The sequence below is a fragment of the Ascaphus truei genome, chromosome 9, assembly GCF_040206685.1.
Source record: "Ascaphus truei isolate aAscTru1 chromosome 9, aAscTru1.hap1, whole genome shotgun sequence".
NCBI classification, from domain to species: Eukaryota; Metazoa; Chordata; class Amphibia; order Anura; family Ascaphidae; genus Ascaphus; species Ascaphus truei.
The window spans coordinates 19,511,658-19,564,933 of record NC_134491.1 but is presented as its reverse complement, the minus strand read 5'-3'; the positions used below and the strand labels follow the sequence as shown (position 1 = coordinate 19,564,933).

General features: G+C 44.7%; 1 protein-coding gene and 1 long non-coding RNA gene across 3 annotated transcripts; one reads left to right on the top strand and one right to left on the bottom strand.

The window, feature by feature from the left end:
* Positions 1-992: 992 nt before the first annotated feature.
* Positions 993-32,544, bottom strand: KATNBL1 (katanin regulatory subunit B1 like 1). The gene is made up of 10 exons (XM_075613567.1): positions 32,310-32,544; positions 14,270-14,388; positions 12,292-12,335; positions 9,978-10,254; positions 7,299-7,417; positions 6,233-6,283; positions 6,058-6,147; positions 5,187-5,276; positions 4,197-4,290; positions 993-2,940 (listed from the first exon to the last, which is right to left on the bottom strand). Exons 2-10 carry the CDS (start codon positions 14,372-14,374, stop codon positions 2,908-2,910), a joined length of 903 nt encoding a protein of 300 aa, XP_075469682.1. The 5' UTR covers positions 14,375-14,388; positions 32,310-32,544; the 3' UTR covers positions 993-2,907.
* LOC142502489 (uncharacterized) lies at positions 32,480-35,263 on the top strand. Of its 2 annotated transcripts, none has more exons than XR_012803775.1 (2): positions 32,480-33,267; positions 34,903-35,263. It is a non-coding gene; the product is annotated as an uncharacterized LOC142502489 (long non-coding RNA). The 2 variants fall into 2 exon arrangements; XR_012803776.1 differs by having other exon boundaries at positions 34,886-35,263.
* Positions 35,264-53,276: the final 18,013 nt, after the last annotated feature.

Sequence of the window (53,276 nt, the reverse complement as noted above, 5' to 3'; positions counted from 1 at the left end):
ATGATAATTCTAGAAAAGCCAGCATGTGGTACCCCTAAGGTATTATTATAATAATATTAATAATAATAGCATGTTCTTGTATAGCGCTGCTAGTTTTATGTAGCGCTTTACAGAGACATTTTGCAGGCACAGGTCCCTGCCCCGTGGAGCTTACAATCTATGTTTTTGGTGCCTGAGGCACAGGGAGATAAAGTGACTTGCCCAAGATCACAAGGAGCCAACACCAGGAATTGAACCAGGCTCCCCTGCTTCACACTCAGTGTCAGTCAGTGTCGTTACTCACTGAGCCGCTCTTCTCCCATAAGGTATCTATTAATTAAGATGTAAAACCAATCTGACCTTGATAAAGCGCCTCGGTGTGAAACGCGTAGGTGTGGGCTACCCGCCTGTGTTATATATGACGATCCATTAAATTCATTTTTTTATATCTTGGGAACGCATCTCTCTATAGCCTTTTTTTCAAGCCTATGCATGGCTAGTGCTCTGCTTCCCCCCCTATTTGTATTTATTAAAAAAGCAGGACGTTTCAGTAAAGTACATACGAATAGGGTGTATAGGTTTAGGATAGAGACTGCTGATCATTAAAAATGAATTCTCTGCAGACGTTACATACAGGGGTTCTCATCTCTAGTACTCAAGCCTGACCCCCCCCCCCGGTCAGGTTTTTAGGATATCCCAGCTTCAGCACAGGTAGTACAGTCTTTGACTGAACCACCTGTGATAAAGCTGGGTTATCCTAAAAACCTGACCTGTTGGTGCTCTTGAGGACTAGATGAGAACCCCTGATCTAGACCAGTAGTTCCCAACCTTTTTCACACTGGGGCGGCCCCCCCCCCCCCCACCCACAAAGCTGGAAAATATTTTTTTTGCGAACCCCTAATTAATAAATCTTATTGCCGACTCAGACTATTGCTAACAATTGCCCCCCCCCCCAAACCCCCCAACCTCCTCCCCCCCCCAACCCAACCTCCCCCCCCCCAAACCAACCCCCCCCCACGATTAGTACAGAAAAATAAAACCAGCAATATAAGTGTTTTATTACTAAAATGACCGTTGCATGTTGCGGCACCTTCAGGTGCGTTTGTGTTCCATAAAGACACTAAAATGCACCTATTTTCATTTGCCCCATGCTGAAGGGTCTGCCATTTACATGGGAGTCGTGTGATTGGGGTCAGAGTATTATGCAGGACCGACCTCACCCCCGGGACCAAACTGCTGCTTCTTTCCCACAATATATTACTTTCTTTTAGCCACTTCAACCACTATAGAGTACTGCAACAATTTACTGCACCAACTAATTACGTGCATCGAAGTATCTATACCTATACATACCAACTTCATTTCATGTTTAAGGCATGGTACCCTTTTTTAATACACGACAAAAAATATGAACATACCATAAGGGAATAGAAAGGTCAGCGAGATATTTTTGTGCAACGTTGCTGTCTTTCTAACCCAGTGACCTCCAACGGCCGGCCCGTCACAAGGGGCCCACTTGGTAGAGGAAGGATAGGATCAGAGTCAGGCCATGCCCAACAGATGCTTCCTATTTTGAGAAGATAAGGACACGGGGAAACGGCTCTGTGCAGGAGATCCCCCCGTGCAGAACTGCTGCATCCCCAGCTTGGAAATCTGCGATTATTGAAGGCGTTCAGCCGGCTGGGAGTTCTCTCTTTGGTGTGAGAATCGGGTAAAGGGATAACTGTGAAAGGTTCAGTAGTTTACAGATTCAGCTGAGTATTGTAACTTGTTGTTCCCTCGTTGGTGCAGTTGTGGGCAATTTAATGCGTTTCTCGCATGATAAAATCACACCTGAACTGCCCACCACAAAGCATTTTTTGCGTTAAAATTAATTATTTTTTTTACACTAGCTGAGAGGAAGACAGGCTAAGCTTTATACATAACCGATGGGTTCGTAAAACATATCAAAGGGTTTCGTGCTCCCCCCCCAAAAAAAATCTTCAATCGTGTATCCAATGCAGTCTAGTGCATACCTGACCCCATGTGGGGACTGCGCACTTAGGAAGGCCCCACACTGCACCTTAACGTGGATGGTTTCGCAGTCAATTACGACAGGAGCTTCCAAAGTCACTCCCCACAATGCTTTGCATTCACAGCAGCAACCACTGCTATATCCCCGATGCTGTCTGCCCACACGGAGGTGCAGCTTGGGGCCTTAAGTGTCTCCCTCCACCGCCCACGAGCTTGGGACACTATACTGCTTTGGATTGTTCATTTAGTGTTAGAAATAGTTTGATAAGTCGGCAATAAGATTTCCTTTTTTTAACAAGGGGTTTGTGGAACAAATATTTTCTAGCAGGGAGCGCACAACGTGACAAAGGTCGGGAGCCGCTGATCTAGAGCAGAAAAGTAGAGAACACTGCAGCAGTGCACACGTTCCCCTTCTACTGCAAAGAAAAATCTTTATTATGCTTCAAATAATATAACAATCAGAAAATAGCTGCAATATCCAGTGTCCCACATTAAAATATACCAGAGCATTTGGAAGTGCATTTTGCTCAGATGTCCGTTTCCAGCGTAGTACAGAACCCAGTGATAATGTGTGAAACCCAAGTAGCCCTGGCACAGGTTTCAGCTGCCCTCGGAGGAATGGGAGACACGGGTGTGGCGTTCAGATTGCACAAGTCCTAGGTCAACTTTACCCCTGAACCAGGTCAAGTAGCTACTTGAAGGTAACACTACTTCAATATGAAGCAGGAAGTCATCACTTCATTTGTGGCTGTGTGATGGATCTGTGAGAGGGACCAGCATTCCTCTTCCATAGGTTAGTGGTTTTTACTAGAAGTCTCTTGTGGTGACCTGGCCATCCCAAGCTTTAGAAGTGTCCTTTGTCAGATTTGTCCAGTTATCTGGTAAGTTTCAAACATAAGTCCTGTGAAGCATTGGTCAATGGAGCTGTGATAAATAGCCATCCAAATCCTAGAATGCAAACAAACAGATTTAAGTGACCAACATTATATACTATTTATATATTCAGTTTTATTTTTTATACTTTTCTTGTTCTACACAATTTTTGGAGGCATGATGCTAATTTACAACAACATCTAAATTGTTAATCTGTCTATGAACTTGCAAATTAACTCCAGGTCGAGATTAGAGGCTGGTCTTATTCTATCAGAACACGACTTTTAACAGATCAACAAAATGGGAATATAAAACCAGGACTGAATCAATGGAAGAGATGGCCTGCAGTTAGTCGGCAGGTATGCACGTCTGATGTAGACAGAATCCAACTGATTTTATTCTTTAATAGCGACATATGAAGGCATTGCTGAACTTGTCGGAAACAGTGGAAGGATTAAGTGTTGTGGAACCAATGAGAAAGCAGAAAATATTGATGATCGTTGAAGATTTGGATGACAGAGCTCGGTTCTCAGCAGAAACACAACAGGGAAATTAATGAGTGACTAAATATGCCTGGTCTGGAGAGACCACATTAAGTATAGATCAGTGGGTTTCAAAAACTGTGGACCACTAGTGGTCCAGGAACTAAAGTGGTAAAGCTTTGAAGGACCGATTTTTAGGCAGAGCTCTAGTATTTCTTAACAAATACCACAATCCCTGATAAAGTCAGTTCTATGACGAAACGCGTTGGGTTTCAGCCAGTTGCCAAACTGAGGTCCCCTTTGAATCTGGAACATGAACAGAGAATACAAACCGCGTGTCTGGGGCGTTTGCTACGGCAGAGGCTAATTTCAGTTGAGAACGGGGCTCCATGAAGCACATTTGGAGCCGATTGCAGCAAAAATGTGAGATCTTGATTTTTAATGCGATTTAAGATCGCACGTTTCAGAGTGCAATACTTTTTTACTCCTCGTATTATAGTATTAAAACAATATTTTACCAGGGAGCATGCGCTTTCTTTTTAAATACTGTATGCACCTATACCATTATATCAATATATAGATTCAGAGCCGAGTAAGTATGGTAGGGCGTCAAGCGATTATAAATATTAAAGTTCTGTTGAAGGGTTGTTTCACTGAAATGACAATTCAACAGCAATTAAGTGCTTTAGAAAAAATTGAGCGCTTTCCAAAGTGTGAGACAGATGATACATTGTAGTGAATTAACCACCAACTGCAGAACCAATCCCTTTATAGAAAGAATTAAAGCACATTATAAAGAATTAAATCACATTATAAAGAGAACTGTAGACTCTGTAAGGGGCTATTTACCTTTGCTATGTTGCCAGTATAACCTGGAACGGATGTAAGGTGGCTTTCTTGCTGCCAGATTACACTCAGTTGGCGTTTCAGAATTAGGACATTTCTAAAGGGGTAAAAAAAAAAAAGAAGTATATCAAAAATGAACTTAAGAGATTCACACAATACTCTTCCAAACTGTGCATATCGGAATTTGTACAGCAGCTGAAAGATAAAACCCATATGTTCTTAACCCAAACCCAATGGAGGTAGACTCACCTTGTTAGTGGAATGAGTTGAGAATTTGAATGAGTAGTTCAGTCGTATAACTAATCAATATCATATACAAGAGCAACCTGACTGAGGGTTAGCTGAACATCTAAAGAAAGCACATTTAATGATGCACACCTGGGCTACTAAAACTTAACATTTAATAAATAATACTAATAAATAATAACGGCAAATGCTGAGTGACAATAAGTGGCACTGATTAATAAAAATGACAGGAGGTGCGGCTGACACCAGTAATGTCTGCTGGGAGAGAGATTGAGAAATCCCTTTGTATACGGGGTTTAGTAATTGATGTCTACCAATTGGACCATGAACAGGTTTGGTAGAAATAAAGATTACATCGGACCAATTCATGGTCCAATTGGTAGACATCAATTACTAAGCCCCGTATACAAAGGGATTTCTCAATCTCTCCCAGCAGACATTACTGGTGTCAGCCGCACCTCCTGTCATTTTCTTAATCAGTGTCACTTATTGTCACTCAGCACGTGTAATTATTATTTATTAGTATTATTTATTAAATGTTACATTTTAATAGCCCAAGTGTGCACCACCTCAGTCAGTTGCTCCTCTATATGATATAAATCCAGAAATTAGGCACAATCTAATTCTCTCGCTCATAACAAAATCAAAAGGCAGGAATACAATATGGGGACAATGAATAACCCCTTGAGTGCCTGAGAGGCCAGCAAAGCACTGTCCCATCTGTGTGATGGGAAATGTGGCACTTACTCATCCTCCGGATTCTCAGAGTTCACAGATAACTGCGTCCACCACCTCTTCACAATGGCCTGAAGCCAGTTTAGACCCACGATCACATACCTGTGAGATAGATGGAGAACACATGGAGCTTTAGGTCATTTCCCCTACACTACGCCAGATATATTAGGCTAGTTATAAGTGCAGTGCCTCTAGGACCAACGTGAAAGAGGCAGCCATTTCTTCCTCACAGTACTGTACAATTGGGTGTCTGCTTTAACCTCTAGTTTTTTCCTGGGTATAGTTTTTTTTTTAATGCCTAAAAAGGAGCCGAAAAACTAAATTATGGCTGCTAAGTCCCTCACTTATTGACATCAGCAGACCTTAAAGAACCTTATGAGAAGATGAAGACTTTCTGATAACACTATTTGAGGTCCAAATGGAAAACAGCTCAGTGCTGCCAAGTTGAAAAAATGAGAAAAATAGCTGGGGTTGCCGTGTGGTTCTGGGCTTTTTGAAATACAAAAAAATAATAATTAAAAAAAAAAAAAAAACACATTACAAAAAACAAACCAAGGCAAATAACAGAATACGCTGATGTATGTTTACTTAAAAAAAAGGTCCAATTGGACCTGGAGAAGTTATCATTTAAGGATCACTGATGGAATAATAGTGCACAAGCGCGCCACCCCCCCCAACAGTGCACTGCAAACGACAGTGCACTGCACCCTCCATCCGCCCCCCCATCCCCCGACAGTGCACTTGAAGATACTTGTGATGTTTTGAAAGCCCTGAACACTAGTATTTAATCTATAAAGAACAGTCCAACATGCGTATGTATGTAATGAAGTAATTGCGGGTAACAAATTCTTGTGCAGTAGGGCAAAAATGAAATGTTACTCACTCTTCAAATTTACTTTTAAGTAGAGATTTAACCAGCGGTAACAGATCAACACAGCACCCAATGGATACAGAGGCTTTGTCTTCTTGTAGACTGGAAGGGAAATAAAGGCGGTGAGCAGCAGCATGAAATAAGACCAGATCAAACTGAGCAGGCTAAAATAAAAATCAGCTGTTACCTGTTTGTAAGAACTGGGAGACAATCTACTACAACCCCTAGGTCTTGTATCCTGCAAACAGAGAACAAACCACGAGTAAATAGACATCGGAGAAAGTCACCGGTCATTTATTGGCAAAATAGGGGGGGGGGGCCGTGTTGGTCGTTTCTTCCATGTAGTAACATAGGAGGGAGGGGGAGGAGGGGCTATGATACCTTGTATTGGACCAACAAATAGTTATGTTACAAGCTTTCCAACCTCTCAGGCTGAGTTACCCAAAAAACCCAGAGAGGTTTGAAAGCTTTTACTTAACTACGTGTTGGTTCAATAACAGGCATTATATCCCCTACTCCCTCTCTTGTTACCACAATCATTTATTGGCTTACAAAAAAAACTTAAACAAGGACTTGTTTTAGATGTACACAGGCATACCCCGCATTAACGTACGCAATGGGACCGGAGCATGTATGTAAAGTGAAAATGTACTTAAAGTGAAGCACTACCTTTTTCCCACTTATCGATGCATGTACTGTACTGCAATCATCATATACGTGCATAACTGATGTAAATAACGCATTTATAACAGGCTCTATAGTCTCCCTGCTTGCGCACAGCTTCGGTACAGGTAGGGAGCTGGTATTGCTGTTCAGGACGTGCTGACAGGCGCATGCGTGAGCTGCCGTTTGCCTATTGGGCGATATGTACTTAATCGCGAGTGTACTTAAAGTGAGTGTCCTTAAACCGGGGTATGCCTGTAATTTCTTTCAAGGTCGACCATAAAAACGGCAAGAAAAACGTTGGAGGAAAAAAAAAAAAAAAAAAAGTGAAAATTAGGAAAGGGCAAACAATAAAAACCAACGAGTTATTTGATTTCTGTTTGCTGGGGCGGTTGCTGCCTTACCACCTTCAAAACACTTGAGGGGTCGGCAAGGCTGGCATTCAGCAGTGAAAGGGTTCAAGCAGACAAATCAAACGAATGGGATTTATCAGAACTTGTTGAAAACAAATGCATAGAGAGAACGAAACATGCATGGTTTGCCCAGGGGGTAGATTAAAAAGCACATGTCTCTTTACACGCAGTGCATACCTGACGAGATATGCTACAAGCTCATTTACGCTGTGCTTCCGCCAAAAGGTGAGCGCTACATTTAGCCGAAGATTCCTGCTGAACAGGACTTGAGTCATGGTCTCATGATCCTTTGACACCTGAAAGAGAAGCAAAAATCAGTAGAGATGGGGTTCTAAACTCCAGTCCTCAAGACCCCCACAACAGGTCAGGTTTTCAGAATATTCCTGCTTCAGCACAAAAGGCTCAATAGGTGCCTCAGTAGCAACAAAGCGAGAAAGCAGCGCACTGCCCAGGGAGCCAGGTGATAAAAATGTGCAAAATGTATTTAGTAATAAACATCACACAAATGAGGTGTAGGGCCTATATCTGTTATATACCAACCCACCACCCAAGGTTAGGCAGTGCAGGGTTCAATACCCTGGGTCAGGGTGCAAGAAGTTATGCCTTGACTGACACCCAAGTATTAAAGGGGCTGGCAAGACAAGGAAGACGTGTGTAGTGATGTGCGATCAACAATGGGGTACGGCTTTGAGCAGACTGCTGGCGAGACGGCTACACCACCATCGTGATCATCCTACACGCGCATCTTCCCCTGCTGTACTAAACAGAGAAGGATGTCAGTAACAGCAGAGGCAGCAGTGAGGTGGTCTTTACAGATCATGGAGAGGTATCTGTAATAGTCATTCAAGTTTGGGAAAAAGGGGGTTTGCCTGTACTGCTTTTTTGGGATGGGAATCCGTTTGGTCATTGGGGTTAAAGCTGCAGTCCACGCAATATCCTACATGTCTGTTTTAAATAAATCAGTTCTGTACTATAAGAAAAACACAACTTGTTCTATTTTTTAAATGCCACAACTCTGCATGACATTTTTAATGTATAATAATGTAATAAGCATTTTTTGTTTCTATAGCAACCATTTACAAAGTCACATCCCCTTCCTCTTCTGAAACAGGCTCTTGCACACCCCTTTTTTGCACAATGCAAGTGAGTTTGAAGCTTGCCCAAAGCTTCACTGCCTGTAGGTTTGGGAAAATGCTAATTTGGGACACTCCACCCCCTTGTCGTGCTAAAGTTGTACAATCTTAATACAGATAGACTCTCTCTAGCTGTGCACCAATTGTATCTAGTGACTGCCTGGTCACATGGTCTTCCCCACAGAACTTTGCATCTTTGGTCCCCTTCTGCTGCACAGACAGACATTTAGTGAACCCCCGAGCCGAATCTTCAGTGATCGATCAGCAACTTAGCTAATTACTTATTGTGTGGATTGTATTGATGCACATATTAAAGCTGCAGTTCAGTCTTTTTTTTTTTTTTTTACTTCAATAGTTTCATGTGTGCAATCTCTAATTACCTAAAGAACTGTATAGCTGCCGGTCAATTCGTTCTCCATGTATTGATAGGCGAAATTTGGTGACATAATTAGAGCTGGCATATGTTTTTATTTGCTTCTGTCAGTCAGTGGAAGCTCATGAATATTCATGAGCACTCCTGCACTGACAAGTGCTAGAGGGAGGGCAGGGCTGACAAAGGGGTGTGCCAGGGCTTGTGACAGGACATGAAGGGGCAGTGCCTTAGCAAATGGCTGTTACAATAGAATACAAGAAAATTGGTCTTTAAAAGTTGTTTTTTTTAAAACAGAAAATGCTAAAAGTATTTTTTCTTACTACAGAACTGATTTATTAAAAAGAACATGCAGGATATTGACTGAACTGCAGCTTTAAAGGGGAACAAATAAAAAATAAACGGCAGCATGGACTGCTGTTTTAAGTCCTGTATTGGACATTGGGGGGGGGTTTATATTGTTATGGGGCTTATGAGTTGTAGGGGAAGGGGGTCTCAAAATAGAATACAACAATATTCCTTAAACCTTTGATTGCCAAAAGAACCATGAGATTGCCATTAGAGAGATCACATGGACCTGGATACCTCCCCTTCGCCCCACTCACTGAGAAACGTGCATGATGGCACCGAAACAGTTATAATAAAAGTTTTCTATTGCAAGCGGGTAATGCTACCTCCCCGCTGCCCTAAAACGGAGGAGCCCTTGTTCTCCGTTTTGGTTGCTGCCATTATCAGAGAGCAATGGGTACAATCTGTACCACAAACGGCAGAACATTGCATGTCATAATGACCCCAAGGGAGCCTCAATGACAATGGGGGTTAAAGAAACGTACACATTTATGCCTAAGTGGGACTGCCGTGTTAAACCATAATAGAATTACAAACATGGGGTAGAATAATCCGGGATATTACATTAATTTATCCTTTGCTGCCCCTCTGACTCCTGTACCTGGCTCAAAAAGGTTCCTGGATATCACTGTAATGCGCTCCTCTACATCACAGACACGCCCTTCTACCCCCCATATAAGAGGGATTGGGGAACGCTCCCATCTCAAACCTAAAAGGTCCAATCCCACAGACACCAACAAAGCAACCTTTCATAAAGACTTTAATAGCCAAATTGGCTTTCACCTCACTGTTTACAAACCAACTTTAAAAATGGCGGGGGTCAGAATTGGGTAAAAAGCCACCAACCAGATGTAACTTCTTAAACAGGTCACTGCCTTTAGAATACTTTGGTCCTAGGAGGGACTGCGCCTTTAACATTCTGAAACACGAACCTGGAATCCCATTCCGGGGTCTGCAAGTAATAAACGGAGCTTTGTTTTGCATACACTGCCCGGGAAGACTCACCTCGGCGAAGAAGCCGCTATACTTTGAGGACGGTCCCTCTGTTTGAGAAGAGCCGGCGTCAGTGGAGTTTAGCGTCAAGCTGCGTCGCTCGCTCTGGAGCTTCTCGTGCAGGTTCCCTGCGGCCAACTCGTTTTCTTTATTTGCCATGTCACAGGCCCGGACTTTCGAGAGCTGCCACTTCCGGTATAAATGACTCAGTGTGTGGTGCCGAGCTTTCCTCTTGCAATATACCACCTTGAGCTTTTGATTGATTTGTGAAAACTGCCCAACCAGTGTCCTGTAGTGAATAGGAAATGTATCAAAACTGATCAGGCTCCAGAAAGGCACGGAGCGCACAAGGCATGGAGCGCACCAGGCATGGAGCGCACCAGGCACGGAGCGCACCAGGCACGGAGCGCACAAAGCATGGAGCGCACAGGCACGGAGCGCACAAACCACCCCCCCCCCCCCCCCCCCAGTAACAGAAGAAGCACACTGGGGTATACAGAAAGTGCCAAAGGAAAAAAGGAGTATTATCGGTTAAAGAAAATGGCGCCTACGTCAAAGTTATGCTGAAGTATTTGTAGTGTAGCATTTTATTGCCTAGTCCCATTTAGTGAAGAGCAGCACAACGTTTCGGGCGGCAACTGCACCCTTCGTCAGGAGTATTACAGGCAGCAAACCATAGCGACTTCAAGGTGCCATCTCACATGGCATTTCTAAGGGGCCTGCTGGATGGGGAAGGGTTTGTTATTGGACTTCTTCACTCATATCCTACCCTCTGTATCAGAGAGCAAATAAATATCATTTAAGGAGAGGGGGGTTTGCCAGTGCAAACTCTTGAATATAGACTAAAAGGGAGCAGCCAGATGGAGAAAATAAATAAAATCAACCCTATTGCAACTCTAAGCTAACGGTGTCTAACTTAAAACAAAAGAAGTGCATCAACCACCCAATGTCACGGCCATTAAAACACACTGATCCTGGGAAGGATTGCCCCACTAAATACCCTACACCAGGGGTGACGACCAACCAGTCCTCAAGGGCCACCAACAGGTCAGGTTTTCAGGATATCCCTGCTTCAGCACAGGTGGCTCAGCCATAATGAATGCACCACCTGTGCTGAAGCAGTGGTATCCTGAAAACCTGACATGTCGGTGGCCCTCGAGGACTGGAGTTGACCACTCCTGCTCTACACAATGTGAGGATTCTGGTTGGCTGCCAGGAAAGGACACCAGTGTTGCCATGGGAACCAAATATCTATACAGATCAAGATACCCTCATAGTCCACAAAAGAGGGTTAGGCTATGTCCCCGCTCCCTCAGTCAGTGCGCCCGCACTGCATGCAGGCAGCGCGCTGAGAGGCACAGACCGCTATCTGCGGTTTGTAGGGAGCGGGAGCGGCGGCTGTAGTTTGAGCGGAGGGGGGCGTGGTTTGAGCGGAGGGACCCGCTACTCCCCCCCTCCCTCCACGGGCTCGGTCTCCCGGGCTGCAGGAGGGAGCTGCTGCGGGCTGCTGGAAGGTAATCAGCTCCCGCTCCCTCCCTCTTCCCCCACAAATGCACTCCTCACACACGCAAGCTCCCGCTCCCGCCCCGCCGCTAATAGGCTCATCAGCGCACCACGTGATGCGTCACCGCTCGGGATCACAATTTTCTTGCATCCCCTGGCGGCTGACGCGTCACAGCGCGTTGTGAGGCGTGCAGCGAGGGGGGACTGGGACCGGCTCAAGAAGGATACCCCTGCTGGTGAGACGCAGCGGGACCAAAGACTTAGAAAGAGGAGGGCAGTGTGAAGGGGGGGGGGGGGGGGAGGGAGGCAGGCAGGGACAGGGACCTACAGAAAGAATGGCAGCTTTCTTGCATCAATATCCTACTATATTCCACTCTAGGTGAAATCTTGATTGACAAACACTTCTATTCAGAGGCCCCCCCAAGAAAGGCAATTTATAACAAATGTACAAAAAAATAATAATAACAGGCAGCTAAATCTTTACTATTAGCATGGTTAGACTTCTTTAGGGAAGCCGATTAAACTTAAATTCTTTACAAAAGCCGTTTTCTGGCCAGCTAAATGGGATTGCACCTTAAGCCCCTGCAACACACTGAAGTGGAGAGCCTACATTTTGGGTTGGGAGAAATGACCTATGGCAGCATACATTGCTCCCCCAAACATTGGCATTTACAGCTCTCTGCTGGTGTTATTCTGATATTTGACATTTCCTGATGTCCCATGAGCTTTTATAAGGGGTTTTATGGCTAAACTGACATGTAGAGGAAAGCAGCAATCCGTCCTGCACCAATACAGAGACCCCAAATCTGTAGCTTTGACTTACCCGTTCCGGTCAGTAACCAACTCGTCCTGTGAAAGAGGATTATCCTGTCAAGTGAATATCAAAAATATATATGTGTAAATAGATTGCACAGAGAGAATGACATATTTACTGAAAGAAACGATGCAGTCAGTGAAGTACAGGAGCGGAGCACAGCAGCAGTGAAAAACGGGGTCTAACATCAGCAAAAACGTTAAAAAGCTTTTATTAAGTGAACGTGGGGGGGTCAGAAAACACTCTGACATGTTTCGGGACGGATCTCAGTGTAATAGTTGATTGACCCGTCATGGTATATATGTTAGGTCTGTCAGCTGTTCACAGGGACAGATACATGACTTTATGCTAACACACAGGCACTACGCTATTGAGTCTCACACAGCATTTATTTGTTGCATCACCCCCAACATACAGTGAACATCATTTTTTATACCTACTCTGCTTCATCTGAGCACTGATTTTTGGGACTTGTACACACAAAACCACTTTTAGTGAAAGAAAGGCCGACTAAGGCCGAGTCCATAGAAGGACAGGCCGCGCTGAGCCGTGCGGACACTCGGCGCTGAGCCCCTGCATCCTCAATGAGGATGCCTTGAGAGGGGGCTCATGCGAGCATCCGCAGGCGTGCTGAGGCGCTGGATTTTTCAGCCGACAGCAAAGCTGTTTTTCAGAGCGCTGTCGGCTGAAAACATCCAATCAGCGCGGAGCAGCGTCAACGTCACGGCGCCGTGACGTCGGGGTGTCGCGGGCGATTGGCCCAGCGACGTCACTGCCCCGCCTCCCTCAGTCTCCCCCCGCCTCTGATCGCGCCCGCTGGCTCGCCAGCATGGGCATGAAATCGCGCAGATTTCAGCAGGCGAGCCTCAGCGTCAGCGCGGTCCAGCCCTGCTTCCCCTTCTATGGCCCCAGCCTAACCCTTTCACACCCAGAGGGGCCTGCACCACATGAATTGCTAAGCAATGAGTTACTTGCCCTGCTAGCAGCAAAGGTCTTAATAGCTGCTTGGAAACTCCTATACCAGGGGAGGCCAATTCCAGTCCTCAAGGGCCACCACCAGGTCGGGTTTTCAGGATATCACTGCTTCAGCACAGGTGGCTCAATCAGTGGCTCAGACTGAGCCACCGGTGCTGAAGCAGGGATAAGGCTAACCTATTATGCGCTTAGAGCACAGCCTACTTGCTAGTGTAATACACGAGGGAAAACAAGACGTTGTCAAGCAAAGACACCCAATTGGAAATATAACATCTTGACCTTCTTGGAGGCTTTGATTCCTCTGCTACCTTTTTCATGCTACTTTTGGTAGCCGCTCCTTGCTGCAGGGTCTCCCAGGGTACGTGAATGGGGTTTTTCCCCTCCACTCTGAGTACTGCAGAATATGTAGGTACATTACAAATAAGAATACTTGCTCCATATTTCAAAAGGGGTAGTCCCCGGGGCGCTGACCAGAGTGGGAGAGCCAGGATGACAGTTTGGGGAGAGGGGCACTTGCTCCACTGAGTTCCCCTTCCTGCACCCCCCCCCCCCCCCCAAGGAGGAAAGTGAATGAATGACAGTGGCATGTTTAACAGATTCATTGATTAGGTAACAGACACATTAATTGAATAAAATCAAACTCCAGCATGAGTTTATTTTCACTTTTTTTTTTTTTTAAATGCACATTTTTACATAGTAACCAAAATGCCCTGGAGCGTTTTCACAATCTGTCATCGCTTTCCTGTTGTGGGTCTTAGAACACGAATATTTGCACTTTGTAAAGTAATGATACCATCGTTAGCCACGCAGATAAAACTGTCACTATGAGAATCACCCCCAGTAAAAATACCACGTTCCCAAGCAAACACATAACTAAAACTTTTCAATTTATTGATGATTGAATATTTCTAGTAATTACATGAATAAGCTTGTTTTTTTTAGCATGCAGTGCGAGATTGGATAATGTGCCTGTAAAATAGTATATTCCCATCGCTCGACCCCACACACGCACCTCCTTCATGTTCTGCGTGGCTGAAGTAGAGACCCTCTTCCTTGGGAAATCATTGACACAATCATCCAGGCTCCGTTTCTTAACATCACGGGCTCCAGATGCCATAATCCCTGATAAATCTGCGTCCCCAAAAACACAAGGAACAAAAAGAAAAAAAACTTGTTAATCGGCAGCGGGATAAAAACAAACTATCGCCATTGTTATCTGAACAAGAGACCCTCTGGAGCTGCGTTACGGGGGTCTCGGTTCCGGGCATCCTTTGGTTCCCAAAATATTTACCTATTAGCTGCCATCACAAAAACGTGCAATCCAAATGCTGCCAATTGCAAGACATCCTTTTGAAAATAATATTGTCTAATTGGCATCCTCACATAAATGTAACCAAGCTAAAAGCAAAGATGTGGCCACTTTAGTTTCATACAGCAGTTACCAATCAGATTTCTTAGTGGCCTCTGTTAGTGAAGAGGTTTCTTTCCTCTTACACCCCTCCCACCCCCCACCATATACCTGTACTTAGAGAGCCAATGAGGGGAGGGGGACAGAGGGGGCTCTGCTTGTGGAAAATGGTTATACTCCGTGACACTATACAAAAAGGGAACAGCAAAGGAAATCAAACCTCTCCTGAGTCCGTTGCTCATCAGGTGTGAAAACTTATTCTGAGAAGTGCTGCACAGGTCGGTCACCTGGCTGAATGACTTAATACTTAAAAGGAAATGTCCAGGAAATGTGTCTTTATTCTGTTTGATTTGTATTGAGAAATGCAATAAAGAACACACACACACACACACACACACACACACACACACACACACACGATTCTGAAAACACATTAAAAAATATATGTGTAGTTGTTGGGAAAAAATAAATAAGAAAAGGCATGAATCACCAAGATGTGATAATAGGTAATAGGAGGGAGAATCAGGTAAAGCAACTTGGGATGCCCCTAAACGCAGGGGTCCAAGTTGAAGAAAAATGGAAGAGCTGAGTGCTAAAGGCAAAAAAAATCCTAATTGGGGAAGAGAAGAGCCAAGCACACCAAACAGTAGAGAGAGAGAGAGAAAAAAAAAAAAAGTAGCAAAAAGGTCATTTAATGACTAGAGTCAGCGTTGCATCCAATGTTTCGGTGCACATGCACCTCCACCCAGACGTGACCCCATAAACACGGCACTGCCATTGGTACACTTTGTTCCTCAGAGTGATTGTCCCTTTAAAAAAAAAAAAAGTGCAATCCCGGTTACCTTCCTAAAACAGCATTGTTAAAGCGGCATGTAATGGTCATTAGATGTGCAGTCCCCCATAGGACCTACTTAAAGTGAGCTCCATGTGAGACCCCTTAAAGCAGATTATCAGCCCGATTTTATTTCCCATGCTGTTTTTTTTTTATTTAAAAAAATGCCCAAAGCTCACATGGCAACGCCAGCTATTCAGTCACACTTTCTCCACTCCCCCAGGCAGCAGCGAGCCACTTCCCATGCAGACTACAGAGGATCTGATCAGGAAAAAGAAGCTATGACATTCCGGCTTCCTACTGGACACAGCCAAGGCAGCTGTTTTTAAATAGCCAAGAAGTAAACTAGCACATAAAACCAACTATCCAGGCACACGGAGGGGGGCTGAATCCGTGTAAATTCCGTGATGCCGCTGGTTCATATTTGGTCCTAGTAGGGACTGTCCCATTAAAAGTACATGCAAAAGGATGTGTGCGGCACACCAAAGAAAAATAATAACTTGTGATACATTTACCGGTGCTCCTTAGTCCCAGGGGAACCTGCATTTCATCCAATGGAATTAATGGACAAGGGCACAGGGATTTCAATCATAAAGAATTTATTGTGCCATAGAACATACAACGTTTCGGCCTGCTGCCCTTTCCTACACTTGAGAAACATTAATAAATTCTTCATGATTGAAATCCGTATGACCTTGTTCATTAATTCTATTAAAAGTAAACACACACACACACACACACACACACACACACACACACACATATATATATATATATATATATATATATATATATATATAAATAAAACCCTTTCTCAGTGCTAATAGAAGTTCTGTTTCCCTTCATCATTCCAAAACAACAAGTACATTTCGCAAAGTAAATTCTGTGGCCAAGCATATACAGGGGCTTATATTAACAAAGAAAATGTTCTTTGGGTGTAACAAAAGTGTCCGGTTTTAATTCTTGCTGGGAAGGCTGGGAGGAGGGAAGCTGCGTTTTAAAGGAAGTGACAAGTCACATCAGCAATGCCAGGCGGAGATCAAACTGCAGCATTAGTTGATATTTGGAGAGGGGAGGAAAGAGAACGATCCTAGCCTCTCCCTCAACAGGCTAATACACAAAATAATTCATTTACAGGTTTGTAAAAGGCTTTAATGATAGGCACCAACTACACACTGTAAATAGTTCTATTCCCCTTGTATTGCAAACCAAACCCTTTGAATGCAAGCTAGAGGACAGAAATATACAACGTTACTAAATTATCTTGCAACATCGATAGTTCGTAGCTACAGGACTTCAGTCCTGAATTAAAATGTTATACTGTATTAAAATCACAACCACTTAACACCCCCGTCCTACTGTCACCAAATTGTCCCCGTCACAAGCAGAGCCATAGATGAAATTACAGGAGGTAATCGCTGGGCAGAAGAGACACAGGACCCTGAACATGGCGGCACACAGAGGGAGATCAGGGAGACCATTTCTTATGCCTCGGCCATGTTTAGCGCTTGCTGGCGGAAGCGTGCTGACGCGCGCTTCCGCTCAGCACTGAGCCCCTACAGCCGCAATTAGAGCTACTTTAGTAGGGGCTCACCTGCGCTTCCGCAAGCGCGCGGAAGCGCAGGTCTTAGGCCTCGTTCAGGGTGCAGGCTTCGGAGGGAGGGCGTGCTGCCGTGCGAGCTGCCGTGGGACACAATGTATTCAAATTGAATACTGGTTGTCAGGGTAGCACCTGCCCTGTCTCCGAAGCCCGGAGTTGACGCTGGCTACAGTTTCAATAAACAAAAAATTCGTTTTTTGAAGCTGCAGCAGCGTCACTGGGACCTCGGCAGCCAATGAAATCATTCTCAAGAATGATTTCAACACTGCAGCCTCGATCCCTAACCTCACGTCTGTAGCCCCGCCCCCTCCTCAACTCCTGAAAATGTCTGCTGGGGATGAACACACTTCGCCCAGCAGACTGCCGCCCTCCCTCCCGAACGCCCGCCCTCCAACTCCTGCCTCTGGCACCCTGAACGAGGCCTTAGGGGAATTTAAAATTCCCCCGCTTGCCGGCGCGACAGGCCGGTCACGTGAACGGTTCAACCAATGAGGGCGAACCAGCTCCGTGACGTCACTGGCCCCCGCCCCCGGCCAGTGACGCGCCCGCCCTCGGCCCACCCCCTGACGGCCCGCTGACAGCGCTTGCGGTAAGCAACCGCAAGGCCAGGGAAAGCACCCGCTTTCCCTGCGCCTCAGCACGCGTCCTTAGGCTTGATTATTGCATCAATATGAAAGCCTTTAATATAAAAACACACCGTTATTACCTTGAATGAAAACATTTAAATTACAGTTTTAAAGAGTGATTTTAATATGACAATTTTATGTAAAACTGAATTTCTTTAGCGGAGAGATATCACCAGTGTTAGAAGTATCTATGTTGCTAGATAATGTAGTAACAATGTATTTATTGGCCATCTATGGAGAGCTGAAAGTTCCGTGACATTCCAATGGTGATGTCATTTAAGGTACAGGAAGTAAATTTTGGAGTAGTCTGCCTTTAAAGATTGTCTGTAAGATATATGTACAAAAAATAAATAAACTGCACAAACAGTTAAAGGACATTAAAGAAAATACAGTATCACGGGTAAGAATAACACATACTCCTCCCTGACCCTGATAGAAAACGATGGGCTTGTGACTATAAATCTTGCTTGAAATGCTGCAAAGTTTGCTGGGTGCAGGTAGAATTAGTTGGTTTAACTTGAAAGTTGAAATCTTCAAAAAGGACCTATAATTAAAAGCCCATAAATATAATACAGGTCCGTTTAAAAGGTGCAGTCCTGCGTCATAACATTTTAGAGTTGTAATAAAGTGAACCAATGAGCCACACACCACTTTGGTCATATCTATGTGGGACAAAATGTAATATTATTGGGACTTTTTAAAAGAAAAAATATATAAATATTCCAAGTCAATGGTCAAAGTGACATTTAAAAGTAGTAAGCCATGGCACATTGAACCTCATTCTAGAAAGAATGAAACGTAAACAGTCATAGTACTGCCAGTACATTGTATAAACAACTTCCTACTGGTATTCCTAGTTTGGTCAGATTGCTAAAGTATTGGGAATTCAGACAGTTTATTTGCAGAACTGGCAGTAACATCAGACATTTAATTAACATTCACCACCTTCATCATACAACATGTATTCGGCTGGATTCACTTAACGCCAATGCGGGGTATCGCACTGCAATCCTGCATTAGCGTTTAGTTCATTTCCCCCCTATATGCCTTCGCAGACCTGGAACATAAATGCCAATTTGAATTACCACCACTGAATAACATACCTGCTCTTACAGTATATACTACTGCAATTAGACATTGTGCATGCAGAAATCTATCGCAGAGAGCTTACAATCTATTATTTGTTGGCGACAGTGTTTGACCCTAGGGCTGGTCACTTCTAAGTTCACTCATTCCACAGTGAGCATCTTATCACTAGCTCTCAATTCCTAAACAATCAGGCAGTTCCACAGGGAGATATATGTTTTGAAAGATTTCTTCACTACACTGTACAGCTGGATGGCTTTCATCCCGCTCACTGATTTATGTTGTTCCTAAAAATAACCCAGATACCTAAATTAATATGGTACTTCTATTCCTTTGTGACATTACTAGACCTCAACGAATCCAGTCTGAAGAGCGAGGTAAGAGATATATATATCTTTAAGACCCTTGGTAGCCTGCACAGAAATATGTTCTGTGCTGCCTGGTGGAGTGAAGAAAGTGGGACTAAACGGGTATTGCCATGTAAATACTACTGCTGCTGGGATAAAAATAAATAAGTCTGGTAATCTGCTTTTATGAGTGTTAAATAAGTAAAATTGGAGGGAAACTGCACCCCAAAATGAAATGGGGGGGACACCTTTAATCCAAAAGGAAATTCCCAGCCTTAACAAAAACAGTCTGCTTTTCACCATCATGTCTTGGTCATTGTTTTTATTTACAAAAAACACATGGCACAGTCTCACTTAACCAATCCAATTATTTTGTACAAATGTCCTTTGCTTCTTCGGCTTGATCTTAACTTCATAATCCACTGTGACATTCTCTAGTTGATTTCTATTTTAAGAACATAATGCAGTTAAAGCATTTCAGCTGTTGCATTTTTCTAAAGCTTTGATTTTAACATTTTTATTTTTAAGCAACCCCCATTTAAATGGGAACATGACAGTGCTTTATATTTTAATGCTAATATTATTACATGATCTCTCTGCTGATACATACAGACCATTCATTTATCAATAGAAAAACTTTTATACAACCGAAATGAAAAACATTCAAATGCTACTGAATTAGTGTTAACATAATTGCAGTATACACCTGCCCTAGTACCTAGTTATCTATAAATAATGCTATAAAAAAAGCTTCATAATTACTTCTGCCATACAAAATCCAACAGGGTGGTCTGTTGCACAATAGGGCAATGTGGATCTTGCTTATAACAGAGTTCTGATCACAAACTTTGGAATCCCTGCCACATGCTTTACTGCTAAGTACTGTATGAGTAATGGATACAGTATGTATTCCATTATGTTTAGTGTGCTGTTTCTAGCTAGGCTTTCAGGCACAGGCAATTCCAGCGGTGTGCAAACTGGGGGGCACGCCCGCCAGGAGGAGGGCACTGGATTTGTCTGGGGGGGCACTGCGGTTGCAGAGGCCCGCGCTCTTCCCCGAGGCATTTAAATTAAATGCCGGGGGATCACTTGAGGCCCCTGCAACTCTAAAACTTACCTGGACTCTGCCGGCGTCACTTGTGTCCATGGCAACGTGGCGCCAAGTGACGACGCGGGGTCATGTGACATCACACGTGGCAATTGACGCCGTGCGAGGTAAGGAGGGGGGGCTCAGAACGGAGAGGAGCAGGCAAAGGGGGGAGCAGCAAAAAAAGTTTGCGTGCCCCATGGTTATTCAATAATAAAATAGCCATTGAAAAAGGTCAGCTGGCTCCTCCCCAGCTGTCCAATAGGAACCCTCCTGCTCCGGTCACATGGTTTCCCCGGCTCCCACAGGCATCGGCTGTTTGCTCTGATCGTGCTGCTCCCGTCGGCTGAACAAGGACTTTTGCTGCTGCCACAGGACATTTTATGCTGTTCCCAGATGTCTCTGCGGTCTTCCTCACCTTCCGTCTGCAGGCAAGTGAACTATTTTCAGCTGCCCTGAAATTTACCCAGCGCAGGATCTCGTCCCAACCCCCTGCTGCCGGGTCCAGGTAATTTCCGGGTAGCTGTAAAAGCGCCGGGTACCCGGTACATCAATGCTATATATCCACACTCACCTAAATACAGGCCCCACCAGGGGTTGCAAAAAAAGATTTTTGTTTTAAAGACATTTCGGGTCCCACATGCACCTCAAAATGAAAGGCTCAGATGGGAGCCAAAACGTTGCGTCTAACATTTCTTTTCTTTTTTGAATTAAGTAGAAATAGTAGTGCTAGTCCAGTTGCGATAGACAGAAGTTAATCAACATGCGACTTTAACGAAATCAAGGACGATGTTAATGGCACAAGAACCATGCAACAACACATGCTGCAAACATATGTCAAGATCACTAACATAGAACACTCCATGTTAAAGGAACATTCCGCCACACATCCAGGAATGTGGTGTATATAATTCAATGCAGCAAATGTGACCAAGGATGCTACATCGGTGAAACCAGGCAAAAACTTCAAACCAGAATGAACCTACAGAGACACAATAACACACCATGAAGGAAGATACTGCACTCCAGTGGGACACCACTTTTTACAGCCGGATCATAAATGATTCAAAAATCCAAATCCTCAATGAAATGTTTAAAAGCACTCAAGTACGGAAAACATTTGAACTCAAAACGATAATGCTCTTTGACACAAAAACAAGAGGACTTAAGGCCGCGCTAATAGTCCTGGCTACGGCGACACGGCGTCAAAACATGTTAATGCAATAAGTCACGTGGCCTATAGTGTGCGCGACCGCGACGAAGCCACACAGCGACCAAAATCGCTGAAATCAATGAAAATTGATTTTTTGGGGGGGCAACTGCTGCGTGACATCAGAGGGCATGTGAGCGGTTCAGCGAATGAGTTCAGCCGGGACTATAAGCTTAGCCTAATGCCGATATGGGTTTCTTAAGCCACAACCATGATTTTTTGTGATATTTCTCCTTGCCTCTCTGGTAATTTCACAATGAACCCCCTTCTCACCCTGCACCCCCTTGCATAGTACTGACAGATGTATGGTCTCACTGTCCCTTCCATCCATTTATTGCCCTGTCTGTTTATTCCTTCTCTGCATCATCTGCCTTCGATTGCTATCTTGTTTTTCTTTTACATCTGTGTTAAGTTCATGGAATCTCTGTAAGGCAAGGTCTCCAGTGCAGCCGGCGGCACGTGTGGCACGTGTGGCCGTGCGCACGCCTCTCACCTGCTCCCTGGCTGTCCCCGGTCCCTCTACGCTGCCAGGCACACTGCAACGCGTCAGCCGGCAGGGGCTAGAGTCAGTTTGTGATCCCGAGCGGCGACGCGTCACATGGTGTGGCAGGGAGCCAATCAGAGAGGCGAGGTCGAGAAGTCTGCTGATCTCCAAGTGTGTCGCGGGGGGAGAAGTCGTGTGTGTGCGCATGTTTTTTGAATTTTATTTTTGGCCGGCGTCGTGGCCCGCCCACTCGTCATGACCGCCCCCACACAGCCGTTTTGGCCAAGCCCCCGCGCCTCAGAACGCCGCCTGCAGACTGCAAGGCGGACGTGCTGGCGCTTGCAGTGGGGCCTCAGCCTAAATCAGTTTCGCTGACCTGAGGAAGAGAGAATTCTCAAAAGCTTGCCTTGTAATATCAAATTGTTAGTCTAAATAAAAAAAAAGTATCACCTAATACTGAAGTACTCGTTTTCTTTTTGCAAAGCCTGGTGTGCATGTTTCTGCATTTGCTTTATCTACTGATCTTTCAGTTAGCACCCAGGCAAGTATACACTAATTCTGTGGAATATACATATATCTACTGGTGATAGATACATATATATTTAAAGTAAAAAAGAAGAAACACAAAAGCGCACCAAGATGAGAGATATAAATTGTATTAGCAACAAATAAAAATAATAGTTACATATGAAATTTCTTTAATAATCCCCGATTCTGATGTCTATCACAGGAGTAGGGCATCACATAGGAAATAGATGGGCAGTCTCAGTTCTGGGAGATCAGACCCGCGCGCTGGGGCTGTCTCCGTTCTGTCTCCTATCCTCCACGTGTGGTAGCGTGGTGAGGAGTGTAGCGCGCATGCGCAGGAACCGGAGCCCTCTATAGGTGTCCTTAGGATGCCTGTCCGTTATTGATAGCGTAGAAACGATCGGGAACGGGCAGAAACGATACACTTGAATGTGTACTGGTGGTGGGTAGTAAAACCAGAGCGCGGACTGAACTTTTCATCACATATATTTAAAGTAATAGAAGCACATAGGAGACAGATCACATGCGCATGCTGCGTTCCTCCACTCGTTCCTCTGAAAGCCTCTGGAGGAAATCTCACACTCTCGCAGACTTCCTTCACTACAAATTTATGCTATCCTGTTTCAACTCTGCCCTTTCTCAGGCTAAACAAACCTACATTTCTTCACTAATCAACACACACAAGTCTAACCCACGCCGACTCTTCTCTGTCTTTGACGCTCTACTCAAACCACCCTCAGCTGCCTCCTCTTCTTCCTCAGGACTTTGCTGACTATTTTAAGGAAAAGGTGGAATCCATACGGCAGAACATCCCCTCTGTTTCCTCCTCCCATCCTACACCGATTCCTAACTCTCCTATTGCCTTCCTTGACTCTTTTTCCACTGTCTCAGAGGAAGATGTGTCACTGTTGATCTCCTCTTCTACCACTTACTCTCTAGACCCCATTCCCTCCCCTTTCCTAAAACCTCTTGGTCCTACTATAATCCCTATGCTCACACACATTTTTAACTCCTCCCCTTTACTCTGGTACCTTTCCATCCTCCTTCAAGCATGCAACAGTTATACCATTATTCAAAAACAGCAAGCTTGACCCTATATGTCTTTCTAACTATCGACCTGTCTCCCTCCTGCCTTTTGCCTCCAAACTCCTTGAACGTCTTGTATTCTATCACTTGCTCCATTTTCTCAACACCTATTCTCTCCTAGACCCTCTACAATCTGGATTCTGCACTGCTCACTCCACTGAAACAGCCCTCACTAAAATAACTGACAACCTCCATGCTGCCAAAGACAGAGGTCATTATACTCTGCTCATATTACTCGACCTGTCTGCAGCATTTGACACCGTGGACCACCCTCTTCTTCACATTCTCCATACTCTTGGTATTCGGAACAAAGCTCTATCCTGGAACTCCTCTTACCTCTCCCATCGTACTTTCAGTGTCTCTTCTTCTAACACCTCCTCCTCTATTGATCTCTCTGTGGGGGTACCCCAGGGCTCTGTCCTGGGACCTCTTCTATTTTCTCTGTACATACTCTCTCGGTGATCTAATATCTCTTGGGTTTAAATATCACCTCTATGCTGACGACACACAAATTTACTTTTCAACCCCCGACCTTACACCTGTTGTGCAAACCAGTTTCTGAATGTCTCTCTGCAATATCATCCTGGATGGCCCCCCGCCACCTTAAACTTAACATGGCAAAAACAGAGCTCCTCATAATTCCTCCCAAACCTGGCCCCACTACCTCCTTCCACATTACTGTTGGAAGTACGATATTTCACCCAGTAGCACAAGCACGCTGCTTAGGGGTCACACTCGACTCCTATCTCACATTCAGAACGTTTCTAAAACTTGTCGCTTTTTCCTCCGCAATATCACAAAGATACGCCCGTTTCTCTGTTGCTCGACTGCTAAAACTCTGACTCAGGCCCCCATTCTCTCCCGTCTTGATTACTGTAACCTCCTGCTGTCCGGCCTTCCTGCCTCTCACCTGTCTCCCCTACAATCTATCCTAAACGCTGCTGCCAGAATCACTCTACTCTTTCCTAAATCTGTCTCCGCGTCTCCCCTCATGAAATCCCTCTCCTGGCTTCCGATCAAATCCCGCTGTTAGGTCCAGTCTACCTGACCAGACCTTAGAGCAGGCAACTTCTTCTACTCGACCCGGGGAGATTCATCACGCAGCTGCTATATGCTTCTGGTCTCAGATATGATAGTCGAGCTCGGAGAAGCAAAGACTCAATGCACACAAGGTAGCCGAGTCATCACTTCTGTTTAATATGTCATCAAGGCAGTTCTTTTATACCCAAGACAAGGACAATACATCGTGTGTCAATTTCATACATCTGTTACAAATTCAGTTCCCATGTATAGATCATACATCTAAAATGACATATATCATCTGGCCTAAATTAGTAGAAATATGGATCAAAGGTCAATAACTACTAATGGGGTCAGAAACAAGACTAGAGGTCTTGTTTCTTATAATCTTGTTTCTTATGTAATAGATATCCTGGGACAGCTGGTCTAAAGCTGAAATACTTTTACCATCTAGTCTTCTTGCGAAAATAAAGCTTGACACATATTTATTTTAACCTGTTCAGTCCCTGAAAAGAACAGAGCTGGCAGATACAGTTTTTAACCTTACATTCCCTCCTTTTGTTCTGGAAGAACAATCCAATCGACCAGTCCCATTTATTCTTCTACATACCACTCAGGAGAGGAAAAACTCCAAGGGAGAAACCTCTAAGAGACCATGGGGATGCAGAAACCTATCTCTTTTAGGTACCTCGTTTGATAATCAGAGATGAACATATGGGTGGTTGACGAGTACCAAGACTATTGGTATTTCTCGCTCTCATTGTGGGAAACATATACATAACTGTAGAGCTAGAAGCAGAAGCAGCTTTCTTTTGGCAAAAATAGAGCTGATTACACTTTTAGCCATCTGAATTAACATATACACACAAAGTAATAAACTTGCGATTGCCATGATTCCATAAAGAATTTTCAATCCCAACGCACCTAGCCAATTTCCAAGACCAAATGTCCAATCGAACCCTTTTGGTTCCTCTTGCATTCTAGATTGAATTTCTGGTAGAGTGTCCATGTCATGATGTATACTTTTTGATTGGTCATCAATATAAACACAACATTCTTTACCTACTAACTTACAAACCCCTCCTTGTGCTGCCAACAGATAATCTAGTGCCATACAATTTTGCAATACTGTTGCTCTAATTTGTTGCTATTTGCTACTGAGTCTTAAAATAGCGTCTTTAGTATCGTTAAAAACGGCATCTATATTGACTACTAAAAAATCCCCTTTTGCATATAAATCATACATTCCTAAAAAGGTATTAGACCTCCCGCAACTCTCTTAACTGAGCTACTTTTAATAATTAATGCCTTTCAATTTCGTATTCTTTGCTTAGGTAGGGGGAACATTATTTAAATTCTATTTCTGAGCATAAGTGGGGGTTGGTGTGGGTTAATATTTCCTAGGAGCGACTGCCCAACACATACATCTTACATACTACATTTACTCAGAATATCGGAACAGACAAAATGGATGCCATAGTCAAAATGGCTGACTTGTGATCCTTTCCTTGTGGTTGACACACACCCTTCCCACCTTCCTCATATCCAATCTTCTCAGCCCCCTCGTATCCTTTAGAGACAGTCTTTTTAAAGAACGGTTAACCATATCATAGTCCTGCTGGACCAAAAAAATAGTCCCATAGTGCATAACTTGATTCCTATCTGGCCATTGTATCGGCCCAGTTGATTTCTTTTTTGGTCTCTTCTTCTGGGGGACTGCTGACATTTTCATCACCAAAAAGAGACATAGCATCGGTGGGGGGGTTGCAACACACTTCTGGACCAAAGTATTGCTGTTCATAACACAGAGAGTAATGAGTAGGACAAACATACATACAAAAACATCCACTAGCTTCGCTCCCATTGAAATAATCTAACCACCAAGTCCCAACAAATCCCAACCCTCATCTCTACCTTTAAACACTAAAATCACTTTCCCAAATAACATAACCTGGTCTAGTTGCAGGATAATACTTTATCTATCCTTCTATCACAGAGTCAATAACTTCCCTAGGGCAAAGTCGTATTTCTACTCCCTTCGTAACCAATTTCTTATATATATAGTTCTACAAATATCTTATAGCATCTTGTCTTTTTCCAAGGGGTTAAATATAACTCTCGTGTTCCTGGGGTGCAACTTATTGGGTATGTATAGTACATTGGGTTACATTGCACATAAGATGTGGGCTTTGTTTACCAGGATTCCATTATATAACAAGAAGGTGTGCATATATGCTATACACAGGACAATAAAACAAAAGACATATTATTAAACAAAATATTCCTGTTACTACCCTATCATCTTAATGTGAACACCACTTATATAAACCTAACAGCATAAACATTGTAATTAAAATAATAAAACCTGTAAAAAAGGTTATTAAAAAGTTCAAAGTTCATATATTGAGGTCCGGATTTCTGGTACGAACTTTTCTCCTTCTTTGGTTAGTGCCGGGTTTTATTGTGACCCAAAACACCAACTGAAAATAACTGTGTCTTTAGGCCTTCCCTTCTGTATTGAGGTTTAATTTTGAAGCGACTGTGGGTGCACTTGTGTAACATGGATCCAGGAAAATACTCTGACGGGGTAGCATCTGGAATGGGCCTCTCCACTTTAGATGAAAAGCGCTTTTGCGTCACCGTTATCTTCATCTAATTAGAAGGACTGCACCTGAACATGAGACACTCAAACAATTGCATTAGTTTCACACAATAGACGCTGATTAAAATCGTCTGTTTAGAGCATAATCATACAACATTAAATCTAAAATGTACCTGGGGCGACCATTGGTTTTCCCATGAGAAAAATTCTTTCTGATTGACACGGTAGGCCAGGCCAAATACACCTTTATATTTAAGGGATCGGTCACAAAGCAAAACAGGCAGAAAAATACATTGCGGTTTATTCGGATAGGACCTTGGAAACACACAGAAACACAAGAAACAGAGAATATACTTTGGGGGACCTTATACTTATTAGGGAAATAACTTGGGGGGATTTGGGCTCAAAATCAAGGAGTTTGGGGGACACAGGGAAGCCCTAGTGTAATTCACCCTGCGCACTGTCAAATCATGCCTGCTTGCTGGGGAAAATTAAGTGACTACCAGCACTTTGGACCCCCCAACTCCTGCAACCAAAATAATTATATTTCCACCCAAATATCCCCCTAAAACTGACACACAAGAAATTTCACAGTTCAAGGGCTAATGGAACATGACATAGGAAATAACAGGGTCAGTTCACTTTCAAGCACTCCATATCTGAGCTGGGGCATTGGAATGCTTATTCACATGCTAATTCACCAACCTGGGTTTAAATCACAGGACAAGCACAATGCATTGTATGTTTAAAACACATACAACCAACATGTAGACACAAGAGCTTGCACTCCACCATTTGTACCTATCATGTGGGGTTCTAAAACCTTCTCTTCTCTAAGACACCAGCTAAGAATACCTTGCTGACAGGCCAAAATATCCCCTCCGTTTTCTATCATGTGCCAGGAGACTGCTCTGCAGCTATTTCTCATAAGGGGCCACCCATACAAGGCAATCCACTTATAAACTCGCACAGACAGCTGCAGTCCCATGAGGCAAAGGGAATACACAGAGAATGCATTAACTAGCACACTGGTCTTACACAGTTAATCCCACATACACAGTTCCTAGCTTATACCCCTAAGGGGGACAGTATCAAAGGGAAAAATTATAGGCAACACAGTAAGGTACAATATTAGACCCAAGAGCTGACAATCTCAGCCCTTGCCATTCGGTTTCAGGGGCAGCCAGCAATAATAACAGCAATAACACCCTCCTTTTGTTCACTTTTATTACATGTGAACAATATTACACAAAGGATAACAGCATTTAAAGCATAACCTTAGTGGAATTGCTTGACGTATAGCAAAACTAACCTGAAACCTTTGGGTATAAAATTTACATTAAAAATCTCAAAAAAAAAAAAAACCCCTACTGAATATAAATATAATCTGCTATAGTCTTCTGACAGAAACTTTTAGAACACCAAATAACATCTGGTTTGCTGAAAGAACAACCTGTAGCATAAAAACCTCATAGACACAGATTTAAAGGTGGGACACATTTGAGAGAAAAAGATGGTTAAAAAATGATAAAATATTAAATATTTGATCAACTTTGCAGAAAAATAATTCCACATAGAACCCTCTAGTATACTGGCAGACCTGGCTAGGGTCCCTTTTCCATGCCTTTTTTTTTTTTACTGCTATTTCAGGGTCTGCACACTTATAAGAACCTCAGCACTAGCGTTTTTTTTTTTTTTTTTTTTTTTTGTGCTGATTACATTGGACTAGTGGTTACTTTATCCACTTCACTGTTCGCACTGCAAGACACTAGTTTAATGATTCTATGCAGTTAATCAGTGATCCAGAACATTACATTGTGCTCATACTATAGGTTCTGAGCATTTAATATCTGTTTTAATTCCCATCATTTTACACGGATATTAAAGATTTAAGTTTTAACCACTTTATTACCCACCCACCAGGTGTTTAGAGTGCTCATTCTAGGTTACTGTCCTTTGTTCATTTGAACTCTATATTAATCAATTTACAACTGTTTCCATTTCAAGCCATATAACAAGCTCAAATAACTTCTGGGCTTCCTGCCAAAACCTTGTAACAAAAAAAAGGTTAATTACTGGTTACTGCAATACAATTTAGGACAGCTTGAAATATGCAGCTCGTCACAGAGCCCGATAATGTTACTGGTATTCAAAAATTAAAACTGGATCTTTGTTAAACAGAAAATTATAGGCTTAATATATACTTTAGACAGTTTTAGTTACTGGTTATACACAAAAAGAGCACAGAGTGCAGACACAAAACAAACAGAATTTTACGCTTCTTTCACACATTCAACCAGTTTTTACAAAAATAACAGACACATATTTTCTCACCTATTCTAATAAATAGGAAAACAAAACAATTTGATCCTGCAGACTAAATTTATAAAGATATCCTTTTTTTTTTATATCATAATTAACTTTTTTAACTAATTTTAAAATGCTGAGCTTCTAGTTAGCTTTGTGTCTAGAATATATTTCGCCTGTTATTTCTATATAACATATTCACCTGATTTTATCTGTGGAGATTTAGAGAAAAAGAATTGTAATTCTGTTTAAGGAAATAAATCGCCTGGCCAGTACGATAAACATCCTTATTATTCCAGTGACAGAACTGTATACAAAAATAATTAATCCTTTCTTTATTCTGTTTTTCTCCACAGATACCCAAAACTTTCCCCTTTCCAGTATTAATTAGTTTATATTATAATGGGGGTGTACTCCTTTTAAAAATTAAATTTCAACATGAGCAATTAATTATATTCTTATTTTAGAAGCACTTGCCCTGAATAGTAATTTTGTATACATACAATAAACCGTTTTTCTTATTATTCAATGCAAATAACACTTTCATATGGATAGAATTCACTCAGATTCTTACAAGCACACACACAGGGATTACATACAATCAACCTTTTTATCATATTCATGCCTGAAAATGTAATAAAAACATTCTAATGGAAAAAGAAACCTATACCTGTTATAATCTTGTTTTTCCACTCAATTTTGTAATACATAAGACTCCTTGAACTTTTCAATTCAGACGGGAAAATATTATTAATTCAACTTAATATACACTCATACTTGGTTAATGTGGCACAAATAATTTGGGTTTGCATGTCTTAAAATTAAATTGGAAAAATTATATGTTTCTTTCTTTCTCTCTCCTAAGAGCTCTGCTCACTTGCTAACAACATTTCAACAAAAAGAAAACCATCTCTGTAACTTGTCCTATAAAACAAAATTCTTATTATTTCAACTTTCTAATTCTTGTCTCTCTCTTTTTTTCTTTCTATCTGTCTACACATTCCTGTGCCTTTTCTGTGTAACAAATCATTGGGGGAAAAAAGGTGGGGGCTAGAGCAGCTTATACATGCAGGCAACTTGAGAGGGAGACAGACAAAAAAAAAAATCTTTTATCTTCCCAGCTTTGTTGCTGTGCTTGAGAGTTAATTGAGGCACCTATGCCACACTGCATTCATCCATAAGGGTTATTTTAACTCATCCTACAGTACATTTCTTCATACAGTATACCTATAATCCCATAAACAACTTATAAAGGAATTTTATCTTAACAAGCATACAATAAGGTTAGTCTTATCATTCTTAATATCTTAACCTAAACAATTATTAGCTTATCCTAAATTACCATCATATCTGAGACACCATATCAGTACAGCCCGTTTCAATTAAACAAATGGGACTCCAACCCTTTGTTATATAAATCGGAGACTCAAACTCTCGATTCTCAATTAAACAATTGGGACTCCAACCCTTTGTTATATAAATCGGAGACTCAAACTCTCGATTCTTCTGCCCTATAAAATTTAGGTTCTTTAGATTCGCAGAGAAACGGTGAGAAACAATAAAAAATGTTTTTCTCACCTTTTTTCTGTGCAAATCCCACTTTTTTCTGACACCATTTGTTAGGTCCAGTCTACCTGACCAGACCTTAGAGCAGGCAACTTCTTCTACTCGACCCGGGGAGATTCATCACGCAGCTGCTATATGCTTCTGGTCTCAGATATGATAGTCGAGCTCGGAGAAGCAAAGACTCAATGCACACAAGGTAGCCGAGTCATCACTTCTGTTTAATATGTCATCAAGGCAGTTCTTTTATACCCAAGACAAGGACAATACATCGTGTGTCAATTTCATACATCTGTTACAAATTCAGTTCCCATGTATAGATCATACATCTAAAATGACATATATCATCTGGCCTAAATTAGTAGAAATATGGATCAAAGGTCAATAACTACTAATGGGGTCAGAAACAAGACTAGAGGTCTTGTTTCTTATAATCTTGTTTCTTATGTAATAGATATCCTGGGACAGCTGGTCTAAAGCTGAAATACTTTTACCATCTAGTCTTCTTGCGAAAATAAAGCTTGACACATATTTATTTTAACCTGTTCAGTCCCTGAAAAGAACAGAGCTGGCAGATACAGTTTTTAACCTTACACCCGCATCTCACACTCAATTCTCCTCCTCACTTTTAAAGCTTTATACTCTTCTGCCCCTCCTTACATCTCATCCCTAATTTCTCGTTATGCACCATCCCGACTCTTGCGTTCTTCTCAAGGATGTCTTCTTTCTACCCCCTTTGTAAAGCCCTCTCCCGCCTTAAACCTTTCTCACTGACTGCCCCGCACCTCTGGAATGCCCTTCCCCTCACTATCCGACTAGCACCCTCTCTATCCACCTTTAAGACCCACATGCCTTGCATGTGAATAGCACCGTGGATAATACTGAAAACATGATACATAAAGCTTGGCCCCCTGCAGACGCACTTACCAGAACACCCCACTTCTGTCTCTGTACGTTCCGCCTACCAATTAGACTGTAAGCTCCTCGGAGCAGAAACCCCTCTTCCTTAATGTTACTTTAATGTCTGAAGCACTTATTCCTATGACCTGCTATTTATTTGATTACCACGTGTATTACTACTGTGAAGCGTTATGTACATTAATGGCGCTATATAAATAAAGACATACAATACTTGCCCTAGATGACAGTCCATGAGACGCAGAGCAGAGAGACGCCCAGCTGGGCGGTATATCCGTGTAATTAGAGCTCCGGACCCGCAGGCCCCGCGTCACTCACCGCCCCCTCCCTCATACCCCCCTGTCTCACCGGCTCATGGCCCCGCCGCGGGGGTTCCGGGCTCTCTCTCCGGGTGTGGGCTCGGTGAGCAGCTCTCGGCTCCGGTGCAGCCGCCGCCGGTTTCCGGCTCTGTAATCTTCTTCCCAATAGGAGGAGGCTGCGCCATTCAAACCACCCCGCGGGGCATGCTGGGACACGGAGACCCAGCCAGGCACAGCGTCAATCAAACCGCAAGCTCCCAACGTTCTGATTAGTTGCTGGAGACAGAGAGGGGCGGGGCGATGGCTAGTCACTCCCACCAGTTTAGGAGGCGTTACATAAAGACGTACGCGTGATCACATAAATACGTCAAGCGTGCGTAGTCACATGACCGGACGCCATATTACCGGGGGTTCGTCTGGATACCCGGAACTTATGCAGGAACACTGCAGGGCTGCACGCGCCATGTGGGTGTGCACGCGCAGGATGCAATGGCTGCTATATAAGCACCACCGTCATTATCATCATCACAATGCAAACACAGGCCTTGAGATACCACCCCAGGCCCAGCAATGAATCAGCTGCACTCAGTGGTCAGCGTGGTGCTCCCCTGCCTGTCCTACCGCAATTCCGTGACAGGGTTCCTGTGTGCCAGGGTTCCTGTGTGCCAGGGTTCCTGTGTGCCAGGGTTCCTGTGTGCCAGGGTTCCTGTGTGCCAGGGTTCCTGTGGGGGTAAATCCTCAGGGATTGTAGTATAGCCCAGCAGGCTCTGCGTCATCACAAGACTTTGGTCCAGTACCATTATTTTGTATTGAATCCCAACACATTGTGGTCCCCCCCCCATTTCCCTTGTTTGTTGGTATTTCTCAGGAACATGGGGCTGATTCATAGGATTACTGTGTGACTGAGTTTCTCACCATAGGTGTTGGTGTTTTTTCACCGTTTATCGATGCTTGCGATTAAAATGGGAGGTTTCTCCTTGTGCTTCACTGATGTGGATTGCAGTTTTGTGAGTATTACTATAATAAGTACATTTTGTGTGGATTTTGGAGATTCCCATACCTGCATGCACCATTACGAGTCTTAAGGTTAATTTAAAAGTGCTAGTGCTGATTAACTTTCTATTTTTGTATATTGTGGTTAATAATAATTGAATAGTGTATGTATATCTATCCAGGTCAAATGCGGACTGTGAAAAAGCTAATAATCAATGGATCATGGTTTCTATGCTGGGGGGGAAATGTTAGCCAGCTGGCATGCACCAGGTCAGGTCAACCAGGGGTTATTTATTTATAAAATATTTTACCAGGAATTAACAGGACAGGTGAACCAGGGGTTTGGGCCGTAACAGGACAGGTGTAACAGGGGTTAGGACTCCAGCCGATATCTAGGTGATTTTGTGTAGCTGAGGTTTGGAGGTTGGCCAGACCTCATGTTGATGGAGGTGTGGGGAACACTTGAGCAGAGCTGGGGGTCTGCTGCTGCCAGGGGCAACCCCGATATACAGAGAAGGCTGACTCCAATACACACACAGAGCAGACTGACCCTTCCTGCAGCTGCACACACACCAGACTGATGCCCTGCAGCCCACTCCCACACAGTCTTCCACTGGAGATTTGGCCAGTCTCCTCAGTCTACCCAAGATTTAGGGAGTTTCCTGGTCACTCTAGAACCTACCAAGAATTTCCTTGCCCAGTTGGCTAGTCCGAGCCTGCCCAAATATCACAATATACAATTGAATTTCTTTTAAATTAGTTTCTCAAACATGTTTAATTGTCAAATAGTTTCCATACCCCCCCCCCCCCCCCAAAAAAAAACTTTTTCCAACACTCAAAAACACAAACTAGTGACGTGTTGGTGTTTCTTTTATTTATATCTCTAATTCTAACTACTTGCTAGTTCAGGGGTGACAAATTCTAGTCCTCAAGGGCCACCAACAGGTTAGGGTTTAAGGTTATCCCTGCTTCAGCACAGGTGGCTCAGTTATTCTGACAGACACTGATTGAGCGACCTGTGCGGAAGCAGGGATATTTGTAAAACCTGACCTGCTGCTAGCTCTTGAGGACTGGAGTTGCCCATCCCTGCTACTAGTTGCAATAGAGGCTAGACAATCATTGCATTGTAGGGTAAACAGGAACAATTCCAAAGTGTGAGGAAATTGTTTCAGGCGACGAGAATCCTGCTTGTGCATCCAACACACCTATAGACAAACAAATTCTGCCAAGTGCAGGTCTCCTCTAAGACAGAGGTACAAAGCAGAGCTCTACACACAAGTTCATAATGCAATTCTCCATTTAATGTGACAGCCAAGAACAGTGGAAAGACAAAGTTTCAGGTCCCATATGGGCCTTTCATCAGGTTGACCTGAAACGTCTTTCCACTGTTCTTGGCTGTCACATTTAATGGAGAATTGCATTATGAACGTGCGAGTAGAGCTGTACTTTGTATCTCTGTCTTAGAGGAGACCTGCACTTTGAAGAATGTTAAGTTAAACAGGAAGAAATTCATCACTCTGCACACCTTGGCTAATTAGCGTTTGTAATTTGGATTCATGGAATAGCCGTGCTACCCCGCAGTGATGTAACAAACAGTCATCGCTGTATCTTGTTTACTACATTGTCATTCAGTGTCTCTCTCTATGAAGGCATGTCGGGCGGACAGGTTTAACCAGCATCTACTGTACTCAGCGTGAGATCCGGTCACATGCTGCATCCTGCCCGGACAAGGCAGCTCCACGCCATTCTGCATATCCAACGCAGGGGGAAAACCTGATGGCTGACAGTGAGCTATCAAAGGAGAATCCATCTACATGCATAGCAACTTCTGAACCCTGATGACACTGGGATTTCATGTCACTGTTTTTTTTTTGTTTTTTTTAACCCTTTGGGTGCCCCCTGACATTCTGGAACTTACTAAACTCTCTGGGCTCCAAAACTTAAATGAAGCACCTTTTCTTTGATAAATAAAAGGAATCCGGGTTCCCTCCACGGATAGATCTGGTTTAATTCTTTTGTGCTGGTTTTTGATTCAGGTTTAGAGACTTTAGTAAAAAAAAAAAAAATTTAACAATGGCAAATTATCTGATCACCAACAGACATTATATCAGTGCTTTCTTAACAGGGATTCCTATGAGCCCTTGGGTTCCCTGTCATTTTCAGGTAATTTGAAAATTGTACCAAATACAGAAACATTTTCAATGCATCTGATCTCGGACGCGCTATTAGGGTTGGGGTTCCTTACAATGAATCTGATCTCAGACGCGCTATTAGGGAGGGTCCAGGTTCCTTACAATGCATCTGATCTCGGACGCGCTATTAGAGAGGGTTTCGGTTCTGCAGAATTTCACAATTTAATTATAGGGTTCCTTAACTAAACAGGTTAACAAAAGACTGCATTATATAATTAACATTAGCTTTGTATTGTTCTTTAGTTTACAAAGTAATTATGGTACCATTATTAGTTAAACAGATGAGCACAAGTCGCTGCTAGGCTTGGTTACAGTGTTGTCACCATGAACCAATTTTTCACACGATAGGAAGAAATAAGACCGTTGCCTTGCGGGTTATTGAAATCTCTAAGGAACCTAATTATACTGGAAAGTTATACAAATACTAAACACATTTTGAGCCGCTAACTTCAACTGCCTCTTTACCAGGATTCACCCGGACTGCCCTAGCTTTCACATTCCCGTTACACCAAGCAAACAAGCTTGTATTTATGTCTCGCATAACAGGCATGTGTTTTCCATATAATTATTGTCTTTATCCAGTTGTTAAAGAAATAAATTTTAATGAAAACATTGGGTACATTGAGTGCATTGTCCTTCACACACTGCATAATAATCGGAGTAGCTCACCCACAGTTGCATAATTGTTTTGCTCTCTATGCAGAACCATTGGTATGAAAGGAATTCCATTGAAGGCAACAGAATATTCAGCTTAATTAGTCAGATTATGTTCATGAAAAGCAATTCTTTCCCCATTAGATTAGCATTTTCTATGAACAAGGACATCTTTATCTATTGAATATGCATAGGATATTTTGCCACGGAGAGCAGACTTGAATGTTTGGTTCTTTTAGCCAACGAGTCAGTGGAGATACAAAAATAGAGTTTAGTACTTATTGTTCCTGTAGTATTCATACAACACTAAGGCCCAGACCCCCAGAGGTGTTCATTTAACGAGATGTCAACCTAAGTTAACGTCTCATTAAGCATTCCTGTGCATCTTCAAAGCTCAATGTTAGGTACGTTTATGTTTTTGTCCAGAAAGGGCATTGCGTTAACTATAGCAGACGGTTCTAATGATATGCATAAGAGGAGTTTTCCGTGACGACTATCCACAAAGGTCTGTTACAATGAACGCAGCGATTTACCCTGACCGTTGGTTATGTTAATTCTTTGTAACCCCTCTTTTCCTATATGTATTAATATGTATATACTAGAGCGGTGGCCTGAGTACACCTCTCCTATACCTAAAGCCTCATCCATGCGCGCGATCAGAGCGTCAATACTGCATGAGCATGGGTAGGCGCGATGCGTGCAGAGACAAACATTTTTGTCTTTGTCGCGCGATGGGCCAGTCACGTGCGCGGTTCAGCGAATGAGGGCGAACCACGCACTTGACGTCATGGGCACGCACTCGCAATGCCCTCCATCGCTCAATCCTGCAGGCCAGGAATTGCCACGGCGCTGCGTTGCACGTGCACCATAAGCATGGACGAGGCCTAAGAGAGAATATTCAGCCTGCAAAGCACCAGGCTGGAGTCAGACCACTCACATGGACACGTATCTTATGTATAGGTCGGAAACAAAGAAATCACATACAGTGGCCCTCAAAATCAGGGGACCATATACATGTTTGGTAATCATACATGTCGTGCAATAATAGACCTCGCTGCGCAAATGTACCACAGTGTCACTTAATCAGTCCTGGTGGCCCGTGTGCTAAGTAAAGGGCCACTGTTGGTGCCGACACAGCGTTGGAGCACGTGTAGAGTCGTGTGTGTGTGTTAAAACAGTTGAAGGTCTGATACTTCACAAAGGATGCTGTTAGCTGTGTACTTTGATATAACACTGATGCATGGTTGGGGCGATCCCCTAGATGTGTTCTCACTTGGTTTACCCATCGCTTCGAACTCCATCTTACATGGGTTCCCTTTCTCAGGTGATGTTTCACTCCTGAATCTTATCTGCTGTCTCCTGCAAGTGCTGTCCTGCCAGGCTTGGAGGCTGTGCCACCCAGTCATTCACTGGACTCCTTAGGACAGGTCTTCTCTCTTCCTTGTGGGTCTTTCTCTTCATGTGCTTGTGGCGGGGAAGGGGTTAACTGGGCTTATAATAAAGTTCAGGCCCACTTGGTTAACCCTGACCCGTGTGTTGGGCTCTTAGAATGTCAGCTCTGGGACCCAGATGTAAAAAATTTATTACTGCAACTGTATTACTGCAACTTGTATACTGATTTTGCGACATTAAAGAATGATGTGATTTTATTTCCTTTCCGGGGATGCTGGGATCGGGAGATTTCTAGGCTGTAAGTTTCAGGGTGGGTTTGGTGGAGAAAGTCTTTGCAGAATGCGTCTATGTAGCGGGGTTCCGGGTTATGGGATACCCCAAAAGTTGTATACGGAGATTGAGTGATATCCTCTGATACAGCTAAGCGCATTACTCTGCCAACCTTGTACCCTGAAAATTCTCTTACGACTCACTGCCAGAATCCCTGCTGCAGCATCTTCCAGACTAGATAAATGGGTATGAAGGGGTTAAAAGATATCTGCAGGTATACACAGAGTCCTTAGTATAGCATGCGGCTTCCCAGTATAGCAGAGGTACCCCCATACTGTACATGCCCAGGTATCCTGAGCCTAGAGTAGGGGTTCAGGAAGGTGCTCACGCTAAGGTTATGAAGCTGAGCAGATTTACAGTGTTTAAAAGTATGTTTCTAATGTGTGCCAGGAATGAGGCTAGTGATTTGTAGAGGATATACACTCACTCCATGCATGACACCAGAATAGGAACTCATATCTTTTTGCATGCAGCAGACAGGACACCACATCTTTTATTAAACGGGAATAGTTTAATATGTATAGATATTGCTGACCTGTATATGAGCTGAGGGCTTTCTAAGTTATAGACCTGGAAGGCACAGGTGGTTACCAGGGGCCATACTTGAAAGGGCTCAGAGATGCAGCACATATCCAAGTGGCACATTATAAGTGGCAGGACAACTGAACAACTGAAGTTTAAAAGGAAGTTCAAAAGAAGTGAAGAAGAAGTGAACACCCCAACTGGCCCTGATTCCTGCATTTGAACTACGCTGGAAAGGAGGAAATCGTCTATACCAGACTGCATCATTACTGCTGTGATGCTGCCTTTACCATTTATATTTGCTGTGACTTCACTTCTTCTCAAATTATGCACTTCTTTCTACCAGCCTCAGTATGCCTCAAACTCATATTCATATATCTCCATCTCTCCTTTCTTCACCACTTCTCAGTTCACATGAACTCCTTTCTTACCTGCGTCCTCTGACACCACACAGCTATATCCCCTGCACTAAAAAACACCCCTACAAATCCTCACACATCCTCTTTCTATCCATGCTTCTCCTCCTTGCTTCTGGGGATATCTCTCCCAATCCTGGTCCCTGTCTTATTTCTACTTGCTCTCGTACTCGCCTCCCACATGCAACTTCTACTCCTTCTGGTGTCAACCCCTCCAACCTCATACCCATCCCCTGCCACCCTCCCTCCTCTCTCCCTTTCTCCTGTGCCCTTTGGAATGCTCGCTCCCTTTCTAACAAGTTCCTCTCTGTGCATGACTTCTTTCTCTCTCACTCCCTGCTTCTCTTTGCTATAACTGAGACCTGGCTCACTCAGTCTGACTCTGTTCTGGAAGCTGCCCTGTCCTATGGTGACCTTTCCTTCTCCCACACTCCGCGCCCTGATGGCAGGGGTGGAGGCGTGGGGCTCCTGCTCTGCTCTCTCTGCCGTTACCGAACCCTTCCTATTCCCCCCTCTCTTGCTTTTCCCTCCTTTGAGGCTCACAATGTCCAGATTTTCTCTCCTCTCCCTGTCCATGTGGCGGTCATCTATCGGCCACCTACCTCTACTCATCCCCCTTCTGCCTTTCTCTCTTTGAATCCTGGCTCTCTTGCTTTCTCTCCTCAGACTCCCCTGTTCTTCTCCTTGGGGACTTCAATTGCCACATTGATGACCCCTCTCTCTCTTGGGCTTCCCGCTTTCTTTCTCTAACCTCTTCTTTTGGCCTTCAACAGTGGACTGCAGCCAGCACCCACAAGGATGGCCACTACTTAGACCTGGTTTTCACTAAAAACTTCTCTCTCTGATTTCTCCATTTCCCCTTTTCCTCTCTCTGACCATCACCTCATCTCATTCTCTCTATCTCGCTTCTCCCCTTCTCCACCTCCATCTACCCCCCGGTTCTGCAGAAACCTGCGCTCTATTCACTTACCTGGCTTTGAGTCCACTTTAAGCTCCTCCCTCTCCCCTCTCAGCTCTGCTACAGACCCTGACAACCTGGCCAGGAACTACAACTCTGTCTTGTCCTCGTCTCTTGATCTACATGCCCCGCTTTCTCTCTGCCGCACTCGCCCTTCTAACCCTAGACCCTGGCTAAATTCCCACACGCGCATGCTGCGTTCCTCCACTCGTTCCTCTGAACGCCTCTGGAGGAAGTCTCACACTCTCGCAGACTTCCTTCACTACAAGTTTATGCTATCCTGTTTCAACTCTGCCCTCTCGCAAGCTAAACAAGCCTACTTTTCTGCACTAATCAACATGCACAAGTCTAACCCATGCCGACTGTTCTCTGTCTTTGATACTCTACTCAAACCACCCTCAGCTGCCTCTCCTACCTCCATCTCCGCTCAGGACTTTGCTGACTATTTTAAGGAAAAGGTGGAATCCATACGGCAGAACATCCCCTGTTTCTTCCTCCCATCCTACACCTCTTCCTAACTCTCCTCCTGCCTTCCTTGACTCTTTTTCCACTGTCTCAGAGGAGGATGTGTCGCTGTTGATCGCCTATTCTCCCTCTACCACTTGCCCTCTTGACCCCATTCCCTCCCATCTCCTAAAACCTCTAGCTCCTACTATAATCCCTATGCTCACACACATTTTTAACTCCTCAATCTGCTCTGGAACCTTTCCATCCTCCTTCAAACATGCAACAGTCATACCATTACTCAAAAACAGCAAGCTTGACCCTACCTGTCTTTCTAACTATCGACCTGTCTCCCTCCAGCCTTTTGCTTCTAAACTCCTTGAACGTCTTGTATTCTCTCGCTTGCTCCATTTTCTCAACACCTATTCTCTCCTAGACCCTCTACAATCTGGCTTCCGCACTGCTCACTCCACCGAAACAGCCCTCACTAAAATAACTGATGACCTCCATGCTGCCAAAGACAGAGGTCATTACACTCTGCTCATATTACTCGACCTCTCTGCAGCATTTGACACAGTGGACCACCCTCTTCTCCTCCACATTCTCCATACTCTAGGTATTCGGAACAAAGCTCTATCCTGGATATTATCCTACCTCTCCCATCGTACTTTTAGTGTCTCTTCTGCTAACACCTCCTCCTCCTCTATTGATCTCTCTGTGGGGGTACCCCAGGGCTCTGTCCTGGGACCTCTTTTCTCTGTACACACTCTCTCTAGGTGACCTAATAACATCTTTTGGGTTTAATTATCACCTCTATGCCGACGACACACAAATATACTTTTCAACACCTGACCTTACACCTGCTGTACAAACCAAAGTTTCTGAATGTCTCTGCTATATCATCCTGGATGGCCCTCCGACGCCTTAAACTTAACATGGCTAAAACAGAGCTCCCCATACTTCCTCCCAAACCTGGCCCTACTACCTCCTTCCACATTACTGTTGGAACTACGATCATTCACCCAGTAGCCCAAGCACGCTGCCTAGGGGTCACACTAGACTCCTCTCTCACATTCGCCCCTCACATTCAAAACATTTCTAAAACCTGTCGCTTTTTCCTCCGCAATACACTGGCGACACACTTTATTCGAGCTCGGCTAGTCCCACGAATTCGGGTATACCCGGGTGTATTGAGGTTTGTGACTGTTTTCTGCCCGAGTGCATTGAGGTATTTTCCAGGCAGGGATTGAAGCATTTTATTCCCGCTGGCTGCAATACTGCACAGTATATATATATATACTGCATTACAATTCATGAATTTATGCCATCTGGTAGACACGCGAAGTATTGCAGCCTATTAAATCCTAATCATTATCATTTAACAGATCAGCCGCCCGCCAGCCAGGCATGAACCCAGGCTGGGAAGGCAAACGCAACGGGGCTTGTCAGAGGTGAGGAGCGGCGCATTCCAGGTATCTGCCAGGTACATACTGGGTATTTGCTCGAATAAAGTGTGTCGGTGCAGTATAACAAAGATACGCCCGTTCCTCTGTTGCTCGACTGCTAAAACTCTGACTCAGGCCCTCATTCTCTCCCGTCTTGATTACTGTAACCTCCTGCTGTCCGGCCTTCCTGCCTCTCACCTGTCTCCCGTACAATCTATCCTAAATGCTGCTGCCAGATTCACTCTACTCTTTCCAAGATCTGTCTCAGCATCTCCCCTCATGAAATCCCTCCCCTGGCTTCCGATCAAATCCCGCATCTCACACTCCATTCTTCTCTTCACTTTTAAAGCTTTACACTCTTCTGCCCCTCCTTACATCTCATCTCCAATTTCTCGTTATGCACCATCCAGACTCTTGCGTTCTTCTCAAGGATGTCTTCTTTCTACCCCCTTTGTATCTAAAGCCCTCTCCCGCCTTAAACCTTTTTCACTGACTGCCCCACACCTCTGGAATGCCCTTCCCCTCAGTACCCGACTAGCACCCTCTCTATCCACCTTTAAGACCCACCTTAAGACACACTTGCTTAAAGAAGCATGTGAATAGCACTGTAGATATTCTGAACACGATACATAAAGCTTGGCCCCCTGCAGACGCACTTACCAGAACTCCCTCCTACTGTCTCTGTACGTTCTCCCTACCTACCAATTAGACTGTAAGCTCCTCGGGGCAGGGACTCCTCTTCCGAAATGTTACTTTTATGTCTAAAGCACTTATTCCCATGATCTATTATTTATATTATCTGTTATTTATTTGATTACCACGTGTATTACTGCTGTGAAGCGCTATGCACATTAATGGCGCTATATAAATAAAGACATACAATACGGGCCCTGCCATTATTATAGAGCACCCATATCCTGGCATGAAACAAGGCAACCTAACACCCTTTGCTAAACAGCCAGCCGCTGTGGAGCCTCGCACCGTGGGGGTGCGAAGGGGCAGAGGGGGATATTTTACCTGCCCGGCTAAAAGGCTCAGGGGTGGGAAACCCTGTATGAGTGTTTTTGATTGGTTGCTAGGCGGTTGTTAAGGTGTTTTGATTGGTGTCCAGGTCCCAGAAAACCTGCAGCCCAGAGGTTTGAAAAGCCCTGACACAGGTCAGATTCTTGTGTTCTAAGAGTTCCATCAGTTCCATCTTGTGTGATTCACCTGAGATTCAGTCTCATTGGAGAAATGGCCAGGAATATTTTGCTGTGTGTTTGCAATTAGGAAAGATTAGTTTTGTTATTCCAGTTTTCCAAAGTAAGTGTGTCTTTTTACTGTATTTTTGTGTAACATAGTTGTGTGCGTTCATTAGGTGAATAAACGCAATTTATTTTTATCTCTCTGCTTGCTCAATCAATGATCCCGGTAATTAAAAGTGGTAATAAGCGGTGCGAGGCTCCACAGCGGCTGGCTGTTTAGCAAAGGGTGTTAGGTTACTGTCACACTTGCCTCTGATCCGCGCGGAGACCGACTCAGGGAAGCACCACGGGGCAGAGTCATGCGCCCACGCACTGCCAGGGCAGTGCAGGCGCAGCGGCGTGATGGCGGAGCTCCGCGAGACGCATCGCGCACGCGCACGGGTTGCTCGGCAACCAGGAAGCAGGAGAACGTGAGGGAGCTGCTGGAGCCTCCCACAGGCGGAGACTTGCTGAGTAAACCGCATGACGTCATCACGTCGCGACGTGCATCGCGCACGCGCGCGGGTTGCCCGGCAACCAGACCTAACATCAGGAAAGCCTAATTGCAAGCTGTTTTTGATCAGTGTCTCTCTGACACCATTGGTGGACCAGTACACACCCCTGCAAGGTAATTGGACCCTTCCCACTTATATACCTGCTTCTGCCTGTCCTTGATTGCTGAGCATAAACTCCTGTTTATGCATTGTGCTCACCGCTGCTGTCGAGTCTTGTCTTGAACTTTTGTCTGTCCTGTTTGACCCTGCCTGTTACTTGGATTTCTACACTCTCCAGCGCTTTGACCCCGGCTTCGTTATTCGACTACTCTACCTTCTATTACCCCGGACCTTGGCTACGAAACTCTACCTACCCGGACTCTCCAACCCTGGAACACGGCAAGTACCCTGACTACCCTGACCTCTCCAACCCTACAACGCAGTACGACTAGGACTACGCATTCCGGACAGGACTGCGTGGTTGTGGGTCGGTGCCTATACAACCCCACCTCAGCCCCGCGGTCTTCCGTCCTGTTTGTGGTGAGCGCAGCGTGACATTATGCTCAGCCCAACAAACATGGACGCCGCTGAGGTGGCCCGACGCTTAGACACCCATGAGGATTGCTTCCGGCAACTTACCGGCTCATTTACACTAAAGGAACAACTAGTTTCCCAACTTAAACAAGACGTGGATACCCTGACTGAACAAGTTAGACGTTTAACTGTATCTACCACCAACCCCGTTCCACTCGCAGCCACTCCTGCACTTATCACACCTACCTCCGAACCACGACTACCTGCGCCCAACCGTTATGCAGGGGATCCCAGCGGTTGTCGGGGGTTTCTGAACCAGTGCTTCATACAATTTGAGCTGATGCCCTCTCACTTTCCTTCTTCACGAATAAAGGTCGCATACATAATCTCCTTGCTGACTGACGCCGCTCTGGCATGGGCATCCCCTATCTGGGAGCAACGCCCAGATTTGATCTCTGACCTCACTCTCTTCATCACCGAATTCAGAAGGGTGTTTGACACCCCAGGACGGAAGGTTACGGCTGCATCTTCTCTGCTTAATATTTCTCAGGGAGACCGTACTGTGGCTCGTTATGCTCTGGACTTCCGGACGGTGGCAGCCGAGACCGGCTGGAACGATGTGGCTCTATCTGCAGTCTTCTGGCAGGGTCTGTCCGAACGGTTGAAGGATGAATTAGCAGCTCTGGATCGTCCCGCTGGACTGGAGGACCTGATAGACCTGTGCATCCGGATGGATCAGCGCCTCCAAGAGAGAAGGATGGAGAGAAACAAACACCCCCGAGGTATACAATCATCTTCCTTTTCCACCATAGGTTCTCTACTCTCCACAACTCCCGTTCTAGATGAACCCATGCAGCTGGGAGGAACTAGCCTTTCGCCTATGGAGAAGCAACGGAGAAGACGAGCGGGACTATGCCTCTACTGTGGCAATAACGGCCACCTGGTATTCAACTGTCCGCTGAAGCCGGGAAACGCCAAAGCCCAGTGAGTATAAGGAGGATCACGCTGGGTACTGCAACTTTTTCCCCTCCTCAACCCTCTACGAGGTTTTATCTACCTATCTCCATATCCGGTGAGACCTTCACAGTACAGACACGGGCCTTTCTGGATTCGGGGTCAGGAGGAAACTTCGTGGACCAAAAGTTCGCCTTCAAGAATAAAATACCGTTGGTACCCAAAGATCGACCGGTAGGTCTTGAAGCCATTGATGGACGACCATTGCAGCCCGCGATCATTTCCTTACAAACCATACCTCTTTACATCATGACTAGCGACTTTCACTCCGAGACTATAACCTTTGATGTCATTCACACCCCCTTCTCGAACATCATTCTGGGACTTCCGTGGCTCCGGATCCACAATCCTGTCATTGACTGGACAGAGGCCACACCACTTCGTTGGAGTTCTTTTTGCTTGGAACATTGCATGTCTGCTCCAAAGGCAGTGGCAGGTATGGAGGTCACGGATCCTGACAGGGTACAGCTGCCGGGGATATACGAAGATTTCCGCTATGTCTTTGACAAACGTCAAGCAGAGGTACTTCCGCCACATCGGACGTACGACTGTCCTATCGATCTTCTACCCGGGGCCATACCTCCCAGAGGAGGGTCATACCCACTATCGATTCCCGAGACCCAGGCCATGAGAACATATATTCAGGAGAATCTCCAGAGGGGGTTCATTAAGAAATCTTCATCACCTGCGGGGGCAGGATTTTTTTTCGTCAAAAAAAAGGACGGAACCCTCAGACCCTGCATTGATTACCGGGGCCTCAACAAACTCACCATAAAAAACCGCTACCCCCTTCCGTTGATAGCCGAATTATTCGACAAACTCCAGGGAGCCAGGATCTTCACCAAACTGGACCTCAGAGGAGCCTATAATCTGGTTAGAATCAGAGAAGGAGATGAATGGAAGACAGCATTCAATACTCGCGACGGGCATTACGAGTACCTGGTCATGCCATTTGGATTGTGTAATGCTCCTGCGGTCTTCCAAGACTTTGTCAACGACATTTTCAGAGACCTTCTGGACCACCATGTTATAGTATACCTGGACGATATATTAATTTTTTCCAGATCCATGCCAGAACATATGATGCATGTCAAACAAGTCCTGCAGCGTTTAAGAGAGAACCATTTGTATGCCAAGCTCGAGAAATGCCATTTCCATCAAACATCCACCTCTTTTCTCGGCTACATCATATCGGATACCGGTCTTGCTATGGATCCTACCAAGGTCAAGGCGGTACTCGAATGGCCCTGTCCCCTCTCCCTCAAGGCCATCCAAAGGTTCCTCGGTTTCGCTAACTACTACCGGAGGTTCATTCAGGGATTCTCATCGGTAGTAGCACCCATCACGGCACTCACACAAAAGGGAGCTGATCCTACAAAGTGGACTGAGAAGGCCCTCCAGGCTTTCGAGAGAATAAAGACGGCATTCGCCTCAGCACCCATCTTAACCCATCCAGATCCTTCATTACCTTTTTTTTTGGAGGTCGACGCCTCCGATGTAGGAGCAGGTGCTATACTTTCACAGAGAAAGAATCCTCAAGCTCCACTTCATCCTTGTGCATATTTTTCAAAGAAGTTTTCCTCCGCCCAAAGGAATTACGATGTAGGTAACCGGGAGCTCCTCGCTATCAAGCTGGCTTTGGAAGAGTGGAGGCACTTACTGGAAGGCACAGAGTCACCAGTCACGATACTTACGGACCATAAGAATCTTCTGTACATTGAGGGAGCACGGCGACTAGGATCTCGCCAGGCAAGATGGTCCTTATTCTTTACTCGCTTTAACTTCCTCATTTCCTACATCCCTGGTTCAAAAAACATTAAAGCCGACGCCTTGTCACGACAGTTCCTGGTAGAGGATAACAAGGTGGATCAACAGGAGACCATTCTCCCTTCCACTTGTATTTTGGCTGCAAATACTTTTAGTGCCTTAACGGACATTACTAAGGCTCAGAACAACATCCCGGCAGGACTCAACGTTCCGGAGGACCGGTTGTTCACTCCCCGTAAATTCCAGAGGAGAGTCATGGAGTGGGGACATTCATCCAAGACTGCAGGCCATCCTGCCACCAAAAGAACTACTGAGTTCATCGAACGCACATTCTGGTGGCCCTACATGCGGAGAGACATACAAGCCTTCGTAGCCACGTGCGCTACTTGTGCTCGAAGCAAGACGCCACACAACAGACCAGCAGGTCTCCTTCAACCACTACCCATCCCAGTACGTCCATGGACACATATATCGATGGACTTCATCGTTGAGTTGCCCAAATCTAGAGGCATGGACACAATACTTGTGGTGGTGGACAGATTTTCCAAACAGGCACACTTCATCCCTATGAAGGGTTTACCCACTGCACCAATGTTATCCGAAGTTTTCATCAGGGAGATCTTCAGGTTACATGGGTCCCCTCAGGTCATAGTGTCCGATAGAGGATCCCAGTTCATCTCCCGGTTCTGGAGGGCGTTTTGTAAGAATCTGGACGTTACCCTACACTTTTCATCAGGATATCACCCCCAGACCAATGGACAGACGGAACGCACCAATCAGTCTCTGGAACAGTTTTTGAGGTGCTTTATCGCTGACACTCAGGACGACTGGGCGGAACTTCTCCCATGGGCAGAATTCTCCCACAATAATCTACAGAACGAATCATCCCGACAGTCACCATTTATGGTCAACTATGGCTTCCATCCGTCGGCACTTCCTTCCCTCATCTCCAAGTCTGGAGTCCCGGCCGCAGAGGACAGGATTCGCCACTTACAAGACCTATGGCAGAAGATCCATCGGAATCTACAGCACGCTGGTATTTTACACAAGAGACAAGCGGATCGTCACCGAAGAGAGGTCCCAGGGTACTCTGTAGGACAAAGGGTTTGGTTATCTACCAAAAACATTCGGCTAAAGGTAGCTTCACCCAAACTGGCACCACGTTTTATCGGCCCTTTCCGCATCACCAAAAGGATCAACCCAGTAGCCTATCGGCTTGAACTGCCAAAGAATATGAGGATTCCTTCTGTATTTCACTCATCCCTTCTCAAAACTTATCATCAAGACTCATCCTCCAAAGGACAATCTAAACCTCCGCAAACCATACTGGTAGAGGGCCAACAAGAATACGAGGTTCAGACCATTCTCAACTCCAGAATATCCAGAGGAGGATTACAATATCTTGTACACTGGAGAGGCTATGGCCCAGAGGAGAGAGAGTGGATTCCTCATCATCAGGTACATGCCAACCGCCTCATCTCTGCCTTCCACCGTAGGCATCCTGAGAAACCATCTCTGGTTCGCCCGGAGGTCTCCCCTCAAGGGGGGGATACTGTCACACTTGCCTCTGATCCGCGTGGAGACCGACTCAGGGAAGCACCACGGGGCAGAGTCATGCGCCCACGCACTGCCAGGGCAGTGCAGGCGCAGCGGCGTGATGGCGGAGCTCCGCGAGACGCATCGCGCACGCGCACGGGTTGCTCGGCAACCAGGAAGCAGGAGAACGTGAGGGAGCTGCTGGAGCCTCCCACAGGCGGAGACTTGCTGAGTAAACCGCATGACGTCATCACGTCGCGACGTGCATCGCGCACGCGCGCGGGTTGCCCGGCAACCAGACCTAACATCAGGAAAGCCTAATTGCAAGCTGTTTTTGATCAGTGTCTCTCTGACACCATTGGTGGACCAGTACACACCCCTGCAAGGTAATTGGACCCTTCCCACTTATATACCTGCTTCTGCCTGTCCTTGATTGCTGAGCATAAACTCCTGTTTATGCATTGTGCTCACCGCTGCTGTCGAGTCTTGTCTTGAACTTTTGTCTGTCCTGTTTGACCCTGCCTGTTACTTGGATTTCTACACTCTCCAGCGCTTTGACCCCGGCTTCGTTATTCGACTACTCTACCTTCTATTACCCCGGACCTTGGCTACGAAACTCTACCTACCCGGACTCTCCAACCCTGGAACACGGCAAGTACCCTGACTACCCTGACCTCTCCAACCCTACGACGCGGTACGACTAGGACTACGCATTCCGGACAGGACTGCGTGGTTGTGGGTCGGTGCCTATACAACCCCACCTCAGCCCCGCGGTCTTCCGTCCTGTTTGTGGTGAGCGCAGCGTGACAGTTACCTTGTTTCATGCCAGGATATGGGTGCTCTATAATAATGGCAGGGCCCATATGGCCTCACACCTAGGCATCTCTGAGCCCTTTCAAGTATGGCCCCTGGTAACCACATGTGCCTTCCAGGTCTATAACTTAGAAAGCCCTCAGCTCATATACAGGTCAGCAATATCTATACATATTAAACTATTCCCGTTTAATAAAAGATGTGGTGTTCTGTCTGCTGCATGCAACAAGTTATGAGTTCCTATTCTGGTGTCATGGATGGAGTGAGGGTATATCCTCTACAAATCACTAGCCTCATTCCTGGCACACATTAGAAAAATACTTTTAAACACTGCAAATCTGCTCAGCTTCATAACCTTAGCGTGAGCACCTTCCTGAACCCCTACTCTAGGCTCAGGACACCTGGGCATGTACAGTATGGTGGTACCTCTGCTATACTGGGGAGCCCCATGCTATTCTAAGGACTCTGTGTATACCTGCAGATATCTTTTAACCCCTTCCTACCCATTTACCTTGTCTGGAAGATGCTGCAGCAGGGATTCTGGCAGTGAGTCGTAAGAGCGTTTTCAGGGTACAAGGTTGGCAGAGTAATGCGCTTAGCTGTATCAGAGGATATCACTCAATCTTCGTATACAACTTTTGGGGTATCCCATAACCCAGAACCCCGCTACATAGACGCATTCTGCAAAGACTTTCTCCACCAAACCCACCCTGAAACTTACAGCCTAGAAATCTCCCGATCCCAGCATCCCCGGAAAGGAAATAAAATCACATCATTCTTTAATGTCACAAAATCAGTATACAGTTGCAGTAATACATTTTTGACATCTGGGTCCCAGAGCTGACACTCTAAGAACCCAACACACGGGTCAGGGTTAACCAAGTGGGCCTGAACTTTATTATAAGCCCAGTTAACCCCTTCCCCGCCACAGTGCTCCTCCCAGCCTATCTATATCTCTACCGCTTTCTGTGATATCATCCTCTCAGTGTCCTATGGTCTTAATCCTTCTACTCACAGCCATTGGCCGGAAAGCATGCCCATCAATACACTTGACCGTGTGATAGGCAGAGCAGGTTAACTCCCTATATCCACCAGGGTGGCATATGTACATACTGGGGCGTGTTACATACCTAAAGGTGGTATTACTGCCACCCATACCCTCAAAAACATCCGTTTTGCTAGAGCGGGGCAGGAGGCAAACGAGAGAGAGAGTCGTATCCAAACTCTCCTTTATATCACATGGAGCGATGCAGGTTACCTGTGAATAAAACTAGACACATGGGAAATATGCAAATTATTTAATACACCGGTATACTTTGCATATCTGATGAGCGTATTTCTCATGTGTATCCAGTTTTGTTCATGGGTATCTCTCCACGTGTTGTATAAAGGAGAGTTCGGGTTGATTGGAGGGTGGAACTATAGGTGCTGGCGGTTCTGCAGCCCACTGGACACGCCACGGAAGAAATAGATCCATGCACTTCTATTTAGTAAGGTGTCTTGGTTCTCTCCCCTCTCACTAACTTCGTGCTGCAGTCTGTGAAATGCTGCAGCTGATATGTACATTATCTTACTAAGTGTAACATATTATAGGGGATATGACTTTATAAATGGCTGCTGTAGCAACCAAAGAATGATCCGTACATTTAAAAATAGCATTAGGAGTTAAATAATACTATCTGCATTTTTTTTTTAATACATTAAAAAAACAAACCATATAGGATTTTTCACGTTTTGCTGCTTCAAGATTATGCTAATAAAATATAATCAGCAGCTGTTGCTTTTGAATATAATTAGCTTTCTGGATACGCGTTGGCCTCAAGGACAATAATGCCCATTAATGATTTTGGTAACGCATATGACCCCTGGATCTGGTCCTGAATAATCTCTGTGTAATCTAGGGGTGCTCAACTCCAGTCCTCAAGCCCCGCCCCCTCCAACAGGTCAGGTTTTCAGGATATCCCAGCGTCAGCACAGGTGGCTTAATCAGAGGCCAAGTCCAAGACTGAGCCACCTGTGCTGAAGCAGGGATATCCTGAAAACCTGACCTGTTGAGGTGGCTTCAGAACTGGAGTTGAGCACCCCCTGGTGTAATCCATCAGTATTCTTAAAAAAATGGTGGCCCAGTGCTTTTAAAATAGCAATCCGTGCTGTTTGTATACTTATTTATAAAATGTGTTACCAGGAAGTAATACATTGAGAGTTACCACTCCTTTTCAAGTACAGCAGCCCCGGGTATACGGGTATACGGCGGGTTCCGTTCCAGAGGCCCGCCGTATAGTGAAAATCGCCGGAAAGCGGATCTGGCCATTTTCAGTGCTGCGCATGCGCAAACCCGCATTTTTGCCATTCTGCGCATGTGCGATCTATACGTTGCGCGCGCAACCTGCGGTCTGCGCATGCGCGATTTCAAATTCAACATGGCGGCCCCCTTCTCGGTGCCGCCGTATCAGCGAATCGCCGAAAAGCGGAGCGCCGAGAAGCGGGGCCCTGCTGTATGTCCTGGGCCCAGAGTTAAGGTGACAAAAATGGTTACAAATACAGTTACATAAGGGAACAGGGTTATACATTACACACAAGACTTTGCATGCACAGTTAGGCTAGGTTCCGGTAGTGAAGGCGGCTCGTGCGGCGGTGGCGGCATGCGCGGTGCACACCAATCACTCACCTCAGTAGTGGCAGGCCCCAGTGTCTCCTTGCGTGTTGGCTCACGCGGTGCTGTGGTGCGTCAGCCAGCAGGGGATACAACATGATTGTGTTCCCGTGCGGCGACGTGGTCACGTGGTGCTCAGGGAGCCAATACGAGGGTAGATCAATACACAAAAGACACAGCGCACAACGCTCATAGTGCATTAAAAATTATATTAAAACAACCATTCAATAAGGTAAGTATTGTGCGTACATTAAAGGAAATTTAAACAAGCATGTCAGGGGTTATGTTACCCGTGCACCACACAGAACGCCAGATCAGATGTCGTCAGTGGTACTGGAAGCAGTTCCTCGATCTCCCGGTTCCCAGTGGGTGTGTACAGAGTCCTAAGAGTCCCCACTCACATGGGTAGAGAGTCCAGCACGTACGTGGTGCTCACGTGAGAATCGCCGCATCAAACGGATCTCCACGATGGCTGGAATCCTCTCGCAGTCCTCCGTTCCGGCACTTCCGGGTTGATGACGTCACTGGAAGGCGACACTACAACTCGCGTCGCAAGCTTCCTCCGGTAGCCGAATAAGCCCACAATGTTAGGGCAAGATATATAATAGTAGAACAATAGCACTTTATCCAACGCGTTTCAAAACCGTAAGGTTTCTTCATCAGGGAATATTGAATGATCAGAACACAAGCATTGAAGTACCCCACGCCTGCACCCAATTGGCCCGTCAATTAGGCGCTCCAGCCAATAGGATGGAGGCGAGGAGGAGTCAATAGCCCGGACCATAACAGCATATAGTTGCCATTGGCAACGTTACAACAATACAAACTTTATTAACACAAACAACAATACAATGTTGGTAATAGGAAAAAAACGGCTCTAAAATAAAGAAAGAGGTGTTAATATATATTCACACAAAAGTAAATTAAAATATTAAATAATATATAACACCTACAGAATCAACTAAACCTGAAAAAAGTCGAGGATAACAAATCTTAAAGAAAAAGCATGAAGCATATAAAATATATGTATATAAATGGGATATATTTACTAGAAAGAACATGATTAAAATTAGCAAAAATAAAATAGCAAAAATATTTCGTAAAGATATTTTTACAGAATAGAGCCACAGATCATAATGATGAGGACAATCAATAAAGGGACCAAATATCAATGTCCTCATTTAAACCCTCCGGATACAAAGTTCTCAATTTATGTATCCAGAAGGTTTCTTGTACAGATAACTCTTTAACCCTATCACCTCCCCTTCTGTTTCTTGGAACATGTTTAATACCCTTAAAAAGCAAAGAGGAGGGATCCCCATTATGGTGCTGAACATAATGTTTTGATAAGCTATGTTTCATAAACCCAATTTTGATGTTACGTAAATGTTCTTGGATGCGCACCTTGAGAGGGTGCTTAGTGCGCTCCACATAATGTAGGCCACAGGGACATTCTATTAAATAGACAATATGGTCTGAATTGCAATAGATGAAGTCAGAGATCTCATAGACTTCTCCTGTAGAATTACAGGTAAATGATTTTTTATTTGGGTGCAGATGTTTACATACTGAGCATTTTCCACATTTAAAGTTTCCAACAAATTTAGTGTTCAACCATCTTTTCTCCCCAGCTAGA

What these genes read in the sequence shown, in the direction of transcription:
- KATNBL1 (XM_075613567.1), bottom strand. Translation starts at nt 14,374, where the DNA reads ATGGCATCTGGAGCCCGTGATGTTAAGAAACGGAGCCTGGATGATTGT. An exon ending in CCACGCAGAACATGAAGGAG is followed by an intron (nt 12,336 to 14,269) that starts GTGCGTGTGTGG and finishes TTCACTTGACAG; the next exon opens with GATAATCCTCTTTCACAGGA. An exon ending in CTCCCAGTTCTTACAAACAG is followed by an intron (nt 6,148 to 6,232) that starts GTAACAGCTGAT and finishes TTTCCCTTCCAG; the next exon opens with TCTACAAGAAGACAAAGCCT.